General features: G+C 36.4%; 1 protein-coding gene and 1 pseudogene across 2 annotated transcripts; one reads left to right on the top strand and one right to left on the bottom strand.

Moving 5' to 3' along the window:
* Positions 1–30,612: 30,612 nt before the first annotated feature.
* On the bottom strand, positions 30,613–68,037 carry LOC101424862 (eukaryotic translation initiation factor 4E). 2 transcript variants are annotated; one of them, XM_004453705.5, is made up of 7 exons: positions 67,789–68,037; positions 46,146–46,252; positions 42,360–42,455; positions 39,567–39,630; positions 38,738–38,851; positions 37,247–37,386; positions 30,613–33,006 (listed from the first exon to the last, which is right to left on the bottom strand). In XM_004453705.5, the coding sequence occupies exons 1-7, from the start codon at positions 67,804–67,806 to the stop codon at positions 32,892–32,894; spliced, it is 654 nt and encodes a 217-aa protein (XP_004453762.1). In that variant the 5' UTR covers positions 67,807–68,037; the 3' UTR covers positions 30,613–32,891. The 2 variants fall into 2 exon arrangements, with proteins under 2 accessions (XP_004453762.1, XP_058151125.1); XM_058295142.2 differs by lacking the exon at positions 67,789–68,037 and adding an exon at positions 67,123–67,529.
* LOC139436614 (dolichyl-diphosphooligosaccharide--protein glycosyltransferase subunit 2-like) lies at positions 33,565–36,254 on the top strand (annotated as a pseudogene).
* Positions 68,038–72,089: the final 4,052 nt, after the last annotated feature.

Raw genomic sequence — 72,089 nt, 5'->3', positions numbered from 1 at the left:
GCAATTTTCAACCCTGGCTGCATATGTGATTTCCTGGTAATTACCTAAGGAACTGTCAAATATCAACATGGAAAACCTTGATAGTGAAATGTATAAAAGACATGAACAGACAATTTTTAAACACAGACATATATCCAAACACCTTAAAATGTATACATCACTCAAAATAGGGGAAAATTAGAACTACGACAAAATACTATTACTAATTTTTCCATTGGTAAAAAGTGAAATATTAACAATACACCCTGTTGACAAGGCTGTGGTGAAACAGGCATTCTCATACATTGCAGGTGGAAATGCACATTAATTTAAACCATGAGGAAGGAACAAATAAAACTACAGATATACCTACCTTTTTTACCAAACAATCCCATTTCCAGGAATTTACCCTGAAGATATTTTAAAATATATCTGCACAAGACTATTCATTGCAGCACTGTTTGCAATGACATGTATTGAAATGTATATAATCATTGCATATGTAGGACAGTGGATTAATAAGCTATACTGTAGACACAGAATGGAGCACTATATACTTGTAAATAAGAATGAGGAAGATGTCTACAAACTGATGTGAAGCAATTTCCAGGATACATTGTCAAGTGAAATAAGCAAAGTACAGAATAGTACCTATGGTATATTACTCTTTGTGTAAGAAGGAAGGAGAAATAAGAAAATATACAAACGTCTATTCCTTTGTACAAATAGCAATACAGAAAAAACAAACCAAAGGTTGTTTGACTTTGGTTACCTATAGAAGGTAAGTTGGAATGAGGTAGAAAAGACAGAGGAATTGAGGTGATCAAAAGTATATCATTTCTCTGAGTATGTCTTTATACACAGTTTTGACTTTTGCAACCGTGTTTGTTTCACATATGGAAGGAAGGGGAAGAAGGAGATGGTGAATAGAGGGAAAGAGAAGGAGTGGAGGAAAGAGAAAGTAAAGGATATGAAAGGTGAGACAGACAAGGGAGAAGGGAAAAAGAAAAAAAGAGAGGAGAGGAGAGGGACTTTTAAGAAAGGATAGAGGGAAGCAGATGTGGCTCAAGTGGTTGAGCACCTGCTTCCCATGTGAGAGATCCCAGGTTTCTTTTCTGGCACATCCTAAAAATAAAACAAACAAATGGAAAAACAACTCAGGGAGCCAGTGTAGCTCAGTGGTTGAGCACCAGCTTCCCATATACAAGGTCCTGGGTTCATCCACTGACCTTGTTACCTCAAAAATAAATAAATAAAAATAAAGACACACCAAACACCTGCATACAGACAAGCACAAATAGAAACATAGCGAACACCTGCACACTAACAAGCACAAGGGGAAAAGGAAGGGGATAGGTAAGTGCTGGGATACGGCCAATGAATGTGTCCTTAACTTCCCAAACACCTGGCATGCAAGAAAATAACTGTCATATCAATGCCTGGATACAAATTTAAGGAACAGATTCTTCAGGGACTAAATCCAGAGTTAATATTTAAAAATTTTAAAAAGGTAGAGTGTACAGCCAAAGATTGCAAGACAAACAAACAGGAAATGATGTTCCATCCAAAGGAAGAAGACAAAATCCAGGAACCATCAACAAAAAAGGATGACACTTTGGAATTCGTGGACAGAGGCATTAAGAAAATGATCTTCAGTATGCTCATGGAGGTAATGGAAAACACAGAGAAAGAACTAAGGGACATAAGGAAAACAATGAATGAGCAATAAGGGAATAACTCCAGAGAAATACTGGAGTAGAAGAACTAATCAAAAAACATGATACTGGCATGAGGACAAATGTATAGACCAATGGAATTGAAGTGAGTTCAGAAATCAACTCTCAAGTTTATGGCCAACTAAGTTTTTACAAGGACACCAAATCTACTCAATAGAGAAAGAATAGTCTTTTTAACAAATGGTGCTGGTATGGCATATATGATTCGTGGCATATGTGATTTTGCATTGTCTTACCCAGCCTTTCCAGTTCTTTCCCCCTCCCTCCAGTTGCAGTAACATTCCATTTCTAAGTAGGTAAAAAGGCAAGCCTAGGAAAATAGTTGTTCCCTAACTTGCGACTGATCAGTAAATCTTGTAACACTGCATTCTTTAGGAGTCCTGCTGTGCCTTCCCCAACTTACACAGACATGCAATATAAAAGACCCCTCTCATTTTGAGGTGAACATGGATGATCAAGTTCAGAAAATGCTGTCTCTTGAATACCAACAAGGATGAGGATCCCAAGTGAGCCCCCTAAATAAATGCTCACTACTCACCAAGCTGGACTTGTCTGAGTGTTCCTTTGCTCTGATGTATCCATCTCAGTTTAACAGAAAGCTGTTGTTTTACACAACTCCTTGCCATAATCAGGACAGCTGGAAAATTTGGATTCCTATTTGCAAAATAATGAAGAACCCATACCTTGCACTACCTACAAAAATCAACTCAAAGTGGATCAAAGACCTAAATATAAGACCCAGAACTATAAAATGTCTAGAAGAATACTTAGGGAAGTATCCTCAGGACCTTGTGTTAGGCAATGCTTTCTTAGGCTTTACACCCAAAGCACAAGTAACAATACATACATACATACATACATACATACATACATACATACATACATACATAAATAAATGGGACCCTCATCAAAATTAAAAGCTTTTGGACATTAAAGGGCTTTATTATAAAAGTAAAAATGACAACCTATACAATGGGAGAAACTATTGGAATACCATATATCCAGTAAGAGTTTAATATCCAGAATATATAAAAAAACCCTACACTTCAAAAACAAAGACAAAAAAAAAAATTAAAAATGGGCAAAAACTTGAAGAAGATATACAAATGGCCAAAAAGCACACATAAAAATACTCAACATCATAAGCCATTAGAAAAATGCAGATAAAAAACACAATATACCATTTCACACCCACTAGAATGGCTGCTACAAATGAAAAATTACAAGTATTGAAAAATACATGGAGAAATAGAAACACTCATTGCTGATGGGGATGTAAAATGGTACAGCCACTGTGGAAACAGTTTCACAGTTTCTCAGAAAGTAAAGCACAGAATTACCACATGACCTGACAATCCCACTTCTAACTATATGGCGAAAAGAATTAAAAACAGGACTCGAAAAGATTTTGCACACCAAATGCTAATAGCAGCATGACTCACAAATGCCAAAAGATGAAAGTAATTCAAGTGTCACCCAAGCATGAATGGGTAAATAAAATGTGTTATATACACGATGCAATATTATCTAGCTGTAAAAAGGAAAGAAATTCTGATGCACGTGACAACATGGAAGAACCCTGAAGACATCATTTTGAATGAAATAAGCCAGACACAAAATGACGAACACTGTATGAACTCACTGATATGAAATAACTATAATGAGCAAACTCAGAGAGGCCAAATCTAGAATATAGGTTACAAGGGGACAGGGTGGGGTAGGGAATGTGGAGTTAAGGCTTAAGGTGTACAAAATTTCTATTGTGAATGATGAAAATGTTTTGTCATTTTGTCTCCATTATGGATGGAGGTGACAGTAGCACAACATTGTGAATGTAACTAACAGCACTGAAATACATATCTGAATACAGTTAAAAATGGAAATGCTAGGTTATATATATGGTAAAAGAATAGAAATTAGAAAATAAAAATCCATGGAACTATACAACACAAGCTGTTAAATCATAAATATAATTATTAGTACAATTATAATAATGTTCTTTCATGAATTGCAACAAATGTACCACATCATGCAAAGTGATCATAATAGGGTGGTACATGGGAACCCTGTATTTTATGCATGATTTTTTGATAAAACCACAAATTTTCTAATTAAAAAAAGGTAGACAATAGCAGACAACCAGCAAGATGGTGGCAGAGTAAGGAGCTTCTGGAGTCAGCTCCTGCTACAGGGCAGTTGGTAAACACCCAGAGCTATCTGGAGCGAGCTGAAGCACTGTTTGGGTGCTCCAGCATGCCAGAAGAGCATCCTGCAACATACTTGAAGGATGCAGAGAAGGTTCGTAAGTAGAGCGTTCCACACCACGGAGGCCAGTGCCCATCCTCCACTGGAGGTACAAGCCACCTCAGGAACTGTTCTACGGCTGGAATTGAAAGCTCTGCTTCCCCCAAACGGGGAGAATAGATGGTTGGGCACCAACTTCAGCTACTGATTAGTAAATCCAGGGGGCTAAAGTATAATCCTAAGAATAGCTAACATTTGAGGCTGTCCAAGTCAGAAAGAGGCTGGGAACTGCTATCTTAACTCCATGCCTGGCACAAGGGGAAGTGGGGCAGACTGAAAATCACAATTCTGGTGGGGACCAGCTTCTTTCCATCCAGATCAGATTGCAACTCTAGCCTAGGCCCCAGTGCCACCTCCAACAGGGAGGAAGCTGTGGGAACCAGCACCAGCCTCTCTGGGAAACTACTGGTCAAGCCACGGAGGCCTGTTATTATCCTACTCTGGCAGCACAGGCTACCTCAGGAGCTATTCTCTGGCTGGAATTGGAAGCTCCGCTTCCCAAAAACAGGGGAGAGGAGACAGTTGGCTACTGATTTTGGCTCCTCATTAGTAGACTCAGCTGACTAAGATAAAACCCTAGGAACAGCTGGGGTATGAATCTGTCAAAATCAGAAGGAGGCTGGTGGCTGTCATTTTGACTCCGCTACCAGCAGGAGGGAAAGCCAGGCTGACCAAAAATCACAGTGATGGTAGGAACTTGTTTCGTTCACCCAGATTGGCCTACAGCCCTAGCTCAGGCTTCAGCCCCACCTCTGGCAGGGAAGATGCTGGCAGACCCCGCATCAGCAAATCCAGGTAACTGCAGGTATCTTTGGCTGGCACAGACTAAATAATCAGAAGTCTACTGGGGCAACTGTGGTCATCTTGGACCTGCACTACATAGATTGCTGCCCACACCTGCAGCTCCATCCCCACCCCAGTCAGGGAAGAAAGGGGCATGAGGCTTCCTCAGTCTCTCTGGGCAACTACAGTATAGGCCTGCACGACTTGGATTATTCCACACAGCTGTGACTCTGTCCCTACCCTTGGCAAAGGAGAAAGTTGGGAGAAGCTTCATTGGTCACTGGCACAATGAGGGCAGCTTGAGCCCCCACAGCTTATAGCACCAATTACATCCTTGGCACCTACTGCACAACCAGCAAGGGAGAAAGGGCAGAAAGCCCTAAACTAAAGAGGAAAACTGCACCCCAAATAAATACTCTAGTAATCCAGATGCAAAGACACCAACAAAAAATTACAATCCACATCAAGAAACAGGAAGATATGGCCCAGTTAAAGGAACAAGATAAGCCTACAGATGACATAAAGGAGTTGAGACAACTAATCTCCTTAATAAATTCAAGGACATGGCAAAAGAGATTAAGGTTATTAAGAAGACACTGGATATGCATAAAGAAGAATTTGAAAGCATACATAGAAAAATTGCAGCTCTTATGGGAATGAAAGGTGCAATAAATGGAATTTAAAAAACACTGGAATCATATAACAGCAGATTTAAGGAGGCAGAAGAAAGGATTGGTGAGCTTGAAAAAAAAATGGCTTCTGAAAGTAAACATACAAAAGAACAGATGAAGGAAAGAATGGAAAAAATTGGAGGGGAGTGGGGAGTAAATGGGAACCTCTTATGTTTTTTAATGTAACATTCAAATAATAAAATAAAATAAAAAAGAATGGAAAAAATTGAACAAGTTCTCAGGGAACTAAATGATAGCAAAAGGCGTGCAAACATATGTGTCATGGGTGTCCTAGAAGGAGACTAGAAGGGAAAGGGGCAGAACGAATATTTGAAGAAATAATGGTAGGAAATTTCCCAACCCTATTGAAGGACAGAGATATCCATGTCCAAGAAGCACAACATACTCTCATCTGAAAAAATCCAAATAGACCAACTCCAAGACACATACTTATCAGAATGTCAAATGCCACAGACAAAGGGAGAATTCTGAGAACTGCAAGAGAAAAGCAATGCATAACATATAAGGGATACCCAATAAGATCAAGCACTGATTTCTCACCAGAAACTATGGAGGCAAGAAGACAGTGGTCTGATATATTTAAGATAGTACAAGAGAAAAACTTCCAGCCAAGAATCTTATATCCAACAAGACTGTCTTTCAAAAATGAGAGTGAGATTAGAATATTCACCAATAAACAAAACCTGAAAGAATTTCTAAGCAAGAGACCAGATTTTCAGGAAATACTAAAGGGTGTGCTAGAGCCTGAAAATAAAAAACAGGAGAGAGGCCTGGAAGAGAGTCTAGATATGAAGATTACATCAATAAAAGTAACTAAAAGTGTCAAAAGAGTGGTGAAAATAAAATATGACAGATAAAAGTCACATAGTCAGGAATAAACGTAGCCAATGATATAAAGCACTTGTACTCAGAAAACTGCAATTCAATGTCAAAAGAAATTTTAAAAGGCTAAAAAAGAACAACACCAACAAAAAAGGTAGGGAGCAGATATGCTCAAGCATTTGAGTATCCACCTCCCACATGGGAGGTCCTGGGTTCAGTTCCCAGTGCCTCCTAAAGAAAACAAACAGAAAACTAGCAGACAAGGAGCACACGATGAGCAGGCAATGAGCAAAAAAAAAAAAAAAAAAAAAAAACCCAATAAGCAGACAATGAGCAAAAACAAATAAGCAAGGAGTGGATATGGCTCAAGCAGTTGAGCACCTGCCTCCCACATGGGAGGTTCCCAGTTTGGTTCTTGGCGCCTCCTAAAGAAAAACAAGCAGCAAGCAAAAACAATGAGGAGACAATGAACCAAAAATACTAAAAAAACATTGAATTATACATATAAAATGTGTGAATTATAAAGTTAGTGAACTATATGTAAATAAAATTATTTTTTTTAAAAAAGGTAAAAGACTTACAAAGACAAAATAGCAAAATGGCTAATTACTGCATTACCAGTAGTTATTTAAATGTAGATGGATTAGACTCTCCAGTCAAAAGACAGATTGGCCCAATAGATAAAAAGGCATGACACAATTATATGTTGTTTACAAAAGACTAATCTTAAAGTCAAAGACATAAGTAGTGTATTCTGGGAAGAGGGTAGACTAAAAAGACACAAGAGTATCTTCTCTCCCAGAAAAATAACTAGAGGACAAGCAGAAAGTCCTGGTAAAAAAATCTTTTAGGGTTTAGGACACCACTGCCCTGAAGAGGGAGAGACAAAGGAAAAGAATCACAATGGCAAAACTGTGAGCTAAAAGCTGTGGTTGCTACTGCTGGCATCCTCCTTCACCCTAAAGACACTTGAATACTCAGGCTTCTGGGCAGTGGGGAGAGAGGGGGACAGAGCCTAAGGCTGACTCAGCTTTTGATCCACAAATTTGGTCTATTGCATCCCTCAACCACTTCCAGGCCAGGGGAGCATGTCATCATTTGCCTTGGGAACCAGCTTGAGACTTAAGAGACCCTGCACTAAAGACATGTGACCCTTCCAGTCTCCCTCTCTATTGAACAGGACTTATTGTTGAAGACACAGAGGGGAATGGAATTATTTCCTATCTGAGAAAAGGAGAAGACTGCCAACAAAGGTTGGAGAACTGTCTTTGAGAAAGTTTGAATTTAAAGGCTCTTAGCCTCCAGGCAAGAAACTATATCACATTGATCCAGTCCATATTGCAAGCAAACACACTCCAACCAGGCCTTGTACTGAGAGGGCTGCCAAAGAGCACCATCTGCTGGCAGACCAAGGAAGTGCACATGAGGAAATTAAAAGTAAGTGTCGTGTATAAATGATATACTTCAATAAAAAAAAGAAGTAAGTAAGAGGCTTTTTCCAGCCTTTGTAGCTTCCCTCCCCAAGGCCCTAGGAAGCAGGTATGCAACCCATTACTGGGTCCAGAGCACAGTTTTGAGCAACTAATAGGGACAATCCTAAAGACCCAGGTTGAACCAAGAATCAAAGAACAACAGCATCACATCGCCTCCCACCACTAAATCTTTACGGAACAGAGAAAAATCGAGCATCTTCATAAACTCACCATCCTAATCAGATACCTAGACATAAGCAAAAATTTATAAGCCATACTAAGAAAATGGAGCACACAGCCCAAGAAGAAGAATATATCAAAGCTCCAGAAAAGACTCAGGATTTGAGACAACAATTAACGAGATGCACACAAATTTCCAAAATCAAATTAATGAGTTGAAAGACAATATGGCTAAAGGAATAAACATTAAGAAGACTTTGAGCACAAAGAAGAATTTGGAAACCTGAAGAAAAAAGTAACAGACTTTTGAGCACAAAGAATATGAAAACCTGAAAAAAGTAACAGACCTCATGGGAATGAGAGACATGATAGGTGAGATAAAAAACACATAAAGGCATAAAAAAGCAGACACAAAATGACAGAAGAAAGAATAAGCAGTCAAAGACAGAAGAGTTGAAATTGAAGAGAGAAAAGAACAAAGAGAAAAGTGGGAAAAAAAGGAGCAAGGGAAAAGGAAGAGTATTTGAGGAAATAATACCTGAAAATTTCCCAACTCTTAGGAAAGAAATGAACTTACATGTCCAAGAAGTACAGCATACTCCAATCAGAATAAATCCAAAGAGACCTACTCCAAGACACATACAACTCAAAATGTCAATGTCAAAGATAAAAAGGGACACCCAGTAAGACTGTGAATTTCTCATTAGAAACTATGCAAGTGAGAAGACAGTGACATGATACAATTAGGATACTTAAAGAGAAAAGTTGCCAGCTGCGAATTCTTTATCAAGCAAAATTGAAGGTGAGTATAAAATAGATACAAGCAAACAGAAACTAAGAGAGTTCATAAAAAATGAATACACCATTGCAGGAAATATTAAAGGAAGCCTTAGAACTTGAAAGAAAAAGAAAGGAGAAAGAGGCTTGAAGGAGAATATAGAAGAAAGAATAGCAGAAAGGATAATCAAAAGAGTAAAAAGACAGACAAACATAAGATATGACAAATGAAAACCAAAGAATAAAATGGCTGAAGTAAATAATGCATTTACAGTAATATCATTGACTATAAATGAATTAAACTCCCCAAGCAAAAAATGTAAGCTGACTGAATAGATTTTTAAAATGTGAGTCATCAATATGCTGCTTACAAGAAACCCACCTTAGACCCAAGAATACTAACTGACTGAAAGTGAAAGGGTGGGAAAATATACTCCATGCATGTAACAACCAAAAAAGACAAGGGATAGCTATACTAGTATTGGACAAAACAGACTTTGATGCAAAACTGTTATAAGAAATAGAAGAAGGCCATTATTTATTAATAAAAGGGACAATCCACCAGGAAGATATAACAGTCATAAATATCTATGCACCTAACCAGGGTGTCCCAAAATACAAGGGGCAAACTCTGGCAAAATTGAAGGGAGAAATAGACATCTCCAGAGTAGCCAATGGAGATACCACTCACATCATTAGATAGAACTAGTAGACAGAAAATAAAAAGGAAACAGAGAACTTGAACAATATGATAAATAAGTTAGACCTAACAGATATATACAGAATGTTGCACCCAAACCCAGCAGGTTATACATTCTTCTCAATTGCCCATGGATCTTTCTCCAGGATAGATGACATATTATGTCACAATTCTCCTCCTAATAAATATAAAAATATTGAAATTATACAAAGCACCTTCTCTGATCATAAAGGAATGAAACTGGAAATCAATAATAGAAAGGAAAGAGGTAAATTCACAAATGTGTGGAGACTAAATAACACAGTCCTAAATAATCAGCGAGTCAAGGAAGAAATTGCAAGTGAAATTCTAAATAATTGAGACAAATGGAAAAAAGAACACAAATTATCAAAACTTATGATACAGTGAAGGCAGTCTTGAGAGGGAAATTTACAGCCCTAAAACCTATATTAAAAAAGAAGATGGTGGTTTGATTTATGGGACATCTGTATGACGTTATGGATGTTTGTTTTGTAACTTTACAACTTTTACTAAACACTTATTGTTTATGTATGTTCATGTATGAATGATATATTTCAATAATATTTTAAGTGAAGGAAAAGAAGAGCTAAAATCAAAGATCTAACTGAACTGGAGAAACTAGAAAAAGAACAGCAAACCAATCACAAAGCAGGCAGAAGGAAAGAAATAATAAAGACTAAAGCAGAAGAAATGAAATTGAGGGAAAAAATGAGAAAAATGAACAAAAATAAATCTGGTTCTCTGAGAAGATCAACAAAATTAACAAACCCCTAGCTAGACCAGCAAAGAAAAAAAGAGAGAAGATGAAAATACATATAATCAGAAATGAAAGGGGTGAGGGGGGGGGAGTTACAACTGACCGCACAGAAATAAATAGGATCATAAAAGGATATTATGAAAAACTATATGCCAACAAACTAGACAACCTAGATGAAATGGACAAATTCCTAGAAATACACAAACAACCTACACTGATGCTACAAGAAATACAAGAACTTAACAAACCAATCACATTTAAAGAGATTGACTCAGTCATCAAAAATCTCCCAACAAAGAAAAGTTCAGGCCCAGATGGCTTCACAAATGAATTCTACCATGCATTTTGAGAATTTACACCAATCCTGTTTAAACTCTTCCCAAAAAATTGAAGAGGGAAAATTACACAGCACATTTTATGAAGCCAACATCACCCTAATACTAAAGCCAGATAAAGACACTACAAGAAAAGAAAATTACAGACAAATATCTCTAATGAACATAATGCAAAAGTTCTCAACAAAATACTTGCAAATTGAATTCAACAGCATATCAAAAGACTTAGGCATCACAACCAAGTGGGATTTATTCCTGGTATGCAAGGCTGGTTCAACATAAGAAAATCAATTAATATAATACACCATATTAACAAATTGAAGGAAAAAAAACACAATCATTTCAATTGATAGCATCTTTCTTGATAAAACACTTCAAAGGAAATTCCTAAATATGATAAAAAGGAATATATGAAAAACCTGTAGACAACATTGTACTCAATGGGGAAAGGTTGAAAGCTTTCCCTCTAAGATCAGGAACAAGACAGGGATGCCCACTGCCACCATTCTTATTCAACATTGGATTAGAAGTTCTAGCTAGAGCAATTAGACAAGAAAAAAAATTAAAGGCATTCAAATAGGAAAAGAGGAAGTAAAACTCTATTTGCAGTTGACATGAATCTATATTTAGAAAATTCTGAAATGTCTACAACAAAACTACTAGAGCTAATAAATGAGTTCAGCAAAGTGGCAGAATACAAGATCAACACACAAAATCAGTAATGTTTTTGTGCACTATAGAACTGAACAATCTGAGGAGACAATCAGCAGAAAATCTCCATTTATAATAACAACAAAAAGACTCAAATACCTAAGAGTCAATTTAAGAAGTACAGGACCTATATGCAGATGACTACAAAACAATGCTAAAAGAAATCAATGAAGACCTAAATAAATGGAAAGACCTTACATGTTCATGGATTGGAAGACTAAATATTGTGAAGATGTCAATTCTACCGTATTAGTCAGCCAAAGGGGGTGCTGATGCAAAATACCAGAAATTGGTTGGTTTTTATAAAGGGTATTTATTTGGGATAGGGCATAAGTTACTTTTCTCACCAAAGTCTGTTTTCACGTGTTGGAGCAAGATGGTTGCTGACATCTGCAAGGGTTCAGGCTTCCTGGGTTCCTCCCTTCCAGGGTCTTGCTTCTCTCTGGGTTCAGGGTTCCTCTCTTCCTGAGGTTCCAGCTTAAGGCTTCAGCATCAAACTTCAACATCAAAACTCCCAACATCAAAAAATGCTCAACTCTGTCCTTTGCCATGGCTTTTATCTGCACTTCCTCACCCACCAAGGGGCAGGTACTCGACACCCCACTGACACAGGAGGTTTACTTGATTAAGTACTTAATCCAATATAATCTCATATGCCCAGAGGAAAAGACCAGTTTACAAACATAATCCAATATTTCTTTTTGGAATTCATCAATAATATCAAACTGCTACACCTACCCAACTTGATTTATAGATTCAATGTAATACCAATCAAAATTCCAACAGCTTACTTTACTAAATAGAAAAGGCAATGACAAAGTTCATTTGGAAGGGAAAGTGCACCTAAATAGGCAAAAACATTCTAAAGAAGAAGAGTGACCTGAGAGGAATTTCACTGCCTGGCCTTGAAATATACTACAAAGCTACAGTGGTCAAAACAGCTTGGTACCAGCATAAAAATAGACACATCGATCAATGGAATAGAATTGAGAATCCAGAAATAAACTCTCACCTCTATAGCCAACTGGTTTTTGACAATTCTACCAAGTCCATATTAATAGAATAAGTCTCTTCAACAAATGTTGCTGGGAGAACTGTAAAACCATAACCAAAAATAAATGAGGAATCCTATCTTACTCCCTATATAAGAATCAACTCAAAATGGATCAAAGACCTAAATATAAAAGCCAGGACCATAAAACTGCTAGAAGAAAATGCAGGGAAACATCTTAAAGACCTCACGGTAGGTGGTGGTTTCTTGGGCCTTACACCCAAAGCATGTGCAACAAAAGAAAAAATAGATAAATGAGACCTCCTCAAAATTAAATGCTTTTGCCTCTCACAGGACTTTTTTTAAAAGGGTGAACGGGCAGCTCACTCAATGGGAGAAAATATTTAGGTATCATATATACAATAAGGATTTAATATATATCCATGATATCTAAAGAAGTGTTTGGGAAATGGATGTGGCTCAACCAACTGGGCTCCTGTCTACCATATAGGAGGTCCAGGTTCAATGCCCAAGGCCTCCTGGTAAGGGCAAGCTGGCCCATGTGGTGAGCTAGCCCACACGGACTGCCAGCCCATGCGGAAATGCAGCCCCATGTAGGAGTGCCACACTGCATGGGAAGGCTGCCCTACATAGGAAAGTCACCCTATGCAGGAGTGCCATCTGATGCAGAGAGCTTATGCAGCAAGATGACACAACAATTGGGAAGCAGATGTGGCTCAACTGATAGAGCATCCACCTACCACATAGGAGGTCCAGGGTTTAAAGCCAGGGCCTCCTGACCCATGTGGTGCGCTGGCCCGTGCACAGTGCTGATGTGTGCAAGGAGTGCCATGCCATGCAGGGGTGTCCCCTGCATAAGGGACCCCCACATGCAAGGAGTGCACCTTGCAAGGAGAGCCACTCTACTCGAAAAAAAGTGCAGCCTGACCATGAGTGGTGTCACACACAGAGAGCTGACAAAGCAAGATGACACAACAAAAAGAGATACAAATTCCCGATGCTGCTGAGAATGCCAGCAGACACAGAAGAACACACAGCAAATGAACACAAGAGAGACAATGGGCAGTGGGGAAGGGGAGAGAAATAAATAACAAATCTTTTTTTAAAAAAAAGATGACACAAGAGACACAGAAGAGAGAAAATAAGAAGACATAGCAGAATAGGGGAGCTGAGGCGGTGCAAGAGAGTAATCACCTCTCTCCCACTCTGGAAAGTCCCAGGATGGGTTTCTGGAGCTGCCTAATGAGAACACAAGCAGACACAGAAGAACACACATAGACACAGAGAGCAGACAATGGGGAGAATGGGGGGGGGGGGGCAGGGAAATAAATAAATAAATCTTTTTAAAAAATAAAAAATTAAGAAGTGTTACAACTCAACAATAAAAAAACAAAAGATCCAATTAAAAAATGGGTGAAAGACCTGAATAGACATTAATCCAAAGAAATATAAATGGGAAAAAAAAAAACACATGAAAAACTGTTCAATATCACTGTTAAGGGAAATGTGAATCAAAACTACAATGAGATATCACTTCACCTCCATCAGAAAGGCCACTATTTAAAAAGACAGAACTAGAAGTGTTGGAGACTATGTGGAGCGATAGGTACACTTATTCACTGTTGGTGGGAATGTAGAATGGTATGGAAAATGTGAAAGACTGTTCAGCAGTTCCTGAAGAAGTTGAATATAGATTTGCCATGTGACCCTGTAATTCCTCTCCTGGATATATACCTAGAAGAACTGAGAGCAGTGACATAAACAGACATCTATCTGCACACTGATGCTCATAGGGGCATTATTCATGTCATTATTTTGGCAACTTTTGTTGCCAAAAGTTGGAAACAACCCAGGTGTCCATCAACTGAGGAATGGATAAACAAATTGTGGTGTATTCACACAATGGAATATTATACAGCTCTAAGAAATGAAATTGTAAAGTATATGACAATATGGATGAATCTGGAGGACATTATGTTGAGTGAAGCAAGCCAGACAAAGGACAAAAAATGTATGATTGCATGACTATGAACTAAATAAACTGTGAAACACATTGTATGATTTCATTTATATAAATTGTAATTATAAATCAGTTTATAAAGATGAAATTAGATTAGTGGTTATGTAGGGCTGGGGAAGGCATCTTAAAGGGTGTGAAGTTTATTTTGGAGTAATGAAATGGTTCTAAAATTTTTTGTGGTGATGAATGCACAACATTGTGATTATACTAAAAGCCATTGATTATACACTTTGGATATACTGTATATGTGAATATCTCTCAATTAAAACTGCTGAATATATAAATAACTGTGCAAGAATAGCCAGAAGTAGCAGCTATGTACAGCAGGGGAAACTAGAGAGATTGAGCAATGAAGAACTGTTTACCTATTTATCTGCTTTTTATTATTCAAATAGGGAAAATGCTCTACTGATTGAAGTGATGAATGCACAACTATGTACTTATATGAAAAAGCATTAATTGTACACTTTGGATGAACTGTATGCTTTATTAATATGTACCAATAAAATTGATTTGTTTAAAAAAAAAGACATAAGTAGGTTGAAAGTGAAAGGATAGGAAAAAATATACCAAGCAAGTAGTACCAATAGTGAGCTAAGCTAGCTACACTAATATCAGATAAAATAGACATTAAGTAAAAACCATTAAAATAGACAAAGAAGGTTGCTCTATACTCATAAAGGGCTCATTTTAACTAGACATAATAATTATAAATATATATGCACCAAACAGCAAAGCCCAAAAATATATGAAGCAAATATTGACATATTTAAAAGGAGAAGTAGACAGTTTTGCATTAATAGTAGGAGATTTCAACACACCATGTTCAATAACAGAATGTATAGACAGGAGATCAGTAGAGAAATGGAAGACTTGGCTGATAACCCTAAGCTAATTAGACCTAAAGATACATTGCTTTAGTTTGCCAAAGGGCTGCCAATACAAAGTACCAGAAATGGTTTGGTTTTTATAAAGGGGATGTATTTGGCATAAAAGCTTATGGTCCCAAGGCCATGAAAAGTCCTAATCGAGGCACCATAAGAGGTGCTTTCTCATCAAAGTCAGCCACTGTTGATTCTGTTGTCCAGGCACTTGGCAAAGCAAGGTGGCCACTGAACTCTGCCAAGGTCTTAGTCTTCCCCTCTGGGGTCATCCTCTCCTCAAGCTGCTCCATGGGACCATCCTCTTGGGGGCTTCATACCTAAGCCATCCTTTAGGCCTCTCTCACATGACAGGATAAAAATAGCAGCTTACTTTTCCTGTGACTGTGTTTCTCTGTGTCTCTATTTTCATCAGATCCAGCAAAAGGGTAGAGCCTCAACCTGAGTCATGCTGTACTGATGTAGTCCAATCAAAAGCCCTAGAGTGATCTTGTCAAGTAAACTAATCAAAGGGTCCTCAACTGAATTTAATGCAATCAAAGAGTATCTCACCCATGAAAATAGATTAGTTTAAAAACACAATCTTTCTTTTTGGGGATTCATAAAATAATTTCAAACTGCCACACACTTCAACCAACAGCAGCAGAATACACTTTCTTCACTAGTGCACATGGATCATTCTCCAAAACAGACCATATGTTAGGTCACAAAAATGTCTCAATAAATTCAAAAATATTGAGTCATACATTGTACCCTCTCCAACCACAAAGGAATGCTGCTAGAAATAATAAGAGTGAGAACTGGAAAATTCTCAAGTATGTAAAAATTAAGCAACATTGGCTATTATTTAGCCAATGGGTTAATGAGAAAATCACAAAGGAAATTAGAAAATATGTTGTGGTGAATGAAAATGAAAATACAACATATCCAAATTTATAGAATGAAGGAAAAGCACTGGAAGAAATAGCATGGAGAAAAATGTTCTAGGGCTTACTTCACCATGGAGACTCTGGACACTACCCAGAAGATAGGGAGGCAAAGATAAAGAAAAATAATCTCAATAGGAAAACTCTGAAAGCCACAGCTGCAGCTGTCAGCACCCATCCCCCACCTTTAGAGTCCCCTGGTTTCTGGTTGACACCTATGGACAGAGGGGACCACAGGGATTTCCTTACCCAAGAAAGAGGAGAGAGGGACATAGCCAAAAGCTTACTCAGCTTTTGGCCAAAAAATTTGGTCCGCTATATCCCATGAGTCCTTGCAGACTGGGTGGGGCCACAACATTGTTTGCCATGGGAGCCAACATGGGACTAAGGGGAGCTAAGCCAGTCAAGCACCTTCCTGACTGACCAGGACTTGTTATTGAGGACACTGATGGGAGTGAATTATTTTCTACCTGAGAAAAGGGAATGGATTGCTGACAAAGGGAGGAGAACAACATTTGAGAAAGTTTGACTTGCGAGGCTCTGAATAGCCGTGAGGCAGGATCCTCTGTCAAGCTGTTCCAGTTGGGGTTACAGTGAACATATTCTGACCAGGATTTGAGACTCTACCAAAGAGCACCATCTGCTGACAGACCAAGAAAAAATAGGCAATGAAAATTAAAGTGAATAAATAAAAGAGTTTTTTTGGGCCTTTATGACCTTCTGCCTGAAGACCCTTGGAAGTGGATCTGGAACCCATTAATGGGTACATGATCTGGAATTGAGCAAATAAACAGGAAAAAGCCTAAAGAGCTAGAAAGGATTAAAGCAAGAATCAAAGAACAGCAGTAACAGCCTCTTGCCACAAAATCCTTATGCAGGAAAGAGAAATTGAGCATTAAACTCACCAAAATAATCAGATGACTAGACATGAGCAAAAAATTACAAACCATACTAAGAAAAAGGAAGATATGGCTCAAGCAAAGAAATATCTCAAAGTCCTAGATGAGACAAAGGATTTGAGACAACTAATCAACAAGGTTCATATAAATTGCCTAAATCAAATCAATGAATTAAAAGAGAAAATGGTTAAAGTGAAAAAGAACATCAAGAACATACTGGGAGGGCACTAAGAATTTGAAAACTTGAATAGAAAAATAAGACATTGTGGGAATGAAAGATACAATAGGTGAGATTAAAAACATTAGAGGTATATAACAGTAGACTCAAAATTATAGAAGAAAGAATAAGTGATACTGAAGACAGAACAGCTGAAATTGGAGAGGGAGAACAGAAAGAATTAAGAATGTAAAAGTTGAGCAAGGGCTAAGGGAGTTGAATGTTAACATGAAATGTAACAACATACATATCAAAGGAGTTTCAGAAGAAGAGAAGGGGAAAGGGGAAGAAAGAGTATTTGAGAAAATAGTTGAAAATTTCCCAACACTTAGGAAAGAAACGAATTTACATGCCCAAGAAGTGCACCATACTCCAATCAGAACAAATCTGAATAGACCTACTCCGAGATACATACTAATAAGAATGTCAAATGCCAAATATAAAGAGAAGATTCTGAGAGCATCAAGGAAAAGCAAACCATCACACACAAGTGATGTTAAGTAAGAATTAGTGCAGATTTTTCATTAGAAAACGAGGCAAGATGACAATGGTATGATACGATTAGGACCACTAAGAGGAAAACTGCCAGCTGAGAATTCTTTATCCAGCAAAATTGCACATCAATAAGAAGGTAAGTTTAAAATATTCAAAAATAAACAAACTAAAAGTGCATAAAAAAGAATGCAGCTTAGCAAGAAGCACTAAAGGGAGCCCTACAGCCCAAAAGAAAAAGACAGTAGAGAGAGACTTGAAGGAGAGTGTAGAAAGGGAGACTATTAGAAAGGATAAACAAAAGGGTAAAATGACAGATGAAATTAAGATAGGACATATGAAAACCAAAGAATAACATGATGGATGTAAATAACACATTTACAGTAATATCACTGAGTGTAAATGGATTAAATGCCCCAATCAAAAGATAAAGGTTGGGATTAGGATGGGGCTAAGTGACTGAGCTCTTATCTACTACATGGGAGGTCCACGTTCGGTTCCCAGTGCCTCCTAAAGATGACCAGCAAGATAGTGAGCGGACACAATGGGCTGGCTTGGTGAGCAGATACAACAAGATGATGCAACAAGAGACACGTGGAGAAAACACGAGAGACACAACAAACCAGGGAGTGGGGTAGCTCAAGCAATTAGGCACCTCCCTCCCACAAGGGAGGTCTCAGGTTTGATTCCTGGTGCCTCCTAAAAAAAATTCCAGCACACACCAAATAGACACAAAAAATGCAAACAATGGGGGGGGGAGGGGAATAAATAAAACAAATCTTTAAAAAAAAAAAGATATAGGGAAAAGGATTTGGCTCAACTGATAGAGTGTCTGCCTACCGCATGGGAGGTTCAGGGTTCAAACCCAGGGCCTCCTGATCCATGTGATGAGCTGGCCCATGTGCAGTGCTGACACGCACAAGGAGTGCCACACCACACAGGGTTGTCCCCCACGTAGGGGAGCCCCATGCGAAAGGAGTGTGTGCCGTAAGGAGAGCCGCCCAGCATGAAAAAAGTGCAGCCTGCCCAGGAGTGGCGCCGCACACATGGAGAGCTGACACAGCAAGATGACACAACAAAAACAGACACAGATTCCTGGTGCTGCTGACAAGAATATAAGCAGATACAGAAGAACACACAGTAAATGGACACAGAGAGCAGAAAACTTGGGGGGGAGGGTGCGGAAGGAGAGAGAAATAAATAAAAAATAAATCTTTTTAAAAAAAGGATATAGGCTGACAATGGATTAAAAAAAAAAAAACATGAGCCATCCAAATACTGCCTACAAGAGACTCACTTAGACCCAGGGATAGAAATCAGCTGAAAGTGAAAAGTTGGAAAAAGACACTGCATGCAAATAGTTACCAAATAAGAGCAGTTGTAGCCATACTAATATCAAACAGAAAAAAAACCAGACTTTAAATGCAAAAAAGTTATAGGAGATTGAAAAGGCCATTATATATTACTAAAAGGGACAATCCACCAGGAAGAAATAACAGTCATAAATATCTATGTGTCTAACCAGGGTGCCCCAAAATACATAAGGTAAACTCTAGCAAAAGAAAGGTAGAAACAGATATCTCTACAACTGGAGACTTCAACACACTACTCACGTCAATAGATAGAACAACTAGACAGAGGAACAAGGCAACACAGAACTTGTACAATATGATAAATGAACTAGACATAAAAGACAAAAACAGAACATTGCACTCAAACTCAGCGGGTTATACATTCTTTTCAAATGCTTATGGATCCTTCTCCAGGACAGACCACAATATTAAAAGATTGAAATTATACAAAGCACCTTCTCAGATCATAATGGAATGAAACTAGAAATCAATAATAGATGGGAGGGGAGCACTGAGGTATACCTCAGTGGTTGAGCACCTGCTTCCCATTACAAGGTTCCAGGTTCAATCTCTGGTACCTCCTTAAAATTAAAAAAAAAAAAAGACGAGGAAGAGTGAAATTTTCAAGTGTCTGGAGGCTAAATAATACTCCTAGGGAAACGGACTTTGGCCCATTGGTTAGGGCATCCGTCTACCATATGGGAGGTCCGCGGTTCAAACCCCGGGCCTCCTTGACCCGTGTGGAGCTGGCCGTGCGCAGTGCTGATGCGCGCAAGGAGTGCCGTGCCACGCAAGGGTGTCCCCCGCGTGGGGGAGCCCCACACGCAAGGAGTGCGCCCGTGAGGAAAAGCCGCCCAGCGTGAAAAGAAAGAGCAGCCTGCCCAGGAATGGCGCTGCCCACACTTCCCGTGCCGCTGACGACAACAGAAGCAGACAAAGAAACAAGACACAGCAAATAGACACCAAGAACAGACAACCAGGGGAGGGGGGGAAATTAAATAAATAAATAAATCTTAAAAAAAAAAAAATAATAATAATACTCCTAAACAATCAGTGGGTCAAAGAATAAATAATAAGAGAAATTAGTAAATATCTCAAGATGAAAATGAGACCATGACTCACCAAAATTTAAGGGCTATAGAAAAGTAATTGCTGAGAGGGAAATTTACAGACCTAAATGCCTATGTTAAAGAAGAAGAAAGAGCTAAAATCAAGGGTCCAAATGAACACCTGGAGGAACTAGAAGAGCAGCAAACCAATCTCAAGGCAAGCAGAAGGAAAGAAATAATAAAGATTAGAGTAGAAATAAATGAAATTGAGAACAGAAAATTTTTAAAATCAACAAGACAAAAAGGTGGCTCTTTGAGATTAATAAAATTGACAAACATTTAGCTAGACTAACAAAGAAAAAAAGAGAGAGAGAGAGAAGATGCAGATAAAATCAGAAACTGAAAGTCTGTTACAACTGACCCCACAGAAATATAAAGGATCATAAAAAATACGAATGCCAAATTAGACAACCTAGATGAAATGGACAAATTCCTAGAAACACACAAAAAACTTACACCAATTCTACAATACAGAAATCTTACAAACCAATCACATTTTAAAAGATTGAATCAATCATCAAAAATCTCCCAAGAAAGGAAAGTCTAAGAACAGACGGCTTCGCAGGTGAATTCTACCAAGCATCTTAAGAAGTACATGCTCAATCACTGAGCTCCATTTGCTCCACACAATCCTATTTAAACTCTTCCAAAAAACTGAAGAGAAGGGAAAATTACCCAACACATTTTATGAGGCCAACATCACCCTATACCAAAGCCAGAAAGATGCCACAAGAAAATAAAATTACAGACCAATCTCTCTAACAAACACAGATGCAAAAATTCTCAGGGAGTGAATGTGCCTCAAGCGGTTGAGCACCTGCTTTCCACATGGGAGATCCCAGGTTCAGTTTCTGGAGCTCCTAAAAACAAAACAAAACAAAAAACCAGCAAACAAATGTAAAAACCAACTCTGGGGAGCTTACATGGCTCAGTGGTTGAGTGCCAGCTTCCCATATATGAGGTCTTTGGCCCCAGCCCTTGTACCTAAAAACAAGACAAAACAAAACAAAAACCTCAACTTGCAAAAAGAATACAACAGCATATTTTAAAAATTATACACTATGATCAAGTGGGATTTATTCCTGGTATGCAAGGGTGTTTCAACACAAGAAAATCAATTAATGTAATACACAAAATTAACAAATTGAAAGAAAAAAAACACGATCAGCTCACTTGATGCAGAAAAGGCATGCGACAAAATCCAGCAGCCTTTCTTGATTAAAAAAAAAATACTTCAGAAGATAGGAATAGAAGGAAAGTTCTTCAATATGATAAAGGGCATGTATGAAAACTCATAGCCAACATCTTACTCAATGGGGAAAAGTTGAAAGTGGGAACAAGACAAGGATGCCCACTGTCACTACTGTTATTCAACATTGTACTGGAAGTTCTTCGAGCTCTTGTCTAGAATATTAGACAAGAAAACAGAACACATCATAAGAAAAGAGGAAGTAAAACTCACTGTTCTCAGATGATAGGATCCCATATTTAGAAAAACAAAATGTCTACGACAAAGGTAGTTGAGCTAATAAATGAGTTCAGTAAAGTACTAGGATACAAGATCAGCACACCAAAATGAGTAATGTTTCTGTACACTAGTATTGAACAATCTGAGGAGGAAATCAGGGGGAGAAATACCATTTATAATAGTAACAAAAAGACTCAAATACCTAGCAATCAATTTAATCAAAGGTGTAAAGGACTTGTACTCAGAAAATTACAAAACATAGCTAAAAGAAATCAAAGACCTAAACAACTGGAAAGACATTACATGTTTATGGATTGGAAGAATAAATATTATGAAAATGTCAATCCTACCAACTGATTTACTGCAATACCATCAAAATTCCAACAGCATACTTTAAAAATATCAAAAGGCACTTACGCGGAAAGCAGGTTTGGCTCAATGGATAGAGCATTTGCCTACCACATGGGAGGTCCAGGGTTCAAAACCAGGGCCTCTTAACCCATATGATGAGCTGGCCCACACACAGTGCTGATGCGCGCAAGGAGTGCTGTGCCACGCAGGGGTGCCCCCACATAGGGGAGCCCCATGTGCAAGGAGTGCACCCCATAAGGAGAGCCGTCCAGTGCAAAAAAAGTGCAGCCTGCCCAGAAGTGGCACCGCATACACAGAGAGCTGATGCAGCAAGATGACTCAACAAAATGAGACACAGATTCTGGGTGCCACTGACAAGAATAAAAGCGGACACAGAAGAACACACAGTGAATGGACAGAGAGAGCAGAGAACTGGGGGCGGGGAAGGGGATAGAAATAAATAAATCTTAAAAAAAAACCAGCATTTACGAAATTTATTTGGAAGGGAAAGGGCACCTGAATAGTCAAAGGCATCCTAAAAGAGAGTGATGTGGGAGAACTTCCATTGCCTGAACGTGTAACATATTACACAGCTATTTAACTAGAATACAGGCCACCAGAAAATAGAATGAGGTTAGAGTATGAAAAGTTGAAGGTTAACTTGTGCAGAATTGGTAAAAATAAAGAAATAAAAATAAAAAAGGGTATGTGTTAATCTTTGGAAACAAATAGAAAAGGTGAAAGCACTACATAATGTCTGTAATTAGCAGTGCCATCACATGGGTATGACAGTGACTGAAAGAGAAATACTAAGGCCACGTATTTTACTAAGAGGAAAGCTAGAAAATGTAACATTAGTCTGTATAGCATATTAAAACCTCATGTAAAATAGGCATATGGGTAATACTGCATATATGACTGTTTTTCTTGGAAAATGAACAAATATATATATGTGTTAATGTTGCAAGATGTTAATATTGGGGAAAAAGCAAAACAAAACATTATGCCAAGTGAAGAAACCAAAGTACTACATATTGTATGATTCCATTTATATAAAATGTAAAGATAAATCAATTTATAAGGATGGAATTAGATTAGTGGTTATGTAGACCTGGGGAAGGATAGAGGGACTGAGAGATAACTGCTATGGGATACGGAGTTTTTCTTTTTCAGAGTAATGAAATTGTTCTAAAAATTTTTTGTGGTGATGCCTGCACAACATTATGATTATACTAAAAGCCACTGATTATACACTTTGGATAGAGTGTATGGTTTATGGATATATATAAATAAAACTGCTTAAATAAACAATTGAACCAGAATAGCCAGAAGTAGCAGTTATATACAGCAGAGGAAGCATAGAGAGATTGAGGGGTGAAGAATTTTTTTGTTGTTTATTATTAAAATAATGAAAATGCTCTAATGATGACTGAGGTGATGAAAGCACAACTATGTGATTATACCAAATACCATTGATTGTACACTTTGGAGGAATTGTATGCTTATATATATCAATAACATTGTTTAAAAAATTTTTTTAAATAAAAGCTACAGTGTTCAAACAGCATGGTATTGGCATAAGGATAGATATATTATCAATGGAATAGAATTGAGAATCCAGAAACAGACTAACTGGTTTTTTACAAACCTACAAAGTCCAGGTTACTGGGACTCTTCAACAAATGGTGCTGGGAAAACTGGATATCCATAACCAAAAGAATGAAATAGGACCCATCTCACTCTCTATACAAAAATCAACTCAAAATGAATCAAAAACCTAAATATAAAAGCCAGAACCATAAAACTCCTAGATGATAAAATAGGGAAACATCTACAAAACCTGGTGGTAGGTGGGGGTCTCTTAAATCTTACACCCAAGGTTTGAGCAACAAAAGAAAAAATAAATGGGATTTCCTCAAAATTAAACTCTTGCACCTCAAAGTACTTTGTCAAAAGGGTGAAAATGCAGCCAACTCAATGGGGAAAAAAAATTGGAAATCACATATCCAATAGGTTTAATATTCATAATATATAAAGATTCTACAACTCAACAATAAACATATAGACACTTGCCTAAAGTAACACAAATGGTGAAAAGCCACAAGAAAAAATATATTAAACATCACTAGCAATTAGGGAAATGCAAATCAAAACTACAATGCAATATTTCACACCTATTAGAATGGTTACTATTAAAAAGTCGGAAAATTATAAGTGTGGAGAGATAGGAATGCTTACTCACTGTTGGTAGGAATGCAGAATGGTACAGCTACTATGGAGGACTGTCTGGCAGTTCTGAAGAAAGTTGAATATAGATTTGTCACATGACCCAGCAATACCACTCCTTGGTATATACCCAGAACTGAGAGCAGTGACATGAAGTCATCTGCACAGATGTTCATAGCAGAGTTATTCACAATTGCCAAAAAAATGGAACAACCCAAGTGTCCATCAACCAGCAAATGGACAAACTGTGATGTATACATACAATGGAATATTACACAGCTGTAAGAAGTGAAGTCACAAAGTACATGACAACATGAACCTGGAGGACATTATGTTGAGTGAAGCAAACCAGACACAAAAGGACAAATACTGTATGATTGCACTATTATGGACTAAATATATTGCACTAACTCTCAGAGTTAGGAACTAGAATATGGTCACCAGAAAATAAAATGAGGTTACAGAATGGAAAGTGGAGGTTTCATCTGTGCAGAATTGATAAAAATGTTGTTCATAAATCTTTGGAAATGTGTAGAAATGGTGAAAACCCATCATAGTGTTTGTTAACTAGAAGTGCTAATGTATGGGTATGATAGTGGTTGAAACGGAAAGTTGGTCATGTACATTACTAGAAGGAAAACTAAAAAATGTAAAATGAGACTGTACAGCATAGAGAAACCTCATATGAAATATGAATATGGATAATATTGCTTTGACTTTTTCTTTGAAAAAGAACAAATGTGCATTAATGATAAATAACTTTAATATCAGGCAAAAATACAACCAAAGCAAACTATGGACAGGACAAAGTGTATAGCATTATAGTAGCAAGCTTCCATTAAGGGTAAGGAAAAAAAAAAAGGAATTATACTAAAGAAACTATAGAAAAAAGGACTACATATGATTTATCTCCATCTATACAAAATGAGTTAAGAGACGGAAACAGAATAGCAGCTATATATGGCAGGGGAAGGATAGATTGAGATATGATTATTAAGGGGCTAGAGTTTTTTGTCTTTTTATTATTGGAGTAATAAAAATGCTTATATTGATTGAAGTGATGGATGCATTACTGTGAATATACCAAATACAGCACTGATTGTACACTTTACATGGATTGTAGGCTTTATGAATACTTGTCAATAAAACTGACTTTTAAAAAAGTCTAAAGAAAAAATAGACTAGAATAGAAAATCTCAGAATGCACTGCTTATGGTAAATTGAACAGAGCTTGATGAAACTTGTTTTGGTATAGGTGTATACCTAAATAAACTGAGCCACAATGTAAAATATATTTATTGTAGGTTACAGTAAGAAACATTTTGAAAACCACTATTCTACGCTTTAGAATGTTTTCAGTAGATCCAAGACCTACCTCTATGCAGTTTTGGTGGTATTCCATTCAGGTACATATCTTTATCAAGCTCAACTTTCACAAGAGAAAGAACGCTGCTCTTAACACATAAAATTGCACATATAATTAGATCTTCAAACACCATTCCAAAAGTAAGAAACTCACTATTTTAAAATTATTACAGGCCCACTTAATGAACAATTTATGCAGCCCTACTGCCCAACAGAACATTGAAGGAAACATAACAGCCTACATTTAGAATTGTCATGTTCACAATGATGCTAGGTCCATATAGAGTCAAATCTCAGGCTATTTCATTATACAGTCATGATTGAGCTAAATATTTAAAACCATTTTATTATTATTTTCCCTCTCTGTATACAGGTAGAACATGTATTGATATATTTTCCCTTTTAAAGTTGAGTAAGCAAGTTATATTACCCACAAATTTCCCTTCAAAATAGAGGATGCAATGATATACTTGTTTTTGATAGGGTGTGTTTGGTCTGACAGATACAACCACTGATTTAAAGATTTATGTAGGGAAGCGGACTTGGCCCAGTGGATAGGGCATCCGTCTACCACATGGGAGGTCCACGGTTCAAACCCCGGGCCTCCTTGGCCCGTGTGGAACTGGCCCATGAGCAGTGCTCATGAAGGAGTGCCCTGCCATGCAGGGGTGCCCCCCACGTAGGGGAGCCCCACACGCAAGAAGTGCACCCCATAAGGAGAGCTGCCCAGCACGAAAGAAAGTGCAGCCTGCCCAGGAATGGCACAGCACACACGGAGAGCTGACACAACAAAAAGAAACACAGATTCCCGTGCTGCAGACAACAGAAGCAGAAAAAAAGAACACACAGCAAATGGACACAGAGCACGGACAACTGGGGCGGAGGGGAGAGAAAGAAATCTTTAAAAAAATTAAGTAAAATAAAAAAATAAAGATTTATGTACTCATTATTATCCCTGTAGATCAGAGGAACCCTCAATCTAAGGAGTCCATGAGGTGGCCTCAGATCTATGGAACTCCGAATACATACAATTTGATATTGCTGTATAGTCATTAAAACCTGAGATTCTATAAATCCAGCTGGATTATAACTTTAACCTCAGAAAGTAGTTCAACCAATCAAATTACATTTATGAAATTACAATTTGCCTCACTTTATCAGGGTACATTGCTGAACTTTTAAAAAAGCAATTCACTAAGTTAGAATTACTTATCAATAATTCTAACATCATAGAAATATGCACTATGCCATTGTACACAAATGACCTCAATTCTTACAACACCCTATGAAATAGGTATAACACCAGTTTCATATATGAGGAAATTGGCTTAGAGTACTCAGTAAACTGAGAACTTATAGTAGGAAGAACTAGAATTTGACCTCATGCTGAATGCAAAGCACATATGCTTTTCTGATTTAAAAAAAAAATCTGTGAAATATTGGATCCTGTCTTTCTTTAGGCATAGCCTACTTGATTACTTTAGGGCAAAAGTTGTGTCTCACAAATAGCAGTTGTCCAAGTATGACTTGCTTCTCTCCTTCATTTGTTCACTCACTAGAATAGGCCTGATGAAATCCATTTTTGGATGCTAACTTCACTTTTGGCTTAGTATTTTCTCACATTTCCCCCTTCCTTTTTTTTTTTTTCACTTTCTACATTAAGGCAAGGAACAAACATGGAGTTTCTATTTGGGACAATGGAGGGGTTTTAGTAGTGGATGTGGTGATGGTAGCACAGTATTGTAAACTTAAAAGGACTGAAATATATATTTGAATGTGGTTGGGAGGAAACTTTAGATTGTATATATGTTAGAATAAACTTTTTAAAAAATCCATGGGACTGCACAATACAGTGAATCCTAAGTTAAACCACAGAGTATATTTAATGGTACAATTATAAAAATGTGTTTTCATTAATTTTAACAAAAGTACCATAGCAATTTAAGGTATTAATAAGGTAGTATATGAGAACCTTATATTTTAGGCATTTTGCTGTAAACCCATGTCTCTAAAAAGAAAACCCAAAGCAAAACGTATGGTGTACCAGATAAACTATAACTTACACTGGGGGTCTATGAAGGCAAAAAAATTACTTAAAGAAAACTCCACCAAGAAGGGATTCCTACAGCCATGCACAATAAAAATGTGCTCTAAGTTCACTATAGCATGTAAAACTAAGATTACTGAGTGAGAAAACGATGTTAACATCCCATTTGTGTCCAAAGGAAAATACAGGCATGCAGACATACACCCCTGGTGAAGGCACAAAAGAGATCCAGGTGTTTACAAATTTTAGTGGCACCTTGAAAAAGAGTGGGATGGAAGGGGATAAGGAATTTTTACCTTCTGACCTTTGTAAGTAGAAAGTAAACCTGTAGATCAGAGGTACTGGGTTCAATCTCGGGTGCCTCTTTTTTAAAAAAAGCCAGTATTAGATTTTCTTGAACATTACAGAGAAAAGAAAAAAATTCATTGATCAATATTTTGGAAAACCATACCAATGTAGACATAATCACTTTTAAAATGTCTCAACATACTCAAATAGTATGTGAAATTTTTAAAAATTGTAATCACATCATCAGAAGAGCCACAACTTTACTTGGACAATCGTATAGAATTCAGTAAGATAAGGAGAAATTAGGTCTTGCAAAAGCTGTAATTTGTACACAAGGGTTAGCTGAAATAATCCTGTAGTGGAATCTAAACTGTTTAGACCCAATATTAGAGCTAAAAAGGTCTCAAAGCTAAAATATCTCATTTTATATTTACCTCTAGATTACAAGATTCCTAGTAATAATAAAACTATTTCAATAACAATAATTATTTGTAGAATCTTATGGAGACTCATTTGTTTAGAATGTCTGCTTTTAAGGTCATAAACTTCTTTAGGGCAGGGACCGTTTTGTTCTCTGCTATATTCCCAGCAACTAACACCTAGCAAATACACCTGCTTAATATAGATTTTTTTGGAGAAAAAAGGGAAGAAAGTGACGTGTATAAAGCTATGAAGAAATGCAAGTTCTGAGTTAAAGGAGAATGGGGCAAGATTAACATGTGAAAACTTATTCCTCTAAATTGGAAGTCAGTCACACATGAGCACATGCTAAACAATCTCATTTTTTGCTTCTACCAGTGGAAGAAATTAATCCCATTAGTATTAAAGTCTAGAACTACCCAAGATACTAAGGAAGACAGCTTACTGTCCACCTTGGAATTTGCAGTAAGCTAGATACTATCTATTATCTGTATATTAAAGTATATTACTGGAAGATGTTACAGAACAGGAGCTGTAATTTTGAATACAAATCCACTAGTTGTGAGACTAGGTCTGGAGCAATAACAATCTTATGTATTTTAGGGATTGATGAGCAAATGAGCTAGCTTTGGCTACTGGGGAAAGCAAAATAAGAGTGGTGCTTCTCAAAATTACGAATGACAAGGAACCAGTTTTAAATTTCCAACTTCACTGTCAAAGACATAATTTTGTTTTAAAAAAATTACTAGAAAATCTATCACATGTGATATAAATTTCTATTCTTTCAGTATCGGTTATTGGTCCATGGGCACACTTTGGATAGCACTGACCTAGAGTTTTGTTTCTTAACGTCAATCTGACCTAAAACGTTGAATCCATCCAATAAAGAGGATCTAATTCAAGTAAGGTTTGGGGTTTTGTTTTTGCAATTTGAAAATGAAGATAATACCTAAGAAACAATTAGACAAAATGTAGCATGGAACTTGTCATTAAACTTATTTTTAATTTTAAAACATAAAACACTTGTCACACTGCTTAACTATAAGCTTATTAAGATTCTTTTGAATGTGTCAGCCTGTTAAGAATCACAAATCCTACCAATATGAAAATCTGTCATCATCTAGAAGATAACTTAGAATATACTTAAAATTGTATCTGAAAATATTCACCTAACCTATATTCTCATGACCTTTACCTGTGTTTTCAAAACTCCCCAAATGACTACTTTGGTTGGCTGCTAACAGGAGAATCTAAGGGAAATCTCCATCTATTATAAGTTTCACTACCAAAGGAAATCAAAAGGAGAAATGTTTTTACGTCTAGCCTATAAGTCAACTGCAATCTGAATTACTATAGCCTATCAGGTGGACACTAATCTACTGAGATAGTATAATGTGGTTTTGATACTCTGGAACCAAATTTACAAGATTCAAATCCACATTGCCACTTATACAAGCTCTAGAGCAGGTGTTCTTAACAAGAACTGAACTGAAATTAAAAGAAACATTAGGGAAGCAGATTTGGCTCAAATGACAGAGCATCTGCCTACCACGTGGAGGTCCAGGTTCAAACCCAGGCCTCCTGACCCATGTGGTGAGCTGGCCCACGCGCAGTGCTGATACAGGCAAGGAGTGCACCCTGTAAGGAGAGCCGCCCCGCGCAAAAAAAGCCCAACCTGCCTAGGAGTGGCACCACACACACGGAGAGCTGACATAGCAAGATGATGCAACAAAGAGAGAGACACAGATTCCTGGTGCCGCTGACAGGAATGCAAGCAGACACAAAAGAACACACAGCAAATAGACACAGAGAGCAGACGGGGATGGGGACGGGGACGGGGACGGGGGGGGGGGGGGGGGGGGGCGATAAATGAAGAAACATTATTCTTGTGGAGACAAGTTAGTACAGGTGTGATATATTTATTAAAAAATACAGTGTGGACTTCGTAAGGGGTCTGTGGTTTTCACTTGACTGGCAAAGGGGTCTGTGGAACAAAAAAAGTTAAGAGCCCCTGCTCCAGAGTTACTTAAATTGCTATGTTGTTTCTTCACCTATAAAACGGGGATAATAGCACTCGCCTCAACAGACTATTGTGGTGAAGGTTAATTTGCATATAGTGTTTGGACACTGCCTGTCATTCAGTATGATGTGATTATTTAATTCTTAATTTGTCTCAAATTCTTTTGCAGAATTGAGAGAATAAAAATGGTTAAGTGAAATGTTACATCCCTACAATGAAATACTATTCATCCATCAGAAATTACTTCAAATTCTGATATGAAAATATATTTATTCATAATATCCTGTCAAACAAAGAAAAAGTTAGAAAAGCATGTACAGTCTAATTTTATCATTCCCCACCCCAAACCCTGGGAAAGTGGCTTAAAATAAAACTTTGATTGTGATTCTAAAACGGTAAGTAAAGTTATAGATAATTCATGCAACTAACCAGATTTTTTTTCTCTTTTAACCATGTACACGTAATGTAGTACTTCTCCTCCATCCCCAAAGCTAATGCTTCTTAAAAGTGGATGGCATCTTAGAATTAAGGAAATAGAGTATTAACTTGTAATATCCCACCCACCACTTGCTGACTTTTAAGCAAGCTCTTGAAGTGTTCACAACTATACATACTAACACAGACAAAAAAAAACAGCTTAACTAATCACCCAAACTTAACTAGCAGTTAAAATACTTATTGAAATTATAAACACGAAAGATTTGGTATTTCTAAAATACTGACAAGAACTGTTTGTGGCATCACAAAGGATAGCCTTTAAACTGTTTGAAAATTCTGCAATTAAATCAATCATAAATTGCATGTTTATTTTATACAAGACCTTTAACAAGTTTATCAGTTTTTAAAAGATCAATTCATAACATTTAAAGACAAAATTTCCTCTTGACTAGTATTTTCATCCTGCTACCTATAGTTCAGATTACTTTTGTCTATGATATAGCCATTTCTCATTTCACAGGATCTGAAATACACAATTAAATATTACAGACAAAAACTGTTCAAGTTTGTTTTCAAGTGCTGTCTATAAAGAATAGGTATAGCTTCCAAGCTTACATAAAACGATACTGCATCAATTTACCAATATATATGTCTTCATACTCATTTATCTGTTAGGCAGCAACACTAAGAAAATTCTTAATGCATATGCACCTATACATTTCCCTGTTATGATCTTGACATTTACATAAGAATATCTTAATTCACCAACCAAGTTGTTCAACTGCTGTTCCTGCCAATTAAATGGTGATACACCAAGAGCCCAATTTTTAGTTTTAACATATTAATAGAGTACATTATTGACCTAGTCTGAATGACTGAGCCTTAATTTATAAAAGACAAAGATGGCCACATCAATTTAATTCTATATATATGATGCTACCTATTCAATTTATTTAAAATTTTAATAAACATAATAATTAAACTAGTGCTCCAAACTTACGATGTTCATGTGGAAAACAAAGGAAGACACAATAGAGACTGCCTTGCAATAAGAGGTACATAATCCTTCTAGAGATGGAGAAATAAAAGGACAAATCTAGTTGTCTGAAAGACAATTCACTGTACACATTTTATTTACAGTTTTGTACACTGTCTTAATATGAATGGGACCGCTTCTCTACTTGAGCCATCTTTAACCAAAGCAAAATAACCTAAGTAATACAAAGTGTTAAAATACAGCATAAAGATACAAAAACAGACATTCTAATTCTAGTTAGGAATGTAATTATGATGTTACATTTTTAAAAATCCACAATTATGTTTAGGAAATCACACAAACATAGATCACTGATTTGAATGAAATGCATAAATTTGTAGCAAAGCTTTGTAGTTACAAAAAAACAAAAAAATTACCAAAGAATGCACAAAATTAATGTTTATTCCACCTTTGTGTCATATTCCTGGATCCTTCACCAATGTTACATGAAGAAAAAAACAAAAGCAAAACAAAATGAATAACTGAAATCAGAATCACTAATGTTATCAAGTAGGGAAACAAATAAATTAAAATCTAGCAGCCATCAGCAAGAGTACAGCAAAGACAATGCTGTAAAAACAAACAAAAGAAAATTGCTAGAAAACTGTATGCATCATATTTGTTCAAACCAGCAAAATATGCTCCTGCATACAATGGAACATAAACAGAATTTTTTTCCCTGTAAGGTATAGAAATTCAAGTTCTTTTTTGAATATTGTGGATAGGTATATGTGTTTGTAATGGTAATTCTACTAAGCTATTACAGAGTGGGTCAGGAACACATTTATGGATTCTGGGGGCAATGTGCACTGTAATTCTTTGATTGGGATAGTGGATATGCTAGCCAAAAAAAAAAAAAGAAAGGAAAAGAAAATAATATATGAACACAGAAGTACAAGACAAAGGCGAATGAGACTTCTCTTATATCTTAGCAACATTTAGATGGAAATCAAATTTAAATGCAGTCCACTCTGCTTTTGAAGAGGCTTTGGTTCAGCTCCCAAATCTCGATTGCTTGACGCAGTCTCCTGTAAGAATACTCAGAAGGTGTCTTCTTAAACAACAAACCTATTTTTAGTGGTGGAGCCGCTCTTAGTAGCTGTGTCTGCATGGGACTGATAACCAATCACTATCTTTGGAGGAAGTCCTAACCTTTCCTTGTATACCCTCCTATAAGAAGAAGAAAAACAGCCATTAGTCCTTATATATAAAAAAATACCTGAAACAGGAAATCACACACCCTTTACTTTTTTTAGCACAATTTATTCTTCATTTTCATAACTATCTTGGTTAACCATTTAACCAATATTTGAGTCTACTATGTATCAGGTATCGTAATATTAATAAAACAATACTAAGTAAATCAGGGACAGTTCCTGGGTTCATGGTCTAGAAAGAAATATGCTCAAATAATCACAAATACATACAGATACATATGGTATATAACATACAGATGTAGATAAAATCAATTACATGCACACATCTATTTTAATTATTTGATCGCTGTTACATAATCTAAAATATTACACCATAGTAAACACTGTATCTTACAGCACAATTACATTCACCACATCTACTACTAAGACTGCATACAAAAATTAAATACTTTGAGTGGGATTTATGATATTTTCAGGATAATTTAGAATATACAAAACTTCTGTCTTACAAACTAACTCTAGAACCTAATTTTAAAATAGGTTAGAACTTTTATTTTAAGAATAAATTGTGATGAACGCCAAAAACGGCAAGTATAGGGGCTGTGATATTGTATATCAGATAAGCTACTCTTTGAAAAACATGAGGTAGAAAATTAATAAGAGAAAAAAGCTTAACCAATGACTAAGGAACAAAATGCTGCGTCTACACATAAAGAAAGTGAATATGAAAAATAAAGCTACCCCAAGGTATCTTGGGGATAGGTCACAGAGGGTTTCATAGGTCAAAGTGTAGGAATTTGCATCTTTATTCTAAGGAAAACAGGCAAAACTTAAGAAATAAGTAATAAAATCAAATAAAAATAAAGGGAAACATATTTTCATGGAGTTATTATAAATTCTCCAAAATGACATTAGGATTGTTTTTTCATTCAATTTCATTTACTACCCTCTGCCCAGTCATGTGTCTAAAAATAATTTCATAACTAAAGTTAAAACTATTGTCAGTTTTACAATTCTGGGATTATGATACTATACATTCTTTTCAATTTTACTTCAACCATGAAAAATTCCAGATAAGTACTCGGAGCCATGCAAACTGGGGAACGTAAAAAAAATCTTTCCTTGAAAAACTTACAACAAAATATTTTATATAAATTTTAAAAAACTTTAAGATTGACACAAATACAAAACTTTTAGAGGAAAGAAACATTTAATTTATAATTAATAATGAACTCAGTTAAGTTCTTTAACTTTTGTGTTAAAAGAATTGTGAAACTCCCACAATTAACAAGTTTTAATGCTGAAAGATTAGGAATACAAATGACAAATTACAATGAATTCCTTTTTCTTACAGAAACTTCTTGTAGAAGGAAACCCAGGAAATGCCCATACCTTTAGACTCAGAAAGGAATTACATTCTTAGGAGAAAAATCACATGCGAAGAATCAAAACAAACCTTGTTAATGCTATCACAAAATTTAAATTCAAAATTTATTAATTTAAATGTAGTGACAAGAAAATCATAGTTAACACTGATGTTGGGAAAAAAGCAAATAAGTAACAGGCCATTTTTGCAAATAACAAAATTCAAAAAAAAAGCATAAAATTCTACATAGATGTTGGAGAGCAGATGTGGCTCTAGCAGTTGAGCACCTGCCTCCCACATGGGAGGTCCCAGGTTTGGTTCCCAGTGCCTTCTGAAAAAAACACGAACAAAAAAACCAACTCAGGGAAGTTGATGTGGCTCAATGGTTGAGCACCAGCTTCCTACATTTGAAGTTCCAAGTTTAATCCTTGATCCTGGTACCTCCAAAAATAAATAAAAAAACAAAAACAAAAACAAAAAACTATGTATATTGCAGAAAAACAGAATTGCTTAAGTATTTTTGCAGTTTTAAAATATGGATAAAACCAAGATATGTCATTCAAATTTCAATAAAAATTCTATGTACATATACACACACCACTTTTGCCAATACTCACTGAATTACAATGCATACTGCTCATTAGCACTATTATTTCAAAGTAGGAAAAATGAATTATAGTCTCATTCTGGAAATGAATAAAATGTTTCATGACTATATACTCTATTGTTGGAAAAGGACAATTTTACAGAAATGTAAAAAATACAAACAAAACACTAAGCACCAATACAGTAGTTCAAAATTACTTCTGCTTTTAGTTATCTAACTATTGTCCAAAGTAAGTAAATAGAACTGCCAGGGAGAAAAGTAACACCAGGTTCAAGCACTGGCCTCCTGTTTTGGCCTTGACACCTTCTCACTACATTACCAAGCATGATGAGGAAAGACTGAAAGCCTTGTTGGACTACCACTCACGAGTATGGAACCTCTTTTCTACTTCACCATGGAATTCAGCAGTCTTGGTGTCTGGGTGCCAGATATAAAGAAAGCATACACCTTCATTAAATCTAAGTTCAATTCCAGCAACACAGATTTCCTTTTCTATACTTCCCAGTCCAGCCAGGCCCTCTCAGAAAGGTAGCTTCTGGGAAGATGCATCCATTAACCAGATCTACCAAGTAGTACAATCATAAGTGACTTTGGCCTTCCGTTGGCATCCCAAGAAGCACTTGGAGCCCTTACTGTTCATATTGGCAAAGAAGAGATTGTTAGCAATGGTCCAGATTCTGTAGACAGCACTCCACCTGTCCCAGCAAGCTGAGAAGCATCATGGAGACTGAGAACCTTGTTAGCCTAGATGAATGGGGGGGGTGTGAATCTCCAGTTTGAAGGAGGACTGGAAGAGCTTTATTTGTAGCTGCCATCTACAAGCTCATGGAGCATGTGGGGACTAAGCCATCCATTGAGGAGGATCAGGTCATCCAGCTAATTTATGCAACTTTCAGAAATAACTTTGAGTCACTCTCAGAAGCTTCCAGTATGGCCTTTGTTACTGATGTTCTGTACCAGAAACACTACCAGGTGCCAGCTGTGCTTATGCCCAAGGGCTTTCCTTCTGATACTCATAAACAGACTGTCCTGAGGTTTTAAGTCACCAATGTTTTTGTTCCATGTTCTAACTCAGGCCACTATTAAACTAGAACATGCTGTATCTGTTCCTTCAAGAGCCACTGTCCTCCAGATGATGTCTTACTTAATATTATTAATTTCAAAACTTCCAATGGTTAATTATGATATCTCTAAGTTGAAGGTGACAACCATTGTGTCCAATATATTCACTGCTCTGATCCTCACACCCTTGGTCCTGGCCCTTTGCTTAGTGGATCCAGACTGGTGACAGTGTCTCCAACTTCATTTTTGCTCCAAGCATGATTATTTTTCATCTGGAACATGATGCCATGCTGGGATTCCTATATAACTAGACTTAGTTCAACATGTTCTAAACTGTGAAGTATCTGGCCATCTTGGGCAATGTGATATTTCTGACTGGCAATCAGATGCTGGAACAGCAGGCAATTGAGAGAATAGTACACTAGTTTCAGAAAAAGAAAGTAAATTCTGAAAAACAAATATTGATAAGGAGTCGAGAACAATGTACAATTTAAAAACAGGAATGAAAAAACTTTATTTAAAAAGAAAAAAGTTGGATTATGGTTATAGTTCTGCTTGTTTTCTATTTCTCCAACATTGAAGAGAGTCCTGTGAGCCTTGATGTAGCAGTTTGCTCTATGGTTATGAATTTCAAAAACAGATACTGGATTATGTTTGTAATCTGGTCTGTACTTGAGCATGATGAAGTTATGATTAGGGCTTTGATTGGGGCACATCATTAGGGCATGGGGACTCACAGATAAAAGGCATAGCAAAGGCAAGAGTTGAGGGTTTTTGATGGATTTTTGATATTGGAGTTTGATACTTGAAGCCTGAAGTTGGAGCCCTGGGAAGCAAGCTCACAGAGGAAAGAGAAGCAAGACCCTGGAAGGAAGGAACCCAGGAAGCCTGAATGCTCTGACTTCAGCAGTCATCTTGCTCCAACACTGAAAAGAGACTTTGGTAAGGGAAGTAACTTATGCTTTATAGCCTGGTATCTGTAAGCTCCTACCCCAAATAAATACCCTTTACAAAAACTGACCTATTTCTGATATTTTGCATTAGCACCCCTTTGGCTGACTAATACACTAGATATTCTGTTTCTTTGGCATGGTATCCTAGCAAGATGCTGCAAATATTCTTGATTTAATTTCAAAAATTAAAATCTGTAATTAATCTGCTTTGGAATAAAGAAAGTAATAATGGGGGGGGGGGAATGAGGTAGACAGCAAAACTTACCCTATATGTGTAACAGCTTCTCTGTTTTCACATTCAGTAGTCCATATTGCTATCTTATCACCTTTAGTTCTAACATTAACAACAGCTCCACATACATCATCACTGTAGTCATCAAAAGATTCTCCAATAAGGCACAGCAGCTTTTTAAAAGACAAAACCAATTCCAAATTACATTCATTAGATTAAAAAGTACTTTGGTAGACCATAAATGTCTCTCATATTCAAAATTAAAAACAAGCAAGATTTTTTTCTCAAAACAGCATATTATCCTTCCATTAGTCCTTACTGATTTCGTTATATTTGAACTTACACCATTTGGTTATTCTACTTCCTCCATCAGTTTTTTTGTTTTGTAATTTTTTTCTAAAATTTGAATGTTCCTAGTAGCTTTATTCACAATAGCCAAAAATTTAAAATTACCAAAGTGACCAGCAAGTGACAAATAGATAAACTTAACACAGCCATACTATGGTAAATACCATTCAGCAACAAAAAAGAATCACTGATACATACATCATGTGAATTTTTATTTATTATTATTAATAAAGTTGTAATTTTACTGAGCAATCATACATAAAATACAGGATTTCCCATATATCACCCTACTGTTAACACCTTGTATTAATTTGCTATATTTGCTACAACTGATGAGAGCACACGTTTATAAACTGTAGCAATAACTATAGTCCATGGTCTAACTTAAGGGTCACTGTTTGTATTGTACACTTCCATGGACTTTCCTCCCCTTTAGTTTTTAAACTGGGTTGACTTTTTAAATGTCTAGATTCTATTTATGTATATAAATGTTTATCCTTGCTTTTTAATGTAGAATTCCAAAATAGTATTTATTGTCAGTCTACCCCAAAAACAAAATTAAATCTAATCTTTAGAAAAATCTCTCATTCTAATATCTAATTGCTAAATATAAATTGGACATTGTACCAAGTACTAGGGATACAAAGAGTAATAGATTATGAAACCTACTCCTAGAGGCCTGTAGTTTAGAATCTTATAGAAAATGCCCATTATCATGTTTAATATTTGTCTTTTAAAAGCAAAATTCCAGGTTATATCACAATATATAAATTAAATGCAGTCAAGCAACAATTTCATTGTTTGCTTCAGTGATCTAAGTTTAGTAGCATATACAATGATGTAAAGAGGACTGTAAAACCATTAATCATATAAAATGTGGGATTCTACAATTTTAAGATTAATGAAATAACTGGGGTGTGAGTGTGTTGTAAGGGTCAAATGCCAATGACTTTATTTCTGATCTGTGATGTGGTACTGCAGGGAGAAGGGATGTTTATTGTACAAGCATACAAAATAAACAAGATTCACATCAAGGAACAAAAAAAAATTGTTCACATATTTTTTAGAATGAGCATACTTACCTCCTCTTCAATAAAGTAACCAACTTAAAATGTAACATAAGATTGAGTATTACAAAACTGTCGCTAAAACTGCTTTATAATTTTAAAACCTTACCGTCTCTAGCCAAAAGCGATCGAGGTCACTTCTTCTCTGCTGTTTGTTCAATGTAATTAGCCATCGTCCTCCTCGTTTGTTTTTTTCATCTTCCCACATAGGCTCAATACCATCCTACAGAGTTAGAAAAGAACAACAATGTTGTTACCCTGACTTTTGAGAGATTAGAAAGAACATTCATTAGAAAGAGCAAACAGTAACACTGTCAACTTTTTACTTTGTTCCCCATAAAACTGCCAATGATGTAGTTTATAAAATTTAAAAAAAAGGTATATAAGGCTTAATGCCAGAGGTGTGGGATGGCAGAGTCCTGGTTTTGTTACTTATTTGCTAACATACTTTGGGTTTCACTTAATTTGGAGGGTCTTAACATCGTTTTCAATAAAAGATGCCTTTGACAAGATATGTACACTTCTATATCCAAAAACATAAGTTCAAAATTGTGCAATTTCAGAGTTAATCAATAGCCACTCTCCTGTCACCTCACAAAGTCTATTCCTGTACCTCTCATGGACCCAGGCACCCCAGGTTAAGAATCCCTGACAAACCCTGGGCTTCAGTCTCCTCAAATATATAAAGCGATTAGATTAGATAATCAAAGGTCTCTTTGAAATCAAGTACAGTATGTGCTCACAGAGTACAACTCTCCATTTCTATTATGTATATAATAAATGGGGCAAAATAGACTTATTTTAAAGTCTAGTAAAGCCAGTTTAATTACTAGTCCATGCATTTGAGTATTAGCTATTAGGATGTGGCAACATTTCATAATAACTACCTGAACAGTCCAGTTCTACATTAAATATATTAAGTCACCAATTAAGCATACCTTAAAAAGTGAGTAGTCACAGCCAGGCATTAAATTACTAGACAACTGGATATGGTTGTACAGACTAGGTAAAAGAAAAGGACAATTATAAACATAGAATATAATGCAAATTTAGGTGCTTACATATACATTTAGAGAACATGAAAAATAAACACAGATAAAAGTTTATGTTCACTTGTTTTCTATGGAGTCAGTTTCTGAAAGGAATAAAACAGATCTTTAGTGGCTAGTTCAAGAATCAACTTTTGGTAATATCTACTATTTTCAAAAAACCATTTTTAATGATTTCACTCATACAATATATATTTTTAATATAGTAGTAAACAATGCATATGTGTGCGTGCGTATAACTTAGACTAAAAGTCTGAGGTGAATACAGCAGATGAAAAAATTGAGGCTAATGAGCACTTTTGATTGTTCATATACATAAAAAAAGACATAAAGCAAGAGAAAGCAACTTGACCTTCCCCACTATCAGGACTGTGTGAATGAAATAACTCAACATTATTATCCTTGGAGGAATTCAACAATGGAATAGACTAATGGTTGGTTCCTAAACACCAAAGACTGTTATCGCTTGTTGGTACAATAATCATTTGTGCAATATTTTTGAACAAAAACAAAACAACACAAAACATAATAGTAGACCTTACCCCTTAAGATTCAGAGTCCTGAAATATGGAGAACCTTGGAATCTGAATTTAAAACCATTTCCCAATTATCCTTGTAGCAGAATATCATGACATAGATATTCACTAATTCAAAGGCAGAAACTAGATCATTTGCTCTCCTGTAGTTTCTACCAAAACGATTTTTAAATTGGCAACAGGAGAATAAAATAAAAGCAAAAAGAATTTTTTTTAAATTAAAAAACAAAACAAAATACATTTTAAAAATAAGAAAATAATTGGCAACAGGGTAAGAATGGTTTGCCAGTCTCCAATATTAGATGACAGAAATCTTAATCTTAGTTATGTCTACAGACCATGGATGAAACCATTACCCTTGGTCAAGTTCTCTTGGTATTATTTTAAATAGTCTAGGAATATTTCAAACAGACTTAAAGAATTTGTCATTCTTTGGATATATTCTATAGGATAATACACAAATCCAGTTAGGGTGAGATAACATAAGACTGAATAAGATTTGTTGAGTCACTCCACATAATTGTCACTCTTGCCGACAGCCACCATGAGACAACAAGAGGCTAGTATACCAGTGACTACAGAATTAGCACTACCACTTTTATAAAAAGGAATGGATACTGTTAAGAGTGACCTTCAATGGCATAAAAGGTGGAAAAGACTTGCTTTTCACTGTACCTTTCGAGTAGGTCTCTTAATGTTAAGTCTATGATAAGGACTATGCAAAGACAATGATTACACACAATAACTACAGAGTGGTGGTGTTACATTCTAATTAAGAGTCCCAGTCAGAAATATAATTTTGTGAACTGGTGAAAGGCAAACAAACTAGACAAATGCAAATTTGATTCTGGGGTAAAAATGGTACAGAGCTCCAGTTTGAGAGATTTTGTTTTAGAGAATTCTTGAATAAATACATAAAAAAACCTTGATGTTTTGATGAAGGCAAAACAGACTAAGCAACTAGGCCTACAAATCAGTGGAACTTAAACATTCTATAATTTTTTTAAAAAGTGATTGCTTTTAATAAAATGTAACCACTCTCAAAGTGGCTAATTCACAAATTAGAATGGTCTTCAATTACTCTATGCTTTGTTTTATTCAGTTATTCAAATACATATTAAATATGCACTATGGGCTAAACACTGGAGATAGAAGATTTCTATCCTTGTATCTGAACTTTCTGACTACAGTTCTCATTACTTTTGTGGTGGCAGAATACACTTAGGGGGTTACATTAAAACATAAGAGCATTACTGATTCAGCTTGTCTACGATCCTGAAATATTCTAACTGTACAAATTAGAATATCTAGGTAATTTCTAATTTAAAGTTTGTTTTAAAAATGCTTGCAACAAGTATTCTCTTTCTTGTTCTCAGATACTTTCTCCTATACATTCTCCAAGTAAAGAAGACACACTAAATTAACTGTTTCTAAGGAATCAATATTCCAAAACCTCTTGGAAGACTTTACAATTTTAAGTTATGCAAAGGTTTAGACAAAAACCTTAACTTTTTTGCTAAATCTTCAGATATTTTTGATATTTCAAAAATAAAATCTCCTTCCTGAAGTTGATTACCAAGCAGAAAGAAATTAATAAACTCTGATTACAGATACTGTCATTCTCTCGACAAGTCCTGAATTTTGAGCATTTCAGCCATTAGTATTTCAGAATCCCTGGCACAGGAATTCCCAGATGTTTCAACTGGTAAGAGACTTCAGAAATTGGGACCAAATAACACTCCAGAATATCCATGTATGGGGCAAATGTATCCAAGCAACCAAGACAGGAGGCAAGTTCCAACCAGTAGCCAAAAGTTCTAGGGAGTATATAAAGGATTCCCAAACAAAGGCTATCTTAGAGACAAAGAAAAGATACTATTCAGGGCTAAAGGATGACAAGATTGGAACTTTCTAAAACTGATGAAGAATAATCAATTCAAACATTTGTAAGGACACGGACAAACAAAAAATGTAGTTTTTGAAGACTTATTATTCACCACCACCCTTCATTTTGTGAATACAACTTACAAGGTAAGATGATTAATGAATGATATATAGCCTCAAAGGTACTAACTCACAAAAATTATACCATCAAAAGTGAAAAACTACATGACTAACAAAACTAAAAATATCCTAAAATACTTACGCCCAAAAGTCTTCAACAGTATCAAACTTAGAAATCAGTCGAAGGTTTGCTTGCCAAGTTTTGCTTTTATCATTTTTAAAAAACCAAAGCGCCCATCTAAAAAAGAAATCAGTGTCAAAAAAAATGGTGGTGGTATTATAATGATAAATGAGTGATTCTGGGGTTTTTTGCCTATTACACAAGTTTCTTTTCTATACCTAGAGACCCACTGAGGCTCATCTATCAGTGGAATGCACAGAAATGCAGTAAAGAAACAATTACCATGTGCTGACTGTTATGCTAGAAATAACCAAGCACACTTTTTAGAGAAAAACAAAGCAAAGGCACCTAGGCAGAAAGGAAAGTGATCAAGAAAGTTGAGTTTTCAAAGAAATAAAAAGTATTTATTCACTGAGACAGAGAGAGAAGTGCTAATAAAGGGGATAACTTAAATATGATTCTGTATTTACTCAAACACAATTGGGAGAGTAATAAAATTCAGAAAAGGAATTCATCGAGTAATGTTGTCACAGTTAAGTTCTGAAATAATATATACTAACCAGTTCCTGTACATTTGTTATACACTTATGTTAAAAAATTTTATTCTAATACCATGAAGATAAGGCCATGTAACATCAAAGTTACACTTAAACAGATGCTATTATCCCAAGATATATTTAGAATTAAATTCAATATTATCTGAATTACTATAGCAAGGGTAAATCAATGGGAAATTCCACTTTCTTATTGATAAAGATGCTGTCTTCTAAAGAGATTTCCAAATAGACACATTTTCATAATTCTATGATTATTGATTGGTAACCTCAGTGAGAGATAAGAATAAGATGCAATTCAACATCGACTTCATAATTTGTATGCATTTGCCAACCTAGAAGCCATGGAGAAAAAGTGATATTTGACTACATGAAAATTAAATACCTCTAAGAAAACAACAACATGTAATTCCACAGACAAAGACAGACAATTAACCTATTTACAACTTAATCCCTATGCCCCCACCTCAAGTGGGTTAGCACCTCTAATATACGTTTGGAAATAAATTTGACAAGAACACCCCAAAGAAAAAAATGGACTAAAGACCTAAATGGACTGTCCACAGAAAAAAAATCCATAAATGATCAATATAATTTAAAACTATTTTAAGCCTTCAATAAAAGAAATAAACAGTAAGATATTATTTCCACCAGTCTGGGACCACACTGGGGCAATAATTTTAAAAATTGATACTGCTTGGCAAAGGTGTGGAAACCAGGAACTCTCAAACCATTAGGAGTCTGAGCTGATGGAGGAGGATAAGAGTTATTAAAGGGAAGTTTGGACCCAGGAACCCTGAAGTTTTACTCTAAGACTATATTCACATGTGTACAAATCCAAATGTTAAGGATGCACATTGCAGCAATGTTTGTAAATAAGAGGAAAAAGTTTTTACCCTATTAATGTTAGTCTGGTAAAATACAAGACTTTATATTTATATAATAGTTTAAAATGAGGCACAATCTGCATGTATAAACATAAGCCAATAACATGGTCATTTGGATAAAATTTCTGGAATATAAAAAAATTTAACATTTTACTATTCTGGAGAGTGGAGAAAAATAAAATGGGAGAAAGGATATTTGGGGAAAGCAGAGAACTTCTACAAAAATTGTATACTGTCATTTAATCTTTCCTATAGTTATTGTGGTTTTTTAAGAAAACAAAATAAATTCCACAATACTTAGGAAAATAAATGAGGAAATTAAAAAATTTGAATGAAGCAACTTTAAATATTTTCCAAATGATATTTAGTATTTTACACAAAAAGTAATAAAATTTATAGAGAAACTGAAGTCTTTAGAGACTTCATTTTAAGATTTAATTGATTTGTTTCCTGATGAGGACACTGTTCAGCAATCTCTTCTCAGAAGACTTCATTCAAGCTGTGAGGGACCTCTGCCTCTTCCCAGATTACTTTACTCCCTCAATAATAGCCAAACTTAGATCTGTTCCTAGAAGCTAGAAGGTATACAGAGTTAGCTTTTTTATAAGGTACTACTGAAAGACTGAAAAAAAAAAATACACTGAGGGTATATTTTGACAATACTATTAGAATGAACCATATAAAACTAGACACTAATAAATTATTCAGCTTCATACATTTAGTATAGTGCTTTCCTGAGGAAGGATTTTATCCTTTATGGGCTATTTCGACCTTTGATGTCTCACTAGCTGGCAATCCCCATTGTCTGGAGGACTGATATGCTTCTCACTGGAGTATATGCTAGATCACTGGGCCTCTTATAAGAAAAAAAGTAAATTAAAAAAGAAAAAGAACATGAAGGAGCTGAAAGGCTCAAAAAAGACTCCCAGCAGTTAATTTCAACTTTTCTTCAAGATTCTTAGAATAATTCTGAGCTCCCATCTTTTTCATATTATTAGTTTCCAGTTAATTCAAGTTAATTTTCATTATATAATCCAGAAAGCCATTAAGTAAAAGCAGATACATACTGAGGAGGGATGGGGTAGAATTGAGAAAAATCAGATAATGAACTACTTCTCAACTTTCTACAACTTTCTAAAACTAGGAAAACTTAATTCATTTCAACCTGTCCTCTTCTAACTTGTCTGCTGCCTCTTAAATATAAACCAACCAACCTCCAGACTCCACATTCCCTAGCTCTCTCCTTTCTCCTTCACAGCCCAACTTCAAGTTGCCTGTTCCTGCTCTAAACACTTGTACACTTCCAATTCACTCTTCAAACTACTCCAATCCTTTTTTTCATCAACTATACTCTACTAAAAAACATTTTTCCAAGTTAGCAAGGACTCTCTACCTGTTCACTACCTGTTTTAAGACGTGGCTTTATTTGACCTTTCAGTGAAAAATATGCTATTGACCACCCAGTCCTCCTTAAAACAAAACATTTTCTTGGCTTCCATGAACACTCCTTTGTCCTAATTTATACAGTTTTATATATATATATATATATCCTTCATAGGTATTCTTCTTCAACACAAATCTCCTAAATTAGTTCCTAAGACCTGCACCTTGAGTCAACTTCACTTCTTAAAACTCATTCACTACGGTGGCTACAATTACCACCAATATAATGACAAATTTTAAGCCAATCTCTTGCCCAGTTCTCCTTTCTAAGCTTGAGACTCACACACAGAATTGCATACTAGACATGGAATCCTCGACCCTAACATAACTAAATTTAGTCTCATGTAACCTTCCCCTCCAAACCTGTTCTATCACCATTCCTTTTGCTGCCTAAGTAAGAAAACCTAGGTGTCAGCTAAGTTACCCTTCACATTCAATCACCTAGCTAATCCTTACCTGTCCTTCAGAGTTCAGCCTATGCCTTACCTCTTCCAGGAAACTTGATCTGGCATCTGTCCCTATGAACGCCACTTCCTCCATCTTAATTGGTTTAACACCTCTTTTCAATGTATCCACTGTATCACAGACTTATACAACGCTTACTGAAAGTGCATGTTTATTTACAGTCTCCCCCATTTAAGTGTGTATTCTCCTTTTAAAAAAGACAGGGTTTGTAGCTTTGGTGATAACTGTGTTCCCAGAATATGTCATAGCAATTGGGGTAGTAGGGGCTCACAGAAAACAAATTATGCATGCTACACAAAGAATAATTAAATCATAGTTGAAATTCAAGCAAGCCTTTCATTTATGCTTTGAGGCATAAATACTAAAAATTCTTTGACTTTTTTGTCCCTATACCAACAATAAAAGAGAAGACTGTGTAGTGACTTGTTAACATGTTGAGGTAGGACAAGAAGTCTTACCTGTTTTGTAGTGGATGTTTAATATAGTGTTCTGGGTTAGCAACCTCCTGATTAGATTCTGTCTTCTCTTCTTCTGTAGTTGGGGGATTAGGAGTAGGGGTGGTTTCCTAATGGAAAATATTAAAACATTACTTTAAACTTCTTAACATACCTATGATGTACAACACAGCCATTTCATAAAACAGAGAGATCAGCCTCTAAGAAAGGCACCAGACTCCGTTCTAGTATCTCTTCATTAAGAGCAAAGGGTTTCTCAAATTTTAAAATATAATAAAAAATTATAAAGGGCACATATATATATAAAATATACATCACATACATATACACAGAGATGACAGTTATCTCCCCAGGTGCAGTTTTTTTTGTGTCAGAAGATAGAGACCATACAACAAGGTTGAGAAAAATCAACTACCTTTCTTACATTATACTAAAGTAATGTGTATGGTATTGAAGGAGAGTAAGGAAGAGTACACCACTAAAGTGTGAAGATTAAAATAACTATCTCATGATGACCAAAAAAGTTTTGTAAAATTATCAAGCCTATATTGCCCATATCACACTGCTTACCCTATGGCAACTGAAAGTTCACCAACTTATTTTTAATTGGTCCTAAAACAAAGAAGCTAGCTAGATACTGGTTTAGACAAACATCTTCTTCAAAGCTAGGCACAAGTAATATTTTCATCTAAAAATGCAGGAAAAGAGGAGATGTCTGGGAATAACAGTTTAAGACAGGTATTCACTACATTCCTCCATGTCACTTTTCACACTATTATAAATTGGTTTCAAATAAAGTCAAGGAAAGCTACCAGAAACTGAAACAAAAAAGTGACAATCACACTGCAACAATTGTTTGGGTACCAGATTTAAACTGAATGAGATCCCAAATGGGGGAAGGAAAACGCAAGAAAGAATGAAAAGCTCAATGTGGGTAAACATATAAAAGACTACCGTTTAAAGGAGCAATAATAATGACACCTTGTGGAGTTTCAAGTAATAATGACCACCCTGCCGAAGAGTTGGATGTATGTGGGTTAGTGAGGTTGGGTATGCCAGTAAAAGATACTCCTTCTTCTCTCTCATTTATCCACATCAGGGGTTCTTAACCATTTTTGTTCCATGAACCCCTTTGCCAGTCAGGTGAAAACCACAGACCCCTTACTAGTCCTCACTATACTATGTATAATTTAATAACTATATTATACCCACGCCAACACATCCCCACAAGAATAATGTTTTTCTGAATTTCAATTCAAGCTCATGGACTCCTGGTTAAGAACCCCTGATCTATATTCAAAGACAAAGGGTAGGCTCCAATCAAGACAGCAGGGTAAGAACTTCCAGATCTCCATCTACTCACAGAATAAACTGGCAGAAACTTCCTTTTCAAGGCTCCAGAAAAGGTAAAGGCTTACAGAAACCAGGCAAGTGCCAAACCAAAAAAAAAAAAAAAAAAAAAAAGGCAGCTACTTAAAAGCAGCAGACTCTCCTGACACCCTGGTTGCCTGGCCAATGCTCCCAGTACATATCCCTGGGTCCTGGTTCCAAGGGGAGCAGAGCAACCTATGTGCACATACTGGTCTGGAACAATCTGACTGGTAGCAGCCTGAGGGATCAAACCAGTTATTCATCGCTGGTTCTCTGTACCAGAACTTGCCCTGCATGAAGACAGCTCACATAGCTCTACTACAGAATGCTGAGGGAGAGCAGTTAAGTCATGGCTGCCTGGAGCAAAGGACTGCTGGCTGCAAGACATACAGCAGCTGTGTCCAGGACCATGAAGAAATAGTTTCCTAGAGAATAGGAACATTCGAATCTGTGTAAAGAGGGAAGAATTCCTAGGGCCACACATACAAGCCCAAGTCAAGAGACATATGCGGAAAGGATCAGAGAGGTCCCTACACTATGGGCTCAAGCTATTCTCTAAACTCACTATAGGAATAAGCTATGAAGAGCAAGCCCAAAAGTCAATGTCTCTCTCTTTTTCCTATCTCCTCGCATTCAAGGAAAGCTGTTATAAACTATCTGGTACAATTAAGGAACAAATAACTCAAAGCCTAAATTCCAGTGAAAACATGTTTAAAATATCAAAATGTCCAAATTTCAAAAAAAGATTTAAAAACAAAAAAGCCAAATCGGAGGGCTTCTCTCCAAAACCCCTTAGGGCCTCATCCTCACCTGGCCATCTGAGTTTACATGCTTCCCTGTACTACTGACACTGAGCATTTAGATTCTTTCATCAAATTCATTTTAACCACTACAGTAAAACAAAACAAAACAAAACAACAACAAAGAAACAGGAAGCAATGGCCCAGGCAAAGGAGATTAAGGCATTAGTAACCATCAATAAGGAGGACCACAAGGAGGAAAGAAAGGCGCAAAGAGAATATTCAAAGTAATAATGGCTGAAATTCTTCCAAATTTAAGGAAAGACATGAATATACACATCCAAAATGCTCAACAAACTACAAACAGGATAAACCCAAATAGATTCACACCATGGCATATTATAATAAAAGTGCCAAATACCTAAGATAAAGAGAGAACTATGAAAAGACACAAAAGAGAAGTAACATGTCACACATAAGGGACCCTCAAAAAGATTTCTCATGGGAAACCATGGAAGCAAGAAGGCAGTGGAATGTCATACTTAAAGTGCTAAAAACAAAAAAAAAATTGTCAACCAAGAATTCTGGCAAAAGTGTCTTCCAAAAATGGAGAGATTAATATATTTCAAATGAACAAAAGCTAACAAAAGTTAAGGGAGTTCATCACCAATAGACCACCCTATGAGAGATGCTAAAGAGAGTTCTGCAGGTTGAAAGAAAAGGAAAATGAGCAATAGCTATATGAAGAAGTAATCTTCTCCAGGTAATGACATGGGTAGATATAAATGCTAGTACTATAATATTATATTTTAGGTTTGTAACTCTACTTTTTACTTCCTATAGGATCTAAAAAGGCAAATGCATAAAATGCAATATATTAAAGTGTTCAGAAAATGGATTGACATAGATAAAGGGACAGAAATAATAATAGAGCAAATGTGGCAAAATGTTAAAATGGTGGATCTGGGTAGCTAGAGGGTTAGGGATATGTTGGGAGTTCTCCATATGGGGTTTGTATTATTTCTGTAACTGTTCAGTAAATTTGAAAGCATTTTAAAATAGGAAGTTTAAAAATTACAGGGAAGCAGATTTGGCTCAACAGATAGGGTGTCTGCCTACCACATGGGAGGTCCAGGGTTCAAACCCAGGGCCTCCTGACCCATGTGATCAGCTGGCCCATGCACAGTGCTAATGCGCAGTGCTGATGCGCAAGGAATGCCATGCCACACAGGGGTGCCCCCCGCATAGGGGAGCCATGCACAAGGAGTGCACCCCGTAGGGAGAGCCTCCCAGCGCAAAAAAAGTGCAGCCTGCCCAGGAATGGCGCTGCACACATGGAGAGCAGACTCAGCAAGATGACGCAACAAAACAAGACAGAGATTCCGGGTGCCACCGAGAAGAATACAAGCAGACACAGAAGAACACACAACAAATGGACACAGAGAGCAGACAACTGGGGGTGGGGCAGGGAAGGGAGAGAAATAAATAAAAAATAAATAAATCTTTAAAAAAAAAAGAAAAGAAATTACAGGGTACCAGGGGTCAGGATTGGGATAAGGAATGGGGAATTGATGCTTAATGGTTGCGGTTTGGAAGTGATGGAAACCTTTCAGTGACAGATGGTGGTGATGGCAGGGCAACATGTAAATGTAATTAGCACCTCTCAATTACATATTTGCAAGTAGTTAAAATGGGTAATGTATATATGTTACCTCACCCCAAAAAATAAGTCTAAATTTTTTAAAAAAAGGATAAAATCTACTCATTAAGTTCAAAATCCTCAATTTAAAACCATAATTTCACAAAATTTATTTAAACCTTTACCTGAACAGCACATAATAGACAACTGTGTGATTACAATGAGTAATTTCATGAGGTCCAAACTCACCCTCTAAATGCAGTTCAGTACCTTATTTTAGTACTTTTCTATTATTCATTTCACTAAAAGAATGAGGGAAGACATATAGTTCAAGTCTCTGGACACATTAAATGAAGATAATTTTAAAAACAAACTTCAGGGAAGCAGATGAGGCTCAAGTGATTGGGCTCTCATCTACCATATGGAGGTTCCTGGGTTCAATTCCTGGGGTCTCCTGGTGAAAAGCAAGTTGGCCCGGATGGCAGGAAGAGCTGGCACAACAAGGTGGTGCAACACAAAGAGACACAGAGGAGAGACAGTAAGAGACACAGCAACCCAGGGAGCAGAGGTAGCTCGGGTGACTGAGTGTCTCTCTCCCATGTCAGAAGGTCCCAGGATCAGTCCCGGTGCCTCCTAAAGAGATGAGAAGATAAGCAGACACAGAAGAAATAAATCTTTAAAAATAAATAAATAAGTTCAGGAGCTTGTTTTAGGCAATGGTTTCTTAGACCTTACACACCCAAAACACAAGCAATGAAAGAAAAAAGATAAATGGGATCTCACTAAAATTTAAAACTTCTGTGCATTAAAGAACTCTATCATTAAAGTAAAAAGACAACCTAGTCAATGGGAGAAAATATTTGGGAAGCAAATATCCATTAAGGGTTTACTATTCAGACTATAAAAAGAAATCCTAAAACTCGACAATTTAAAAAAAAATTTATTTAAATGGACAAAAGATTTGAATAGACATTTCTCCAAAGAATATATTCCCAAAAGCCCAGGAATATATGCTCAAATCACTAGCTAGTTAGGGAAATGCAAACCCAACCCACAAGGAGATACCATTTCTTACCCACTAGAATAGCTACAATTAAAAATAAATAAATAACAAGGAGAGGGTGAGGAGAAATAAGGACACTTATTCACTGCCAGTGGGAATGTAAAATGGTGCAGCCACTGTGGAAGGAAGTTTGGTGGTTCCTCAGAAAATTAAGTACAGAATTATCATACAAACCGGCAATCCCACTTCTAGGTTTATGCCCAAAAGAAGTGAAAGCAGGGACTTGCACAGATACTTGCACAAGAATGTTCACAGTGGCATTATTCACAATTGCCAAAAGATGAAAGCAACCCAAGTATCCATTAACTGATGAATGGGTAGATGAAATGTGTATATACATAAATAGAATATTATTCAGCCATAAAAAGGAATGAAGTTCTGATACATACTGAAAACGGATGAACTCTGAAGACATGATGTTGAGAGAAATAAACTAGACAAAAAAGGACAAATATTGGATGATCTCAATGATAAAAAATTATCAGAATAAGAAAACTCATAGAATCTAGAATATAAGGTAACAAGGGACAGGGTAGGGGTAGGGAATGAGGAGTTAATGCTTAAACTGTACAGAGTTTCTATTTGGTTTGATTGTAAAGTTTTGGTAATGAATGGTAATGATGCTAGCACAACATTGTGAACGGAATTAATAGTTCTCAATTATATACATGAGTGGTTAAAAGGGACAATTTTAGGTTGTATGTACGTTTTTAGAATAAAAGTTAAAAAAAAAACAACAACTGTATAGCACAGGGAACCCTACAGACTTTAGTTAATAAAACAATTATAACAATGTTCTTTAATTGTAACAAATGGACCATACCAATGCAAGGTGTTAATAATAGAGTAGTATATGGGAACTCTATTTTACGCATGATTTTTCTGCAAACCTACAACTTCTCTAATTAAAAAAAAATTGCATCCAGACACACACACACAAACAGGTAAACGTTCAGGGAAAAACCTAATCAGTCCCAGAATTCTTAAAAAGTCTTCTGATTTAAAACTAAAGTCCTATATTAAGTAATTGTTTTAGTGCTTATATTTAGACATAATTTTGGATTTTTATCTAAAATTAAAATATTCATATTCAAATATATGTATGTGGGTAGATATATAAATCAGTAAGTACCTTAATTTAAAACTGTTCAATCTTCACTTAATATTATTCAAAATGCTAGATTTTAGACAAATACTCTGAAACACTTTGAAAAAATGTTTATTAGCCATAGATAATAATAAATTCAATATCTGAAATTTTTAAAAATAAGTATTTTATTGATGCTTCTCTTTCAGCCTTTTAAATTACTAACTACAGCTTAATGATCCCATGTTCAAACTTTTAAACTTGTATGAATTTCTCAATCCCTCTTAATAAAGCAAAATTGGCTTTAAAAACCATTTGTGTGCGATGGAGAACTGACCAATAAGCCAGGCCCTTGATACTGATGGTTGTACTTGTGAATTTTCTTCTTATAAAATTGAAACTTAGCCTAGTATTATATATTGCCTAAGAGTTACCTCCTAAAAGTCTCCTTGTTGCTCAAATGTGTACTCTCTTTATGCCAAATTCAGCATATAAACACACTACCTTCCCCCCTCTCCCTGCCCCAGCATGGGACATGCTCCTGGGGATGAGCTTCCCTAGCACTGAGGGTCCAAGGTATTATTTCCAAGAGCCAACTAGCGATGCATTTGGAAAAAGACCTTGACCAAAAGGGGGAAATATTAAATACAATAAGTTTTTATGGCTAAGAGAGAGGTTATGCTTTTGCCTATCTCAGAAGGATCTCACTAACCGCCACAGTAAACAACGCGTCAAGCAGGGGAGCTCTGACCGTTCTAGAGACACCCAGATATAATAGGCAGGGCAGACAATCTCAGGAATTCGGCTCCCTGTCAGTGGGTCTTAACTTGGAAAATACGTTCCCCAATGTAACTCATTTATAATCATTTATAATTTCCCTACACATAGCTCTTCTGCCCCTTTTACTTGAACTTATAATTAGCACTATACTCATTAAATATATGTCCCAGAGATAAATCTTTAGTCTCTTCATATGCTGATTGAGCCCTGAATCTCAGCAGAGTTGCAACACCTTCTCTCCAGTTCACCGGACTTGCACAGGACAACTAACAGAAGGATGAAAACGCACAATGATCATACCCCAAAAACAGTATATACAATGGCAAGCAAGACATTTCCATCCATCTGCCCCGTGGGATCTAAGACACCTCTCAAACAGAAACAGAGTGGGCATCACCACCCCAAAATCCTCAAGAGTAAGGAAGGAACAAACATAAGGAGGGAAAGCAACTATGGACTAAAGTAAAATTTATTATTCTAGTAATAAAGAACTTCTAACACTGACAAGTCACTAGAGGTTCTGAGGGGAGCAAGGGGGAAGAACAGGAGTAACACGGGGCATTTTGGGGACATTGGAACTGTTCTGCAAGACATCGCAATGATAAATACAGGCCGTTATACATTTTGTCAATTCCAACAAATGTACCACATTAACGCAAGATGTTGTTAACGGGGAAAAGTGGCGGATGAGGTGGATATTTTAGAATCCTCCTATATTTTCTAGTAACACTGATGTAATTTAAAGCTTCTTTCAAAATAAAAAGCCATTTGTTCTCAAGATAAACAATTCAATTCTCTCCCAAAATATTCATTCACCATGAAGTGAAAATTACTATGAAAAAAAGCACTAAAAATAGGTCTACGTGTAACAAATGTGTCACACTAATGCAAAATGTCAACAATGGGTTAAAAACTGTGAGGGAAGTACATGGGAGCTCTGTACTTTCTACATGATTTTTCTGTAAAGCTTCTAGTTGAAGTAATCTAAAAAAATTTTTTTAAATCCATACATAAAGGACGTATTTTCTCATTTGGGCTACATTTTGCTATGACCATCTACGTATCTCAACAATGCATTTTTTATCAGCAGCAACTTAAACCAAAAAGCTAATCATCAACAATTCATTCAATTTCAATAAGCATCTTGATTTTGCAATTATAAACTATTACAAAGGAGAAAACTGATTGAGACATGCTTAATTATAAATATCATTACCTGTTAATTTCTAACAACTTATTTCATCTGTTGTTAATAACTAATTTGGATTCAAATAACCAGAATTTTTTTCCTTTTATTTAGCTTAAATTAAGTAAAGCAAAATATCCATATGGGATATTAAAACTTTCAAGCTGATTCTATGGAGATGGTCCAATACTATGGGAAAAAATCCAATTCCTATACCTTTTCAATCTATGGAATTATATACAATGAGAAATTATGTGCAGAATTTTGGCCATAATAAATTTTTATGGCCATAATAAAATTTTCAATCAAAGAAAGACTTATAATTATGAGCACATGCCAAATCAGAATATACTATTTTATTTTTCAAAGAACCATTACAAAAATGCCTTCAGGTCACTCCTCAGTTATACATCAGCTTCAATTAATACTAATGAATATCCAAATTATTCATTATTTCTTTTAATTTGCTAAGTACACTTAATATAAACTGAATTTGAAAAGAAAATTAAAAACATTTTTAAATTTTGATCTGCTCTCACAATTCTCTGTAAGTCAACTTAACTACTGAGTTATATGGAAATTAGCATCAATCATGAAATAAGTACAGGAGGACTATGATACTGGAAGTGCCAACTTTACAAAATTTTCCCTGAAAACTCAGTAACAGATGTTTTAATGAGATACATTTTAAACACTGCTTTAATCAAATATTTTTTAACTATACAAGACAGTCAAATAAGCAAGGAAATATGATCATATTGATCTGTACGGATATTAAAAAATAAGTGCTATTGTAAGACCTACTTGTCATTATTATGTTCTTTCTCATAGACAGTAAAAGTTTTAAATTTCCACACAATTTAAAAAGCAAAACTCTTTACTTCATAGATATGACCACATCCTTTTCCCTATTCCCTAAACCCAATGGTCTCCCTATAAACAAATTTCATTGGAAATTACATCTTAAATATCTATATTGTACCAATATTTCTAAGTTTAAAAAGGTAACTGGACAAAAAAGACAAGGTTAATTTAAAGATGTCACCTAACCTACTCTCAAAATAAAAAAAATATTTAACTTAAAAGACAACCTGGGGATACAGATGTGGTTCAAGTGACTAAGCTCCCACCTACAACATGGGAGGTCCCAAGCTCAGTTCCCAGTGCCTCCTGGAAAAAATGTGCAAGACAGTGAGCTGGCGCGACAGAGATGCACAACAAGCTGACGCAACAAGATGAAGCAACAAGGAGACACAAAGAGGAAAGACAATGAGAGACACAACAAAGCAGGGAGCTAAGGTGGCTCAGGCGATTGGGTGCCTCTTTCCCACATGGGAGGTACCGGGTTTGTTTCCCAGTGCCTCCTAAAAGAGAAAACAAGCAGACACAGAGAGCACACTGCAAATGGGCATAGAGAGCAGATAATGAGCACAAAACGGGGGGCAGGGGGAATAAAAATAAAAATCTAAAAAAAAAAAGACAACTGCATTGATAAACAATTGTATAACACATTTCAGGTGGGTTGAATGGAGAGTGCAAAGAGACTAGATGATGCAGTGACTACCAAGAAGATGGTCTAAGTAAGCAGTGTGGCTGTTATGGCTCATGAAACTAAAGATAGAGCAAGAAAGCAGGTTGCAGTGAGATTGTGAAAGGCCTCAAAGGTCAGGCAAAAGTGTAAACCTTTCATTTTGTGGGCAATGGAAGCCATTAATTTGCAGATCAAAATGATGGCAAGTAAGAAAATTGAGAAGACAACCAGTTTAAGTGTAAAGGCTTAAAAACCTGGTTTAGGATATGCTGAGTCTGACATCCAAATAATAATGTACGGGGCTCAGTGTGCCCTATAGCAGTAGACGAAGAAAATTACTAGAGAAGGAAAAATGCCAAGCAAGGTCTGAAAATTAATGTCAAAGAATTTCAGGTAGCTTTTTACTACACTCTGCAAATCAGTCATAATATTACTCTTCTGGACCACTTCTATTATTACAAAGCTAGATATTTCCCATATGTAGGGTCATTTCTATGGGGTTTTTGCTAATAAATGTGACTAAATTTTCAGACTCTTCCTTCTCACCAAGTTCAAAATCTGTATTGTCTGTATTTCCAAAACCATGCTGCACTTTTCTGTCGTTCTGAACATTCCAAATTTCTCACCAATTCTCAACACACACACATAGAAATTATTCTACAAAATGATGAACCTTCCCTTCAGGACATCCATTAGTGCATTCAACAAGTATCTACTCCTAGCAATTTGCAAGATTTTTTCTTAATATTAATTGCATAATTAGAAATATGCAACAATCAATAGTTCTCCTGCCATTAATAATGGTTTTAAGCAGTAATTCAAAGTGTGGACCACAGGCTGTTGGTGGTCCACAAACTGGTTATGGTCTGCAGTGAGGTAAATATAGAAATGGAAGTAAATGCTGAGACACTTTTGTAGCAATTTGATGGTAATTTCATGTATGTTGAAACTAGTAACAATAAATTCAGGCTTACATTTTACTTTTTTTTTTTCATCTTACTTTTCTAGCAACCCATTCTTTTATCATTTTACAAAAGTATTCCTTTGGAAATTGGTTAAAACTGGTTTTTCACCCCGGAGAGCATGAATAGAACCGGTTGACTTGTAATCTGGAGCCATGTTGCCCAAGTTGGAATTCCAGCTCTGCTATCTATACACTACATAATTTTGGCCAAGTAACTTAACCTCTCTGGACCTTAAGACTCCTCATCTGTAAAATGCGCATAGTAACACCTCATAGGACTGTTGTGGGAACTGAAAGAATTAACAAATGCAGAGCACTTAAAATGGTGTCTGTCATATGGTAAACACAAAATAAATGTTCCTTTAAAGAGAGTGGCTAAGAGCACGGTTATGTGGCTTTGCAATCAGTGAGTTTTCCTTCAAGAAATAGTGTATGGTCAGATACTGTGCTAGGTAGGCCATTTGATTGTTTTGGTAAATAAGTGTGAATGTAGGAGGAGAAAGGACGGGTGATTAATTTGGAAATAACTACTCAGATGATTCTGTTACGATACCCAAGTGATTCTGATACTAATACTCCCTACATGACAATGCAAAATGTGCAAGCACAATGCCACAGCACTATATGATGGATAACAGTATAACTGAAAAATCATCTCCAGCCTCCTTTCCTTGCATCACAATTACTTTATTCCAACTGGAAAGACCATTTGTGGCCATATCAGTTATATAAATGATAAATGGCAAAGGTAGCTACAATTATCTCTACAAGTTACTAACCCAACGCCCTTTGGTAAACTGAACACCCTGCATTAAGTAAAGATGAAACAGTAAATAGAACAATAAGCCAAAAAAAAAAAAAACAGAAAAGGATGGTGCTTCATGATTTTTAAAGTGGTAAAACTTTATCCAAAACTCTAAGACCAAGAAAGTTGTATTATTTACTAAGCAGCTAGTATGGATCAGGCAAAGTGTTACATATTTTTATATATACAATATCTCAGCATATTCTATCTTTACAATACTGTTGAACTATTATTCTTTCTACTCTTCAAACAAACTAACTTAAGCCTGGGATAGGCAAATACAAGTCCTGGCTGTATTCTACACATTTAAATCCAAGTCTGTCAAGATTTATGGCTAGGGTTACCATATGTCCTAGTTTTACTTGATTAGTCTCAGTTTAGCCAGATAGTTGTTTCAGCACTAATCTTGCAAGCGCATAACACTGCCAATAAACAAGTAGGAAAAAGGCTTGAATAACACACTCAACCCTATCCAACACTTATAAAATCCACTATAAAGAAAAAAACAGTAAAATATCAAAAATTATAGTATATTGTTGCTATTATTCAAGACAGCATACCATTACCTATGTGGGCAAGTAACACACAGACAATTAAGGATAAATAAAAGCTTCTCTTTCAAGACTACAAATAACTAATGTGAAAATTACTTAATACAAGTCACACATACAAATAGACTTCATTTTCTTTTCCTTCTCGTATCCACACACTCAGCTATTAGTCCTCTTTTTTATACCCCCCAACCCTGTCGCTTTTTGCATGCTGTCTGCTCTGTGTCCATTCGCTGTACATCGTTCTGTGTCTGTATTTTTATTTCCCCTCCCCTCCTTGTGGCTTGCTTGCTGTCTACTCTCTCTGTCCATTCACTGCGGGCTTTTCTGTGTTCCCGCTTGTCTCCCTTCTTTTTGTTGTCACCTTGCTGAGTCGGCGCTCCGCAGTGTGCTGGCGAGCCTGCCTTCACAAGGAGGCCCCTGGACGTGAACTGAGGGCCTCCCATATGATAGACAGGAGCTCATCTGATTGAGCCACAGCCACTTCGCTATTAGGGCTCTTTTCAGCAAAACCATCCATTTTCCCCAGACTTCTCCCTCCTCCCACCATCATGTAAGTTAGTATCATTAACTAGTACAAAAGAACAAGAACAAGTAGTAGCTCATCATCTGCCTTGTAAGGTATGAAAAGTCTGGTATAAACACTAAAAAAAAAAAAACAAAAACGCCAAAAATAATTAAAGCAATTATTTTGGTTTTTAGTTTTTAAAAATTTATTCACAGAAAAGAATATCACTAATCTGGCATTATACATCAGGGAAGTGTGGCCGTGGATTCTGCAGATCTTCTTACTTGCCTGTGACAAGGGAAAGGATAAAAATCATGACTTTTGTGTACCTACCCTAACCTGAAAGGTTTAAGTAGAAAGGCAACATATGAGAACCTGATGTGGCCCACATACAAGGTCCCAGGTTCAATCCCCAGCCCTGGTATCTCAAAAAATATATATTTTTTAAAATAAATAAATAATAATTGTTTTAAAAATTATAACAATTAAAAGAAAAAAGTAAAAACAAAGAAAAAATAAAGAAAAGCAATATATGGAGATTTAGCAAAATACACATCTTTCAAGTTTAAAGAGTTGCTCAAATGGAGAATTTTTTTTCCTAATGTAAAGGACTTGAAATTCTATACATCCAAATTTGACTCACAAGAAGTACTTTTTAATGTTTTTTCAATTAACACAAAAAGACATCTAAATAACAAAAAATATTGAGAGCTGAGTACAGTGGGGAAGGGCAATGATGATTCGTACAAATTGTGTTGCATCTAAAAGTACTGCAAAATTCAACAGCTGTTCAATCTTCTTAAATAACAACAATCGAATTAGCTGATCAATATTTGTAACCAGCACTAGACTTAAAAGTGAATGGAGTTTAAGTCTGAGCTATAGCTAAAAATGTACAGTCTGCAAGCTATTAGCCATATTTATTAATATTAAAAATTGTTGCAGCCCACTCACTTAAATTTCTGGTCTTCTAGCAGACAATTTTAAAACTTAGATGCACATATCCTAACTCTTAGCTACTAAGACTTGCAGACATCTAGTTACATTTTTAAACAAATGAATTCTTAAAAGAGCACTGATATCTGTAACCAAATTACACATCTTGGGAGATTACAAATGCTGATGGGAGGGGTTACAGAGACATAAAAATGAAAAACTAGTAATAAATGAAAGAGATTTGTGATCTAGAATGTGAACAAGCTAACAACATCCAGAAAACACTGAACTAACACCAGAAAACACCAGAACTAACATTCTGAAAGGCAAACCTTTTAAAGAAAAATTTAACTGCTGCTTCTTTTTAAATTTATAGATTTTTAAACTTTGAAAATCATAACTGAGATTTAACAATAGTGATTAAACATTAAGGTTTTAAAAAAATCAATCTTTAGACGTCAGTTTAAACAAATGAGCTGAATTCTTTATAAATTCTGTGTTTTCAAAACTGTGTATTAATGGTAAAAGTTGAAGGTAAGAATTTCAGTGGAAACTATAGGTTTAATAAAGAAATTTTATAATCCAAAGTGTTTAAGTCCCCATTTAAAAAAAAATTAACCTTTATTTAGAAAACTAAATATAGCCACTTTTAAAACTAGAATGGTTTAGAGTGGTTATAGTACTCTACTTACTAAGCTTAAGTAAATGAACTACGAATCTTCCAAATATTAAAAGATCTACATTCTTTAACCCAGCAATTAGAACACTAACAGTTTTATGTTTTTATTAATAAAGTAGAAACAATATATACCAATAGATATGGACCAAAAGTTAACAACGAGCTAAATTATAAGTGTCCATCATACAGGCACCAAATAGGTTTGGAAAAAAATATTTTTTAATAATAATATAAATGTGGGGAAAAGCATATTACCGAATTATATAAGCAGTGAGACCAACTGAACCAGGAACACCTAGCTGCTGGTATTACAGATTATTTTTATTTTCTTCTTTATACCAATTTAAATTTTCCCAATTTATCTAAGCAAGATTTTTAAATTTAAAACGAAGCCAAATATTTATTTGAGTATATTTCTGGATTGTTCAGTCTGTTCTAGTGATGTGCCAGTCTCTTCCTGCACCATACCAAATTTTTAAAAATTAGTTTTGCTCAATATTTTCCCCTCATGGTAAGGTAAGTTCTGCATTCCCCTTTTTCTACTTTTATAAAATTTACTGCCAATTTTATTCTTTCAAATAAACTTCACAATTACTTTATAAAGCAGGGGTTGGCAAACTAACACACCAAATATTAAATAATTTAGACTTTTGGTATCTCTGTTATGAATTTTTCTTTTTTAAACAACTCTTTAAATTGTAAAAATCATTCTTAACGAGTAGGTCATATAGGACCACAGTTTACAGATTCCTGAATAAAATATAGAATCCTACCCTACCTACAAGATTTTGGCATTTTGATTCTTAAATTTATACTAAATTTAAATATTAAATTCAGGACGAAGTAACATCTTTTCAATATTAAATCTTTTTCAAAAGCAAACAATGATTCCTTATTAAAGCTCTCTGTATCCTTCAATAGAGTTGCAAGGCTTTTATTCATGAATCCTGCAAATTAAATTCCTTCTTAGGTTTATTCCTGGGCATTTCAGGAAGGGAACTATTTTTTGTCAACGTTATAGAAAAAATATCATGTACTTTATAATCTAAAGGTAAAGAGTTGTTTTTGACATGTCAAGGGGTTAGCAAATCTAATCGCATTCCCTCCCCAAAATCTCACTAAAACTATAATTTAATTAAGAGGTTAAAAAAGAAAAAGAAAAAGAAAGACCACATGAATGGGGAGAGCAGGAATAAAAAATAAGAAAACTAGAAAATAGATGGATAAATGGTAACTGACCAATTAACAAAGCATGATCCTTGAAGTCTCAGAAGTTAGCAACATCTTTATAAATGGTAGTGGGGTGGGGATAAAGAGAATTTGGTGAATGCTGTTTCTGAAAGTGAATGTTCAGAGGACAAGGAAAAATTTAAAACCTGAAAATCTTAAATGAGAAAGAAAAGAAAAACTGGAAAAGAAATGAAATTTCCCAGAAAGAGCAAGAACAGATGAAAATAAGAGCAAGATTAAAAAAAAAAAAAAAAAAGCCAACCCAGTCCAGATCCAATATCTGAGTAACTGTTTCAAAGAAAAAGGAAAAAGAGGAAAATCACTACTTGCCAGAAGTGAAGGATATGAGATACCATATTTAAAAAGCCCTATGAGTACCCAGCATAATGGATTAAAACAGACACTATGCATTGTCACTATGAAATGGGGCAAGGAAAGATTCTACAAATCCAAATCCCCAAAAGTGGAGAAGGAGGGGAACGAATCACATATTAAAAATAAATAGTCATCAAGGTAATTTCAGATTTATCAAGAATTACAATATAAGACAACCATGGAACAGTGTCTTCAAAATTCTGAAAAAGAAGTAATTCTAAAGAATTGGAACGTCCAGCCAAACTATGGGTATGACAACGTCCAACAAGCAAGGTCTCCAAAGTCTTAATTCCTATATATCTTTTTTCCCAAAAAACTACTGAAGATGTGACCCACCAAGTGAGATAAGAAAGCAAGCAACAGGAAGACCAGAAGCAAAGCAAATAGGGAAGGAGGGGGGAGGAGGAGGTGGGATCACATCACTAGAGTCAGATGAAAGGGAATAAGGAGCACAGGAAAAAGACATCTAAGGGAACTTCTTATGTTTTTTATAAGGTAACCTTTTTTGTGATGTATGTATCTTCAAAAAAATACAATTTACAAAAATGATGGGATGGGGGGGTGTGGGTTATATGGGAACCTCTTATGTTCTTTTTAATGTAACATTCTATGTGATTAATAATTTTTTTTTAATAATAAGAAAATAAAAATAAAAAGACATCTAAGACAAGTGCACACCAGATACAGAGAGCAAGTGCAGATTGGATTAGTGTGGTTCTGGTGGCATTCATTCAGTGGCTATCTAGTCTGAGATGCCTATTTTTCTACCTATTTAAAAAAAACAAAACAAAAAAACCCACACCAGAATGTCCTGCTATATCTGGCCCAAACTTTAAACTTAACTCAGTTTGACCATGTGTTGATTAGATGCCTTTTCTCTCCTTTGAACCCTATTCCCTGGATCAGCTAAGAATTTTATACTAACTTTTTTAGACTACTATTAAAACAGTCCTACAGACTACTCTCCTACGAAGATTCTTTACCTGACAAAAACCATAGTCCAAAGACATAGTCCAACTAGCTATAGGGTGTCCTCTTCCCATGACATAGTCATGATCTTGCCCAATGGTTTCCGCCAGAAAGGGTCCAATAGAGTTCAGGAAGTCCAACTAAGCCATAACCCGAATCTGTGTTTCAGCTTATGTTCCAAAAGCCTTCATTCTACAGTGTTAAAACTGTCCTTTACTTACATTATTATGTTTTCAGTTTTTTCATAACTTGAAAAACACACATTGGAGACTCAACTCAAAAACGCACTCTTAAAAGAAAAAAATCCAAAGGAATAACTTAAAAAGTCAAAACAGTAGGAAGGGTGGGGGTGGGGGGCAAAGAAAAGAGACCGTGATAATGAGTACAAAGAAAGTTCAGGGACTGATGATGTCCTACTTCTTCTTGACCTAGGTGCTGGGTACATGGGTCTCCTGAGTTTATTAATCTAAAACACAGGCACATATTTCACACTTTTTTCTATGTACAAACATTTCACAATATTAGGAAAGAGGGGAAAGCTCTAAAAAACCCGAAGTAGCTGATTAGCCAATTATAGCCAGAAGTGTTACCTGACCGACGGAGTTTTTAAACTTTGAATTTGTGGCCAAAACTTTTACCTTACAGATATCCTTGCTAATGTATGCAATGATATAAGTATAAGGCTATTCATCACAGCACTGGTTGAAAGAGAAAATGGCTGGAAATAACCCAAATGTCATATCAAAACCATCCATGTAATACATACTGTCAGGAAAAAAAGTGAAACTTCTTGTGGCGACATGCAATGTTCTCGACATATATAGTGTACATAGTTGGCTACTACTTTTTTAAAAATTATATCATATTTGCTTGTATATACACAAATCTCTGTGGAAGGATATAGAAAATCTGACATCACTGGTTGCCTCTAGAGATATTCTGCCTAGATGGGGATCAGCTTGAGCAGACTTCAGTGTATATAACTTTGTATATTTAAGTTTTGAACTATATAAGTAGGGCTTATTCACATCCACATACCCACTAAAGTGACAAAAGACATTTTAATTCCATACAAGACCAAATAATTATCTTTGAAAGTTTAATATATGCAAAGAAGAGAATCTTTTCTAGCATAAAAGTAAGCAATAATTCATCCAAACAACTAGACACACCTAGTTGCATCTTACAAGTAAAGATAAATACAATCTGCATACATGCATGTGTTTGTACACAAAAGAATATGTCTAGATTCTAGAGCAGCACTGTCCAATTTGGTAGCCACCAGCCACATGTGACTAATAAAATAAAATTTAAATTTCAATCCCTTGGTTGCACTAGCCACATCTCGAATGCAAAATAGCCACATACACAGTTAGTGGCTATAGAATTGGACGGTGCAGGTGTAGATGAACATATCCATCACCATAGAAGTTCTCATGGACCACCCTTTTCTAGAAAGACCCTCAAAACACTGGGGAACTTTGGAGAGGGGAACTCAGTAGCTGGGAAAAATACTGAGATGTAGAATTTCCACTCTAATAAAGACAGGACTTAGCCTGTGCTAGGCAATGTCCTTAATATTTTTTATATTAACTTAATCCTCACTGGATTTCAATACAATTGGTTTCCTTTGCAAAGACATGCATTTTATTTAATACATTTGAAAACACTCTTCTGAGAATGGGGCCACAGGTGTCACCATACAGTCAATGGATTTAAATTTTGGACCATGTGTGTATTGTTACTAATTTTTTTTTTTAATGTATTTTTTTACATTAAAGACCATTACCTATAAACCAAAATCCAGAACTCATAAGTCTCAATAAAAAAATTAAAAAGCACTACAAGTTAAATGAAAGGAAAAAGGGGAGCGGGTATAGCTCAGCAGTTGAGTGCCTGCTTCCATATAAAAGGTCCCAGGTTCAATCTCTGGTACCTCCTAGAAATTTTTTTTTTATTTTTTTTATTTTAAGGGAGAAAAAACCCAACCCTCTCCTTCATTTTTTTATTTCATTTTTTTCAATCCATCCACCCATAAACCAACTGGTATAGTCTTTTCAGATAGGATTTTAAGTTTAAAATGTTTCTGTGTAACAATGACCCAAGCATCAATTTTATCCCAAAGATAGGAGTTTTACCAGAGGTAAGTAGCTAGACTTTTCAGTTTGGTTTAGATTTTACTTTCTTTTTTGATCAGGATAGAACAAAAACTTGAGGCCCAGATCTGGGTTTGAATTCTAGCTCTAACTTAGAAACTATTAACTTCAGTAGGAGAAAAAAAAATCACTTTAAATATTAACTCCTTACCTCTAAGAAGTATTTACCCAAAATATTACGATTAGGAAAAAACTACAAGAAAAAATGTAGTACACGTTATACTTTTCCATTAAAATATCTTCTTTCCCAGTTAATACTTGATTTTGTGGCTACATAAACTGTTACCCTAAGGTGAGCACCATAAGTAGAATTTCTTTATAGCAATACATGTATTAGTTGAAATATAAAAGTCTTGAGTGTCCCTATAACAAGAGCAAAAAAACGAATTGTATAACTAACTTTCCATATAGCATTTTATAGTAATGAGTTTAAAGTATACAATTAATAATACAGAAGTGCACATTTTAGCTTTAAAAATCATTGCAAAGCCATGAATTTTAGAGAAATCTTAATGGACTTACTATTACCTTCCCCAAACAATTGTTTTAAAGACTAGCAAAATTTTCACTGGAATTTTTTCAATACATGCAACTCTGTGACAGACTTTTCTCGAGAATTACTAAAAAGTAACAGCACTAAGGTATACTAAATTCCACATTTGCATTTTACTAGTAAAATTGTTCACATTAGCAAGATATTTTAACAAGCAAATCATATGAAATGGTAAAGGCCAAAATCTAGTGCGGTGAGTAGGAATAAGTATACAACTAAGTCGGCCCTCAGATTTCACAAGGTACTATTTTTTCAGGTTGCTTTACTTCTGTTATCCAACAGCAGGACAATGGGATTTAAAAACAATGTCCACATATTTCATCTTAATAGCTGCAGCAAAGTATCTAGTAAATTTATCAAAATCCCCTCTTCTGAAATTTCAACCTGGCTTCGCTTTCACACCTTCCAGGTTTTTAGGCTCCCTTAGCCCCCCAATTTAAACACACTATCCAAATTTCTCTGAGTAAGAACTAGAACAAATACCATACTACATCATTGTTATCTTTGACTACTATTTCACTGGGAATTAAGAGCCCTAAAAGTTAACAATGAACAAGATATAGAATCACATATTGTGTAACTTTGTATCTCTAAAGAAGACTTGGTACAATGTCAGAAACATATTAGGGGCTATAAATACTTATTGACTGAAAATAGTCTTTCACCGCTTCGGGGTTGTGTTTTGTGTTGTTGAAACAAAATTGTACAGCTTTGCAAAGTCTAAGGGACCTAAATGTTACTCAAACTTCACAGAATACATTATTATACAGAAGTTATTAACCTTGCCCCCATTACCAGCTGGTGACACTGAGTATAGTGGGTACTAGGACAGATACAGTCATAAACAGACATCAGAGCACATTAAAGGAATTTTAAGTCAAAATTTTAAGAATTCATCCTACTTGTTTAAGTAACATCAGCGTTCTAAAATAAGTTAATTGCTTTAGCAACTTATTAGACAGCTCTCCTGTCAACCTAATTTCCAGGAAAATAAATGAAAACTGGTGCCAATAAAAAAGTAAATAAGCAGAAAAGCTGCTTTAAATTCTGGCAAAATAAAGAGAGTTTACATCACTGTAGTGAAAAATATGTCTTTCTGTATTCCACAGGCCTTTCCACGACTAGAACCTTTGAGGTAGTTACAAGTCTTTAAAAAGTCAACGTGAATTCCATTATCAAAATCAAAAACTACCATCAGATACATAAAAATATCTGGCAGCCAAGGTCTAGAACTGGTTCCAGACAGTGTCAAATGTTTTCTGGTTGCTAATTAATATAATCCATTATGCCCCAAAACGTTGTCACTTAGGCGTCACATTCATGAAACCGCAGCGTAGGACCAGAAGTTTCCGTGAGCCAATGCCAGCAAATCCAAACTATGACTAAGAAAATCACTCTTTCGGGAGTAACTACCAACTTTCTATCCTAGGATCAGCTTGGTTCAACCAGGTTTAAAATAGTGCCTAAATTGAGAAGAAAGGCTCCAGAATGAGTAAAATAAGAAAACAATCAAATGGAATATTTAATTTCCAGTAAGTTGTCTTAGAAATCTTACATATGATAAAGACTCGGAAGAACACGCATCTAGACCCATTCGCATTCTCTCAGGCGTGCGCACTGCACGGAAAGGATGAATGAATGGAAGACAGGCGCGTGTGAAAGGCAGCTGGTCCAGCCGGCAACCAGACCCGCCACAGCGATCAGTAGGCCTTGCTCCTCCCCCTTCCCTCCTCCATGACAGCCCAGAATCGAGCATGCAGGGGCGAGGACAATGTGATACCCCTTCTCACCACCTCCACCCCACATCGCCTCCGTAAAGCTTCACCGCGCAACACGCGGCTTTCCTCCCACCCACACCTTTCTTTCCAGCGTTGCAGGCAACCCTGGCAACTCTTCGGCGCGCCGAAGTAACACGCGCTCTCCCCTCTCCGCTGCCCCGGCGAGGTCGAAGATTATCCGCGCGTGCCGAGGCACCACTTTCATTACCCATCCTCAGGCAACACGCGCCCACCGGTCTAGTATAAGATAATTCTCGCACGTGCCCTATATCCAAGTTCCTAGACTGGAGCTCCGAAGGGAGGAAAACGCTGCCCCCGGGCTCCCTCCTCCATCTCATTCCAGGCCGGCTCTTCGCCCACCCTCCCTACAGATCCCGGCACCAGCCCAAAGCCGGCCCCGCGCCCTCCAATCCCGAAGAAACAATCCCCACACGCCCAGCCCAGGGCCTCGGTCACCCTCCACCCTTGCAGGCACCTCGCAGCTCCGCAGGAGGCGCCGCGCCGCCCCTCCCCCATTTCTCTCCCCCAGTTCTCGGGCCCCCACCAGAACGTGTGAGCTACACGCCGCCGCCACCAGCCTCCAGGGCGCTCCCAGTTGCCCGCAGGAGGTCAGGCCCAAGAAGAGGGGGAGGGGGCGGCAAGGGGTAACGTGCGCGCCGGGAACGCCGTCCCGCGGGATCTCCCTTTCCGAAGTGAGCCTGAGCGCGGGGACCGGTGGGGGGTGGGGGCGAAAGGCAACACTCACCGGTTCCACAGTCGCCATCTTAGATCGATCTGATCGCACAACCGCTCCTGAAAGGGGGGGGGGGAGGAAAAAAATGAGATTCAAACCGGATTGGTCGGCTACTGCCCACGTGATGGACGTGTCCGTTTGGCCCTGGCGGCGCCTGCGCAAGACTGCGGCTGCGTGAGTAACGAGAGGCTTCTGGGAAGTGGAGTCTCTTTCTTTCTTTCTTTTTTTTTTAAGAGCACAGAAGTTTAAAAAAAAAGACTGGTCACGTGGTCGATGAGTAGAGTGCGCGGTTCTCAGCGCCGCACACGCTCGCGTGCTGGAAGGTGGTTCTTAGTCCTCTGCTCTTCCGCCTGGATATCGCTGTCGCACTTACTGCCAGGCATGCCTACTGTGTCCTTTGTCGCCCTGTCCTCCCATCTTCCCCTGTAGGTTGGGATTTGCAGGCTCAGCACGCGCAATAAGGCTTCATTTGCTTAGTTGAGCTCCTAGGACAAGTTGCGTTTGTGTTTACTTAGTTTTCGTTTGACTTGCCACCACCATTTTCTCTTTTTAGTTTCAGAAAGACAGTCGGTGTTGAAACAATCAACCCTCCCCCGTCCCCCAGCTCCGCTAACGCGGGTGGTCACTCATTGCCGTCGTTGCGAAAGGTAGCGGGCTGAACCGCCCACAGGACCCACTTGCCACCGTTTGGGGGGAGGGGGAGAGGACCCGTCAGCGTTTCCTGTCCCAAATCCTGAGAGTAAACCTCAGGGCCAAATCCTACGTGGAAGTAAAAATTATTTGGAAGCTGTGTCCTTCGGTTCCACTGTTCTGCTTTAACGTGAACGGAAATAACCTAAGTCCAGGTGCCAGCCAGGGAAGCCACTCCGGGCCCCGCTGACTAAGCCCTGGACTGAGTCAGGAGTCGTTAGGCCGGGTCAACTATGACTCTTGACGTTGACTCATTCTCCTTAGGCGAGTGACATAATCATTTAGTGCCTCAGCTTTTTCATTTATGAACCACCATTTCATACACTTACCTCACAAGGGTGTGCTGTGTAATGACAGTGACCAGTTTTGAAAATGCATCAGACTCTATAAATGGTTCATAAGCAACCGCGTGCCTTCTTAAAGATCAGCTGCTTCCCTCCTGTTTTTTTAAAACAATGTTTTTAGTTTTTCTTTTGTTTACTTTGTTACATTATGATGTACATCTATGCAATTTTAAAATTTCAAGACTTTTCTGTGTAAGTGTAGCTACCTTCATTAGAGACATTAATGTTCAGGAAAATACTGCAGTGTTCAGAAAAATACTGCGATGTTCACAACCACTGCCAATTAGAAATTTGTCCCCACACTAGCATCCTACATTTCCTTACCCTTTAAGATACTGTGCTAGCTAGCTGTCATTTCTCAAGACAGTGTTATTTAGCACAACCAGGTTATTAATACAACAAATAGAGGTTTATAAAAAAACAAAACACCTAGTAGGTTACTAATGTAAGGTTCTAATAAGGAAGACGCTATCTCCTTACTCTTTCCCATGCTTAAGAATGTTAACACTAGAAAAATCAGTACAAACAGGCTGCCTGTGTCTGCCTGCTTATTGTGTTGCTGATGTCCAAAGCTGTGTCATACCTATTATTGAGTACATAATGGATGCTTGAGTTGACTAACACATAATTGAGGCTGTATAAGAATTCACAGGCATTGCCTGTTAATATGTTTTGGTTTATCTGGGTATCTGATGTGATCCACAAACACTTTCATCCAGTTTAGCTCTAGTAGATTCTAAAGTACATAGAAATCTAAAAAATAGTAGTAATAATAAGAGTAAAAGGATTCTCCTTATAGAGATTATCAACTGTTTATGAAACTATCCAGAATAGTTACAGTTGATCCCACTGGTATTTTTTGTTGGTTAAGTAGTATCTGGTTATCTTCTTTGATTAGACAGCTTAGATGTGCTTTTTTTACAATGATGCTAAATAAGAGAATAAGGAAACGGGCAAAGAAATATCCACATGGCACTGAAAGTAAGTGATGCTCTTAAAAAACGTTTAACACTGGCTTACATTGTATTAACCTTCTTTTGATCAAAAACCTCTCCACTCTTGTCACTCATCCTCATACTTTTATAGTACTTGTGAATGCTCCTGTTCATTAGAGCTTCATTTCTCTCCATTGTAATTCTCTATTAACCCACCAAAAATAGTATACTTGCTACTTTACTACCATATTTCTGCTTATACTTAAGGAAAAGACTAGTTAATAAAAAGATTAGATTTATGAAATAGGAAATGGTATCAAAATACTCTTTTCCTTGATCAATTATCTAGTTTATACATAGCTACCTATGACCTGGCTTAATATCCTGGTAGCTATTATTTATAAGCCTGGAATGATTGGTTAACATTTAGCATCTATAAATAGTCATGATCTTTTCTCCACATAATGTATTCCTCATGCTGATAAATTGTCTTTATAGATTTAACTCATGGGAAATGACTTTAAATAATTTGACAAAAGGTATCACTTGTTTTTGTTGTGTAGTTACTTCTTTGCCATTGGAGTGTTTAGATATGGCAGATAACCAGCCATTGTTTTGCTGGGCTTTTCAACTGTGGTTCAAATTGACTTTACCTGCTCTGATATATTTCTCAGAAATATTACTTAGGACTTCTTTTTTTTAAAGACAGTCTTTGGAATTTTAGATATTTTTTAGATTAGGAGCCTTTCTTCATCTCTTATCAGTTTAGGCAAACGTTTTTCTTACAATGAGTGGGTTTTGAGACAAAAGCTGTGAAATTGCACAATAAAGTAAGTGATCCTTAATAATGATTGTTGGATGATAGCTTTAGATATAATCTAAACCAATCCCTGGACAGTACTAACCTGACATCCTTTCTTTTAACCTTGTTCACTCTTTTTTTGAAAACTGGTTATACATATTCTTTATGTCATGCTCATTTTTGTTATTGTAATTTTCACTTTCTACAATGATTTTCCTTTAGAAAGATCTAGGATGATGGCTCATAATAAGATAAATATTCTTTAAATTATAATTGTATAGTTTAGTGGTTAACAGCATGAGCTTTGGTGTCAAACTATCTCAGTTCATAATCCCAAATCCATCACTTACTGTGTGACTATAGGCAGGTTACTTAGTCTCATTGTACCTCATTTTTGTCGTGCGTTAGATGGACATAATAATAGAACCTATCTTGTATGGCTAATGTGAAGAATAAATGAGTTAATCCATATAATTGCCTTAGAATAATTCTTAGGTCTGGAAGATAGGTTTATAGGAAATAGAAAGTGAGAAGACGATTGTGACCCAACACCCATACTGGTGAAACCCACGATAAGGTGGAAGTGAGTAGTTGTGCAATGGGATATGACAGGAGTATAATGATACATTGGGTTGGGCGGTGCAAGCTCAACAGGCGGGTAGGGTTGGGAGGGTGGATTGGATGGTCCATGGAACTAGGGGGAAGATTTGGGGAAGGGAGCAGGTGGACACTGGAGATTAGAAGGTACATGGTTGAAACTACAATGTTGAGAAAGCTCTCTTGGCAATATGACAAGGAAGGATTACTAGTTTAGGATGTTGGATAGGGGCCATTTGGGACAGGGTGCCCCTGGGGCAATATTCTAGAAAATGTGCAAGTGATTATTTTGTCATAGTGTGTTGTATCAGTGGGGTGTAGACCCGCAGAATGAGCAGGAAGGTATAGAACTCCCATCCTGGGGAGATTCTCAGACAGATGGGAAGATGTCTCTTGAGAGTATGGGTGATTCCTATTAGGGGAGGACGGACTAGTGTGTCAAGCCTTCAGCATTGTTGCAAGTATCTATGCATCTTGTCCTTCAAGGAGGGAAACCTGGTGGTCACAGTGGGGATGGGGAGAGAGGAATAGAATAGATGGAAGAGGGGGTATTTAGAGGGCCATGGAAGTGTTCTGCATCATCTTGTAATGATGGATACAGAATATGTTAAAATTCATCAAAAATTTTATAAAAGTGTATGGTCTAAAGTATAAACCATAATTGGAACCATTGACCATGGTTGGTAGTTATGTATCAATATTTGTACACCAGTTGTGGCAAATATAGCATCCATATGTAAAAAGGTTATTGATAAAAGAGGGGGAAAAGGGGAGAGGATGTTGGGTGTTTGGGAGTCGGCTATATTCTGCATGTGACTTTACTGTGACCTAAAAATTCCTTGAAGACAAAATGAAAAAAAAGTAAGATACTGGGGAAGAAATGGAAGAAAATCCCACTGCACATATAGGACAACAGATATTACAGTGATGAAAGATAAAATGTCA

This window comes from Dasypus novemcinctus, chromosome 1 (assembly GCF_030445035.2).
Source record: "Dasypus novemcinctus isolate mDasNov1 chromosome 1, mDasNov1.1.hap2, whole genome shotgun sequence".
Lineage (NCBI taxonomy): Eukaryota > Metazoa > Chordata > Mammalia > Cingulata > Dasypodidae > Dasypus > Dasypus novemcinctus.
Note: the sequence above shows the minus strand (reverse complement) of the source record. Positions and strands in the feature narration are given on the sequence as shown.

What these genes read in the sequence shown, in the direction of transcription:
- LOC101424862 (XM_058295142.2), bottom strand. Translation starts at nt 67,248, where the DNA reads ATGAAAGTGGTGCCTCGGCACGCGCGGATAATCTTCGACCTCGCCGGG. An exon ending in CTGCAACGCTGGAAAGAAAG is followed by an intron (nt 46,253 to 67,122) that starts GTGTGGGTGGGA and finishes ATTTTCCATTAG; the next exon opens with GAAACCACCCCTACTCCTAA. An exon ending in GAAGCTGTTACACATATAGG is followed by an intron (nt 33,007 to 37,246) that starts GTAAGTTTTGCT and finishes TTCTTCTTATAG; the next exon opens with GAGGGTATACAAGGAAAGGT.